The 67,982-nt window shown below is 40.5% G+C and overlaps 2 long non-coding RNA genes across 3 annotated transcripts; one reads left to right on the top strand and one right to left on the bottom strand.

The window, feature by feature from the left end:
* Positions 1-7,691: 7,691 nt before the first annotated feature.
* LOC129048778 (uncharacterized) lies at positions 7,692-40,196 on the top strand. Of its 2 annotated transcripts, XR_008511394.1 has the most exons (6): positions 7,692-7,938; positions 18,465-18,527; positions 19,158-19,230; positions 22,278-22,387; positions 22,492-22,628; positions 39,212-40,196. It is a non-coding gene; the product is annotated as an uncharacterized LOC129048778 (long non-coding RNA). The 2 variants fall into 2 exon arrangements; XR_008511396.1 differs by lacking the exon at positions 22,278-22,387.
* On the bottom strand, positions 10,096-32,322 carry LOC112135505 (uncharacterized). Its single transcript, XR_002916789.3, has 3 exons — positions 32,143-32,322; positions 11,133-11,287; positions 10,096-10,444 (listed from the first exon to the last, which is right to left on the bottom strand). It is a non-coding gene; the product is annotated as an uncharacterized LOC112135505 (long non-coding RNA).
* Positions 40,197-67,982: the final 27,786 nt, after the last annotated feature.

The following is a 67,982-nucleotide window of genomic DNA, read 5'->3' as shown; positions in this document are numbered from 1 at the left end:
CATTTTGGCTAAATTTTAGCTTTGTGGTGTGAGAGCAGATCTGCATTTCCACTGCTGCCATAATATTTGATGGCAGTTCCACTTGGCTCCTTCCTAGGCCTGAGTTCAGAGCAATATGGCAGTTTTGTGATGTGGACACAGTTTCTATGCTAAAGCCATCCATTTTAATAAAGTAAAGGTCTAGCCCATTGAGCCCAGTTGAATACAGCTGTTGCATTGATCTCTTCTGATGCTACAGCCATTGAGTTCATTTCCTTAATCACGTTTTCCATACGGGTAAAAGCATGAAGCTGCTTAGTATCTTCCAGAGTGCATGCATTCTAATTTCAGAATTTAATCAAATGGAACTGGCTTCCTGACAGAGTAAACAGAGCAAAATACTGTATCCAGACCAGCTGCCAAGCTAGCAGCCTGAATTTATTTTTCCTTGCTTTGCTAAATGCATCTTGAATTTTTGAAAACATAGTCCAGGTTTAGGAAATTTAACATTTTTGAATCAAGACCAGTCACCTCTAATATCCCTCCATAAATACATCCATTAAATTTCAAAAGTCAGGTAGCTGAGTTAATCCTTTCTCACATGACTGTGAAAGAGAAGAAAACACATTCCTTTTTTTCTATTGAACATTCAACACAGGAATTGTGAACATAGACCATTGCCATTTGGGCTAATCAAATGGCAGAGTAACTTTAAATATCTATCGTTTTTTCCTGATTACTAGCTCTGTAGTTCTTATTTGACTCTTAGAATCTAACTCATCTCTGAAATCTTTCCAGGTATTCTCGATGCCACTTTTTAATACATCATTCAATATATAAATATTACGGTTTTATTTATAATATAGGTTCTGTGTAGCAACCAGGACACATAAAGAGAAATGAAAGAGGCAGCTGAGTGAAAACACCTATTTCTCCAACCACTTGGCTTATGAAAGAGGGCTTGAGGAGGTATAGCACATTGTTACCAATTACTTTGTTATTGCTCATTCTAATTTTTCTATCTGCAAAAATAAATTTTTTGCTGCATATATATTCTTTATTAAGCACAAATATTTATGCTTATATTTATGTAGTAATTTCATTTATCCCTTTAACACAATATCAGGGATAGCCTTTGGAGGAGGTACATGATGGACTGAGAACTTTATCATTTAGCTAGGGGATTCTTAGAAATGCACATAGCCTCAAATCAAATCAAAACAAGTAGTTTATTTATATCCTAACTTCCTAGGAATTCTCCCGTTTATATCTTCAGCTGCTTTTCCAGGCTAACCCCTAATCATACATAAAAATTTAGATCAGCTATTACCTCCTCCCAGAAGCCTTCCATGCTCTCTTTTCTTCTGTTTCTTCATATTCATTCTTATTTCAAATGTCATCCATATGCTGAGGACTCCCAGATCAAATCTCTAATCCAGATCTCCCTGAGCTTCAGATTGTGTATAATAATTTATATGCATAACTGTTTACTTACTGTCTCCATTTAGATGGCATCTCAAACTCAACATGCCCAAACCAAACTTATCACTTATTCAAAAAACCCTAAAATGGCACTAATGAATTAGTTATCTGGTGCTGTGAAAAAAATTACAAAAAAATCTGGTGGTTTAAAAAATAACAAACATTTATTACCTTACAGTTTCTGTGGGTCAGAAATTTGGGAGTAGTTTACCTAGGTGGTCTGGCTAAAAGTCTCTCACAAGCTTGCAGTAAGATGTTGGCCAGGGCTGCAGCCATCTGATGGCTCAAATGGGGATGAAAGGTCCCCTTCCAAGATGGCTCGCTCATATATCTGGTAAGCTGGTGCAGTCTGTTGGTGGGAGACCTCAGTTCTTCCCCATGTGGACCTTTCCATAGGGCTCCAGAGGGCTGCTTGGCTGTCCTCACAACGTGGTGGCTGACTTTCTCTCCAGAACAGGCAATCCAAGAGAGAACAAGGAGAAAGCTGCAATATCTTTCATAACCCAGCCTCAGAAGGCAAACACTGTCACTTTCTCAGTATTCTTTTAGTCACACAGGCTAGCCACAATTTAATGTGGAAGGTGAGTCATAAGAGTGTAAAGACCAGGAGATAAGGATCATTTGGGCCATCTTGGAGGCTGGTTACCACCACTGTCAATCCAATGGCTCATACCAGATACCTGAGAGTCGTTTTGACACTCCACTCCTTCTCTTTACAACCTTTAGTCAATATCAAATCCAGTCTACTGTATCTATACTCTGACTCCATCTACTGTTACCTCTCTACTCCAAGCCACCATCATATCTTGTCTACAGTCCTGCAATAGCCTGTAAAGTGTTCTCTCTCATCCTACTCTTATACTCCTTCAACTAATTTTCCACACAGGCGTCAGTAATCTTTTAAGAATGCAAATTGACTATACCACTCTCCGACTTAAATATCTTTCAATGGTTTCCTTTTGGATACACCAGACATGTGAACTTGGACAATTTACTTAACCATTTTTAGACTCAGTTACTTCCTCTTTAAAATAATAATAAAACGAGCCAACTTGGCCAGGCACGGTGGCTCACATCTGTAATACTAGCACTTTGGGAGGCCAAGGCAGGTGGATCATGAGGTCAGGAGCTCAAGACCAGCCTGACCAACATGGTGAAACCCTGTCTCTACTAAAAATACAAAAAATTAGCCGGGTGTGGTGGTGTGTGCCTGTAATCCCAGCTACTCAGGAGGCTGAGGCAGGAGAATTGCTTGAACCTGGGAGGTGGAGGTTGCAGTGAGCCGAGGTTGTATCACTGCACTCCAGCCTGGGCAACAGAGCAAGACTATCTCAAAAAAAAAAAAAAAAAAAAAAAAGGCAACTCATGGAGTTGTAGTGAATATTAATTTAGGCAAAGTATTTAATTGTAGAAAAGTTCCTAGAAGTGAACCAGTGCTCAGTGCCTGTTGAAGAACAGGTCACTTCTAGTTGACACATATTGTTTTGCTCTGATGGCATCAGGAGGAGAAGTCTTTCTGGGAGGAGGTAATTAGCCTGATGGGGTGGAGAGGTCTAGTGAACTATGTCTTCTGTGATAAAATAGAGCAGAAGCACAGTCAGAGTCTCAGTTGCCATCTTCTTGGGCTTGCAGCAGGGAAGAAAGGAGAAGGTAGCAAGAGGGAGAGGGTGGACTTGATGGCTTGGCCTAGACATGATAATAAGAAACGTTAAGATTGGGTAATCTCTCGGCATTATGCAATCTCCTTCAAACTGCAGGCTTTTAAACTTTTCTGGGGTGAAGAACCCCTTTGAGAATCTGCTGAAAAATTGACAAATGCAATCTAATTAAACTTAAGAGCTTCTGCACAGCAAAAGAAACTATCAACAGAGTAAACAGGCAGCCTACAGAATGGGAGGAAATACTTGCAAAATATGCATCTGAAAAAGATCTAATATCCAGTATCTATAAGGAACTTAAACAAATTTACAAGAGAAAAACAAACAGCCCCATTAAAAATTGGGCAAAGAACATGAACAGACACTTTTCAAAAGAAGACATACCTGCGGCCAACAAGCATATGAAAAAAAAGCTCAATGTCGCCGATCATTACAGGAAAGCAAATCAAAACCACAATGAGATACCATCTCACACCATTCAGAATGGCTATCATTAAAACGTCAAAAAATAACAGATGTTGGTGAGGTTGCAAATAAAAGGAAACACTTATACACTGTTGGTGGGAGTGTAAATTAGTTCAACTGTTGTGGAAAGAAGTATGGTGATTCCTCAAAGGACTAGAAACAGGAATACCATTTAACCCAGCAATTCCATTACTGGGTATATACCCAAAGGAATATAAACCATTCCACCATGAAGACACATGCATGCGTCTGTTCATTGCAGCACTATTCACAGTAGCAAAGCCATGGAATCAAGCTAAATGCCCATCAATGACAAATTGGATCAAGAAAATGTGGTACATATATACCATGGAATACTATGCAGCCATAAAAAAGAATAAGATCATGTCTTTTGTGGGAACACAGATGGAGCTTGAGGTTATTATCCTTAGCAAACTAACACAGAAACAGAAAACCAAATATGGCATGTTCTCGGTAATAACTGGGAGCTAAATGATAACAACTCATGAACACAAAGAAGGGGACAATAGACACTGGGGCCTAGTTGAGGGTAGGGGGTGGGAGGAGGGAAAGGAGCAGAAAAAATAACTATTGAGTACTAGGCTTAGTACCTGTATAATAAAATACTCAGTACAATAAACCCCTGTGATGCAAGTTTACTTATGTAACAAACCTGCTCATGTACCCCCAAACCTAAAAATAAAAGTTTTTCTAAAAAGAGAATCTGCTGAAAGACATAAGCTCTCTATAAAAAAAAAATGTACATAGATGCATGCAAAATTTGGCAATTGATTTCAAGGAGTCTGGGGGTTCATGTAAGAGCTCCTGCTCCAAACAGAGGCCCTTCCCTAAGAATCAAATTCAAAGGCCATTTTGCAATAAAAAACAAAAGGAATTACCTTATGCATACGGTACATATGAAGATTTCCATTTTTGCTCTACAGATCACTTAATCAAACTTATTCTTTCAATGATTGTATTATATATTTTGAAGTTATAAAGACTAAGACACACACTGGCTTTCATGCATAATCCTGTTTATACCTCATCCCATCTGTTAATATGGATACCTTCCTTAGTCAAACAAAATTAAGTGACTTAAATTCGTGCCAAATGTTGGACTGTTTGGAAACACATAGTTTATCTTTAAGACCCCAAATAAAAATTCAAGTGTGCTTTAAGAGAGTTTAAATGTAGTTATTCAGAAGTTTTTAAAAACAATTCAAAAAAGAACAAGTAAATAGTTACATTCTATTTTCTTCTCCAGCTTGACATTTTATAGTTTAAGATTTTAGAATAACTGTGGGAGTAACTTGTTAGTGTAGCAGTTGTAGTGAATTTAAACTAGGCTGTCACTCTGTTGTTGTTTTATTTGATGAGATCCCACTAAGACTACAGCATCTCACTGTGTGAGAGCCAAGAGCTGACAGGGAGTATGCAATCTCTTCTGTAATGCTTCTTTATATTTCACAACCGAAGTGGTCCTGGACCATATCTCAAGCAGCTAAACCATAGTGTTGTCTCAATGCTACCTCACCCTCCAAAGTCTTCTTTTTTTTTTTTTTTTTTTTTTTTGAGACGGAGTCTTGCTCTGTCACTCAGGCTGGAGTGCACTGGTGCCATCTCAGCTCACTACAACTTCTGCCCCCTAAGTTCAAGTGATTCTCCTGCTTCAGCCTCCCGACTAGCTGGGATTACAGGTGCACGCAACTATGCCCGGCTAATTTTTGTATTTTTAGTAGAGACAGGGTTTCACCGTGTTGGCCAGGCTGGTCTTGAACCCCTGACCTCAGGTGATCTGCCCGCCTCAGCCTCCCAAAGTGTTGGGATTACAGGCGTGAGCCACCGCACCCAACCCCAAATTCTTTATCTACAGGATGTTGGAAAATGAGGGAAACTGTAGTTATGGAGCTCCAAGTATTTAACATGTATGATATACTTTAATTATTACAAGAAGCCTGTGAGAAAGGGGTCTTTATCTCCATTTTTCACAGCAGGAAACTGAGTCACTAAGTTACTAACCCATATTGTCACAGCTAGTGAGTAGCCAAGCTCAGCTCCAGATCCAGGTCTGCCTGCTCATTTCAAGAGCTCATTTCAAGTTCTACCTCTGCAGAAAAACTCCTTCAAGGCACCTGCCTACAGTGCAAGCAGCAGCCTGTGTGATTAGTGTGGTCTTTTAATAAAGATATTTCAGTCTTGACATAGAACAAAGGGAAGGTATAAGTTAGAAACAAGTTTTTAGATCTTCCTTTCCCCTCTAAAGAAGTAAATGACACTTATCTCAAAGAAAGATCAAGTCTTCATAAGCTGGGAGGAGAGACTGATCTTTAAGAGAATCAAGGCCCTCAGCAGTGGAGAGAATTTAAAGAAAGATCAGAAGCTGACATAAGTGTGTGAAATAGGAAGTTGAGGGAAAAGGAAAAGATTTCTGTTTTCAAAACTGGTCTAAAGCGCTCAGAGACTGTGTCTTGTTTTGTCTAAGCATGTAAGTTGGTGGCCTGAGCAAGAATCAAAGATAAAATTTGTGTACACCTCTTTTTGGAGGGCATAGCAATAGCAGAGTGCTCAGATGAGAACGTGCTTGTGTTTTACTGCATCCAGGGGTCCAGCCTCCTTTGGTCCCTCAGCTGCCTCATGTTGCTGGAGCTGTTAAGGAAGATTTCATCATTTGCACTGCTCAGTGACAGAACATCCTGATGAGGAGACAGCAAAAGTTGACTTAACAGAAAAGCACCTGAAGCAAAAACCTGTTCTTCAGGAGGTTCCATTGCAATAAATGGAGGGAGTTTTAGAAAGAGGACCCAATTAACGCTCTTGACTTGTGTCCTCTTCAGCTCTGGGGACTAAGTGTGGTAACATGGAAAGGGCATGTCTAGGCTTTACTGTGGGAGAGAAATGGGTTCTTATCCCAGCTCTGTCATTTATAAGTGGGTGTTTTGTGTGCCCCTCCTCTCAGGGTCTCCATGCCTCCATTGTGACTCATTAACTTAGGTAAGAATGAGGGGTCTCATTCAACCCCTCATTCTTACCTAAGTGTTGTGTGAGACCCCTCCTCCAAAGCTTTTTGCATCTTAAGAAAGATAATTCCTAGGAAAGATAAAGGAATGATTCTCTTATCTCCAACAGTGTAATGCCTAGTATTTTTGGCCTCCTGGCAGGCAGGGAAGACACTATTTTTAGGTAGAGATTGGGCTTAGCAGCCTTGGTCAGATGCAGGTGCCCAGGGCAGCTGTACCACGCTCGGCTCAGCTCTGTTCCTGTGTGCCCTCATGAGCTGCCTAATTCTTTTCCCAAACATCTGCTTGCTGTCAGGTTAGGAAAGCTACACCTGCTTTCCACTTTCTGAGGGATGTTAAGAGGATTCGTGAAAGACTGTAATGAAGGGAATTGGGAGATTTTCAAGACAGTTATTGTTTAATTGCTTAGGTTGTGTCTATGAGTAAGCTTAGATCTGGAGAGCTGACAACTGCCTGGGGCATCAGTCAAGGTTCCTCTTCTGGAGCAAAGGGGAAGCCCCAGGCATGGTCCAGGTTGCCTCTGCCACTCTGCAGCGTAATGGACATGAACTCCTGCTAGGCTCATATTAGGCTGGTTGCATGCCAAGGCAGGGGGAGGGGGATGTGACCCCTTAGGCTCCATGGTTCCTTACCTTGTGAGACTCCCCAGAAAGGAGGGGTTTTAATAGGAACAGAGGCTTGATATCAAACACCCAATGTGTCTAATGTGTCTACCATCCTTGCTTAATTTGCTCAGAGTAGTAAGATTAGGCTGGATAATTCAGCCAGACAGTGGGGTAATTTTAGTTTTTCACAATTGTTGCTTCCATTAATGGTTCATCCAATTACACAGCAGCTATAATATATTTGCAAAATACTTTACAGTTTATAAGAGGATGCCTCCTCCTTTTTTCTGTTTGGCTTCCAACAGTTCTGTGAGATATACCCAATTAGGATAAGGTTGAACTTCAGGGACTTGAAATATGCAATTGCTCAAGCAAAATTATGTATTTCATAAACTAGCTTAGCAAGCAGCTCTCTTCCCTACAATTATTCAGGGAACAGAGTCTTCACCATCTTCTTTCTTTGTCCAATTTTGTGTAGGTGCCTCACCTGGGTCATAGCCGGTAGAAAAAGGAAAGCTTATGATATCTCCTGGTCTGGTATTAAGAGGCCAGGCTGGAAATGGAAGGCATCATTTCCATCATATTCTTCTGGAGAGAACTTAGTCACATCTTCTTCACAGAAGACGGGGAAAGGTGGCCCAGCTGGTCAGCCCTGTGCCTGGCTGCCTTTCTGTTACTACGGAAGGAGGGAAAAAGGAAAGCCAGCAGTGCATGTCACCCTTACATAAGGTGAGTATTAGTCTTTCTTTCTACAGACTAGGAAACAGGGTTAGAGAGGGGAAGTGACTCAATCAAGGACCCACAGCGCAGCTAGCGAAGGGACAGCACTGGAGCAATGGCATTGGTTATGGCTCCTCCGTTCTTTTCTTATTGCTGCCATTCTTCCAACATGTTGGGACAGATCATTTGAAATTAGAGCTGCCCTGGAAAGGCTGGGGTGTTATTAACACCCACTCAGGAGGTCAAAAGTTGTGGGTGCTGGAGAGTGACAGCATTGTCACTCCTTCTGCCTTCCTTCCCTCCTCCCAAGGACAAAGACTCCAAGCTGGTGGCTGCACTGCCTGCTGGGGTCCTAGGCTTTGGAGAGTGACTGCATGCAGATATACAGAATCAAGCAGAGACATTGGCAAAAGCCCTTCTCTCACTCTTTTTACCAGCCTTCTCAGGTCATCTACCTCTACCACAAATGTTTTTCTATGACTATTCCAGTTCCCACCAGCTTCTATTATTTTAGAATTCCTTAGGCTCTTGACTGTTTCTCCACTATAATCAGTCTACGGAGAGTAAGAATTCAGTAGGCAAAAGAGACCCAGATTGAGGCAATTATGCTCTGTCCTCTCCTGCATTGGCGTGCATGACAATGACTATCCCAGCCACCTCCCTCCTACCAGGACTCCTACAGGAAATCATCCTGAAACCAGTGCTTTTGCATGATGTGACTCAGACATTTCCAAGCATCAGCAGCCTGTGGACTCAAGCTTGGGGTTCCTTGAGATTCAAACCAAAATCTTATTAATTCTGGGCTTTGATGACTCATAAAAGTAATTCCAGTTCCTTCTAAAACCCCAGCCCCGAAGCCCTTCTGAGAGTATGGGAGAAGGGGCTGTCTGACATATGTTCATGTTCCAGGGCAGCCTTCTCAGGCCTCTGCTGCTCTAACATGCACTCCCTCTGTGGGCCTCTGCTCCTTCCAAGGAAAAGATACTCAACCCTCATTGCTCATAGTCCTCTGTGCCCCAAGCTCCCTGACATGTCAAAGGTTGAACAGAGAAACACTTCCTCTGCTGTTTCATGCCCTTAGGGAACTCCCACAGCAGGGTTGCTTGGGCCCTGAGGGGTTGCCGGTCCAGTGAGATGGCTCAGTGAGTTCCACACACTTCCCAGAGTGTGTGTGCTGCTAGGATGACCAGGCCTGGTAAGTCACAGGACCAAGGGCTGCCTACACCTGCCCATGCATTGACCCTAGGCCCTGATGCTCATTCCATATGTTCTCTCACCTTAGGATGAATTTTCTGTGCCCTGCCCTCTCTGCAAATTGGCTCTCCTGGAGCATCCATCCATCCCTAATTTGTCATAATTCAGTGTGTATCCCGGGCACTGACATGACTTACTCTTTTTCCAGGAGGAATCTTGGCTAATAGAGCCCAGGAAATTAAATGAGGTTATAAAACCTTACCCAAAGCTGTGTCCAATCTCAGCCCTAGTCCATCCCATCATCAGTACCACCAGAAAACAAAAGTACTACTCCCAAGGGTCTCCAGGCACCTCCTAGATTACTGCTTTTCTTTATTCCAATACCTTATTAGTGTTGTTGATGCACAACCTTTCAGTCATGGCTATTGCTTTCTTCCTGGGCTCCATCTTCAGATACATTGAGAAATAAAGGAAGTATTTATGCACAAATTGTATGGCTACAAAAATTACCAGGTAGCCCAGACATCTGTCTTTATGGAAAATTATTAATTTGTTCTGCCAATTCCCAAAAAGATCATGAGAAAATTCTTTTGATCAAGCAAAGCTGATTAGATTCACTGCAGTAAAGGCCTTGACAGTCTTGGTATCTTCTCAGAGGGGAAAAATGAGAGAAGGATATTCTTATTATTTTAGGGCCAGGGCCGGGTGACTTAAGGCAGGTCTTTCAAGGTGGAGAACTAGTTGGTATCGAGCAGAGTTAATGACAGGAGAGCTTTGGACTGATGACCGCACAAAGTAAGGGTGCTCTTAAAGTGAGTATTGCCAAGCAAGCTGTCAGTCCTTTGATAAGTAAGCTGGTTTAGTTGGCTCACAGCATTAACTTCCAGAAACAAATTTTTCCAGAAACCATTAGCTAAGTTACTTTTGCCTAGTCCTAGTCTGATTTAGGACAGAAACAGGGACATAAATTTCAGTTCCAAAAATTTCAATATATTTGTATTACACATTCAACTCTAGGTTGTTTTTATTTTTAAATTTCATGTGTGTTTATTTTTTCTCCTGGGCTAGATTCAAAGCTTCTTTAAGACAGAAGTCAAAGCTTACATGTTTTAATTTGACAGTATACAGCACAGGGTTGTGCACAAGCATCCCACTCACTCAGCCTCTCTTCTTCCATGGAATCTTTTGTGATGCCCCCTCCAAGTACTTAGTAATTTCACATGACTTTGTTCACACCACGATTTTGGTGCATGTTATCCAGGGCAAGCTAGAGCTTTCTTCTCTCCTCTTTTTCTCCTTCACACTTTCTTGGGAGGGGACTCTTTGGTAAGACAGAGTAAAGAGACAAGGATTTGGTTAATATAATAATCCACTGAAGTTAATCCATGAGAAGCAATCAATATTAGCAAGAGGGAAAGGGTTTATTAATTTGTGAATATAGAGAACTAAAGCCTCTTCAGCAATTCCAAGATAGATTCCATTTGATGCTGCTCCTCCAGATGAAGCTGAATCTTGGGGTTGGGGAATTGGAGAAACTGGACGAAATCAAGGATCCTATAGGGAAGAAGAGCGAGGGAGACTAGAGAAAGAAAGGTCACCCCGATACTGATAGGCAACTGATTAGAGACTCACGGGGAAATGTAGAGGAATAGCCTGCTTCATCCTTTGTAGCTGCATACAATTAGCCTTCGTGCCTGCCTGTCTCTTTGCTAGATTAGGAGATCCATGAGAGTGGGCCAGGACTAAGGCTTACTTATTTTCGTATCCCTAGTGTCTACCAGGGTGACATTCCTTCACAATAAGGAGTTTTCAACAAATTGATTATGAGGCCGACTTTCTCCATTTACAGGAAGATAATCAGCCTTTCTGTCAACTGCAGCACAATTGGATACGTTTGTTGTTTAGATGTCCAAAACTTTGCAAAAATGGCTGTACCCCATTGCGTCTATCTTCATGGTGTAAATTTGGCAGTCGTATATATTAGCCACCCTGTAATCCTCCTCTCTTACCTCCTTCATTAAGTGTCTCTTCAAAACGTCTTTTGAAGTGCAGCATCATTATATCATTTTTACTGATACCAGTCCCAGGTCCAGTTTTCCCTCCGGCAGTTTCCTTAATTGGTGATTAGGCAACATTGGGTTTTTTCTTCCAACCTGCCAGTTTCCTTCATTTAAAGCAAAGTCTGTCAGATGAATAATTGCCCATAGCACAATTACCAAACACAAAACGGAACTGCAAATATGCATTAGCTTACCAGGGTAGTGCCTAGTATATTAAAAAGAAAGAGACAAGGATATGGGATTGACAAGAGAATGGAGCATTTCATTTTTTCATTCTGTTTTATTGCTGCAATATCCCATTTGATGGCCTCCAGCTTTCACAGCATCAGCTTCCTGCAATGACACTAATGAAGAAATGCTGCCTTTTGTTCATTCTTTAACCAACTGTGTTGCTCTTTAATGGGAATATGGCACTTTCCGCCCTATTCATGCAGAGTTATGAACAGCTGAGTCACTAGGGTACCTCTGATGTGTACAGCACTCTTTTCCTTTTAGGATTTCTCTGATTAGATGGTAAATACATTTCCTGTCAATAAATTCAATGTTCTAGATATTTCAAATCATGGGCAGAAATAGGGATATTTTTCCAGCTGGGAAAAAATAAAGCCCAAGGGGGCAGAGTGATTATCTTATTTTTCACCATGTTTCTCTGCTTTGTGGAAAATACTGTTTTCCTTTTAATTATTTCCTAATCATGTTCTTCAGTCTGTTCCTTATTAAGGCACCCACATTTATAACCATTTTGTTTAATTATTTGCACATGACTGACTTCTAAATAGTTTCTCATTTAAGCAGAAACTTATTCTGCCACTTTGCCAGAATGTCCACTCTGGCTTGATTTCCCACAAGGCTCATTTAGTTTCTTCTCTATTTTCTTCTTTGGGTTCCTTCCATTTGCTCAAAAGTGTGGAATCTGATCCTATGTCAGTTCTCAGGGACGCCAAAATAAATGAAGGCTAGGTTTAAGCTGCCAGAACCATAAGGGTAGTGAGGTGAATATACTATTTTCAATTCAGCCTGACCTCCTCTCACGAAATGTAACGGAGTACAAGGTTAGGTCCAAACTAGCTGTGACAAAACCTCACACGGACAAGACCTGCTTCAAGATCCAGGGGTGAAGGGAATATGCTCTGGGGTGCAGGAAAAGAAGTGGATTCCCCTCTCCTTCCCTTTATGAGCGTTTTATTTCTAAAGGATGATGAACAGATTTGGATGTTACCACACAATAAATGTCTACATCTCACAGAAACATCAAATTGAATGGAAATGAATAGGCATTTCAAATGAAGCTTCTTGTATGATATCAAAATAGGTAAATAGATCAAGAAATTTCTTTTCAATTGTGGGCAAAGAAAAACTGATACAACGTTTCTAAATTAAAAAAAACTTTATTTTTCAAATCTTACTGAAATTGTTGAGTATGAATGCCTAGCAAAGGCTTGCTGACATTATTATCCTAATTACTATTGCTGTTATTAGCAATTCAAATCAACAAACATTGATTGAGGCACTGTTATGAGGCAGAGAAAGAAACTAAATGAAAAAATTAAATGACATAGCCCTTGAATTAAGAAGCCAGAAAGATGGTGGGAGAAATAAACATGCAAATGACTAGCTATAAAGCAAGGTGGAATGGCCTAAGTTCTAAGTAGGCAACCCTGAGGAAGGAACAGGTAATTCTGACTTGGGGTGTTGGTGAAAGAGATACTAGGTAAGCTTGGCACTGAAGTATCTGAAGAGTTTTAGGCAATGAAAACTTGTTGGCTTTCTAGATTGAGGGAACTGTACAACCTAAGCCATAAAGGCACAAAGGTGAATCATGTGTTCAGAGACTGATGGGCAGTCTCATGTGCCTGGAGCCGAGGGTTTTAGAGGAATGTGTAGGGTAACAGGCTGGAAACATAGCTTAGGCTTGGCCTGAGTGCCATGCCAGTGCTTTGTACTTTGTGGAGGTGACATGATGTACCACAAACAGTATAACAGAGTGAGTAAGACTTCAAATCCCAACTCTGACATTTGATAGCTTTGTGAACATGGGTACCAGTTTTTTAATCCATAAAATGAAGAAAATAATAGTAGTTACCGCCTCAAATTGTGAAGACCAAATATCTGTGAAAGAACTTAGCACATCTCCAGGCACAAAGTAAACTCTCAGAAAAGGGTAGCTATTATTACTGTAAGTATTTTAATCTTGTAAACAGAATACTGTAGGAGATATTACGAATTTACTGGAAATACAAGGAAGGAAAAAAAGAAAGAGGTGCCTTGGAAATTGTTGCAATGTTAAAGAGAAAGTTGGATAGGGAATAGAGGTAATAAAATTTAGTGGCTTATAAGACGTGAAGTGTAAAAAAAAGTATAAAATGAATCTAAGTTTCTAGTTTATATAGTTGAGAAGACTGCAGACTGTGTTGCTATTATTTGAAAAAAGAACTTTGGAGAAAAACAAGTTAGGGTTATTGGTGAGGAAAGGTGGTGTTCTGTTCGGTTTTGGACATGATCAGTATATTCATTTCCTAGGGACGCTGTAACAAATCACACAAACTAGGTAGATTAAAACCATCAACATTTATTGTCTGGTAGTCCTGGAAGCTAAAGTCTAAAATCAAAATATCAGCAGGGCCGTACTCCCTCTGAGACCTGCAGGGGAGAATCTTTCCTCACCTCTTCTACCTTCTGCTGGCAGTCCTTGGTGTTCCTGGGCTTGTAGCTTTATTACTCCATTTTTTTTTTTTTTTTAGATGGAATCTCATTCTGTCGCCAGGCTGGAGTGCAGTGGCATGATCTCGGCTCACTGCAACCTCTGCCTGCCAGGTTCAAGCGATTCTCCTGCCTCAGCCTGCCCAGTAGCTGGGATTACAGGCGTGCGCCACTGTGCCCGGCTAATTTTTTGTATCTTTAGTAGAGACGGGGTTTCACCATGTTGGCCAGGCTGGTCTTGAACTCCTGACCTCATGACCCGCCTGCCTCAGCCTCCCAAAATGCTAGGATTACAGGTGTGTGAGCCACCGTGCCCAGCATATTACTCCAATCTTTGCCTCTGTCATCACATGGCCTCTTCTCCACATGTGTCTGTGTCTCTTCTCCTTTTATAAGGACACTAGTCAGATTAGATTAAGGGCCCACCCTACTCCAGTATGACCTCATCTTAAGTAAATTATATCTGCAACAACTCTATTTCCAAGTAAGGACACATTCATAGGTAGTGGGTGTTAGGGCTTCAACATATCTTTTTGGGAAACTCAGTTCAACCCATAATATTGAGTTTCAGAGGCTTAGGGCCCATCAAGGTAGAGATGTCCAGTGGGAAGCTGAGATGTGTAGGTCTGGGGCTCAGGAGAGAGGTAAGAGCTATACATGTACAGTTCAGGAGTCATACCTTGAGGTGATAGTTGAAACACGGGTGTGACCATATGAAACTGGATGGAGTAAGAATAGAGAGTGCAAAGAAAGAAAAGCATACAACCTTGTACAGTTCTTCTCATAATTATGCCAGCTGCTGCTCCACCACAGGCCAGGAATTACTGCTGAGGATAGGTCTGGTAGTGGGTAGTTGCTGGGCAAGGACTGAGCTGGAATTGGCGTGGAATAAGGGCTGACAGCAGGAATAGCTCTAAGTGGTTCACCTGGGATATGGGGTTGGACGTGAGATCAAGATTGATGGCTGAAAACAAGGTTATGTGGAATAGAAAACTTACATAGACAACAGAAAGCCAATTTCTGCTTCCTGGGGAGAGCTGGACCAGATAGTTATCTAGAGCAGTGATTCTCAAAGTGTGACACCTGGAGCAGCAGCAGCACCATCACCTGTGAACCTGTTAGAGATGCAAATTCTTGGTGCCTGTTCCAGATCTACCCAATGAGAAACTCCAGTCCAGGGTGATCTGTGTTATAACAAGCCCTCCAGGTGATTGTGGTATGCAGGTAAGTGTGAGAACCAGTCGAGAGTGTTAAGCACCAGTCCACAGACTGAGAAATTGGAAGTAGAAGGAATACTGCTGGGTGAGATATTTCACAACAAGCTGCTGCCCAGTGCTCAAGTCCCTTTGCAGATTATTTTTTAAGTCCAGAAGAGAGGAGCAGGGTTTTAAGCTAACAAAATGATTAATAATAGCTGAAGATTAGTGCAATGACATCTGACTGTACCTTTGCAATTATTTTAATGTAATGCTAATCATGGTGTAGATTAGTCTTTATTATGTTTATTACTGTACACAAGGTCAACATTTTATTGGGGACACCGTGTAATATAATTGGGACATAAGATCACTCCTGTAGATGATTGTGGATGGAATATCTCAAGAGGTACCCAAGATGACCAGGGAATTCAAAGAATATGTTAAGATTTCTATATTTCAAAAATATAAGAAAAATTTAAGGCTAAGTAATTTTTAATATTCAAATTGACCCTGGCACCCTCAGTTAGTTCATCTATCAGATGGACACGTTTCTCTGGTTTTCCTAAAGGGGAAGAGGGAATTCCATAAGGTTGAGGGTTTGACAGTGGAGCCCTCATTCATCCAGTTCCATTCATTATATATATTGCAACGTACATTGCGGTTTACATGTGCCTGGTTAAGTGGATTTTTGGACTAGATTATCTAGTTTGACTTAAAGTCACCATACACCAAATAGACAAGTGATATTCCTGAAAGTGTGGACCAAAGTTGAATTCTAAGAGTGAAAGTATAAGGGAGGGCAAGAAAGTGGAAGAGCTAATGCTTCTCCTATGCCTGCTTGGGTGGCTTAATTCAGTAAATAAGAGCAAGGATTCTGGAGCCAACCACCTAGCAGCTCTGACTTTGGGCAAGTTACCTAACTTCTGTGTGCTATCGTTTTCAAATGTTTAAAAAGGGGTTACTAATAGTACCCATCACACAGGGCTGTTGTGATAATTAAATAAGCTAATATTTTTGAAACTCTTAGGGCAGTGTCTAGTGTAGAGCAAATAATATGTTTGTTATAATAAAAAAAAAGTTTCAGTTTTGTGCCAGTGACATCACAAGACAAAAACAAGGACCTATTTAGATCTAATAGAAAGTTAGCCAAATTTTTTTCAATTACCAAGAAAACTATTTGAATTATGGATTTAAATCTTCTGACATAAACTGTGAACCTAGCCCTCAGTATATATTGTACTTTCGGTTCTTAGGAAATGATAGTATGAAGTCATCACAATTAAATTTATATTCAAAAGCATTATTCATCTATATCTCATTTTAAAAAATTTTCTTAAATGTTTTGTAACGAAGACAATATATTAGCACATTCGTACTTGTATATGATTTATACATAAATAAAAATATATAATATTGGGGGTTCATATTTAAGGCATTGTGGGTTTGTATGTATGTGAGTGTTTTGTTTTATTTAAACTGATAGCGTGCAAAATCAAAAGAATCGAAGGCAACTTCTCTAGAGCAAGGGTTGGCAGACTATGGGCCACAGGCCAAATCCAGCCCACTGCCTGTTTTTGTAAATAAAATTGATTGTGGCCGGGCATGGTGGCTGACACCTGTAATCCCAAAACTCTGTGAGGCTGAGGTGGGAGAATCGCTTGAGCTCAGGAGTTGGAGACCACCCTGAGCAACATGGCAAAACTCTGTCTCTACAAAAAATACAAAAAAATTAGCTGGGCATAGTGGCGCACACCTGTAGTCGCAACTACTGGGGAGGCTGAGGTGGGAGGATCGCTTGAGCTTGGGAGCCAGAAGTTACAGGGAGCCAAGATTGCACCACTGCACTCCAGCCTGGGAGACAGAGTGGCACCTTGTCTCAAAATAAAATTAATTGCAACACAGCTGTGTTCATTCTTTTACGTATTGTGGATAGGCGCTTCTGTGCTACAAATGAGAGAACTGAGCAGTTGCAAAAAAGACTGTATGTCCCACAGAGCTGAAAATATGTACTATGTTTTCCCTCGACAGAACAAGTTTGCTAAACCCCTGGTTTATACCACTCATTATCCATGGTAGCTTAGCTGAATTGCAAAATTATATCTAAAGTGAGTCATATAACCACAGAATATCAAGCTTTGCAAGGACAGACCTGTCTGTTTTTGGCAGACATCATACCTGCCACAGGTTAAGTCTGTGACATTGTGGCTAGGTACACAAACATTGCTCGTTGCCAACCACCAGCTTCTCCATGGGGAGCAGAGGTATTCCAGCAACACGTAAATTGCAGAGAGAATTCTACACAATCCTCGGCTTTTCCCTGGGGCATGCAACATCCTCCCTAAGGACCCCCTCTCACATTGACCCACAGACTGTCAGCCACAGTACAGAAATTTTCTGCCTGCATCACAGGTAAGGAAGAATTCAAGCAGATACGGGCTGTTAGCATAGGGAAGGTTTGTTCCTATCTCTTTTGTCCACAATATATTTGACCTGAGGCATCAAACTAAAAAAATATGGCTAACCTTTTTGGTCACTTAATAATAGGACAGTTCAGATCACAGATAAAGGGTCTGTCACCATTTACCGATAATCAAGTTATGCTGGAAAGAGAGGAAGCAAGGTTTTTGGCCATGTCTGTGTGTGTTTCAAGGAATCTACTGTTTTAGACTCGTTTTTGTTTCATTAATAGCCTTGGCCCAAGAAATCAATCAAACATAAAGCAAATATGAGAGTTAGTTGTAAAAAGTATTGAAAATTTAGTAATCAATGGATTGCTTTGCACTGTGGATTTTAGATGACTGGGAAAATGCATCAGCTGAAGGATTTGATTCAGTTACACCATATCTATCATTTACCACTCCTCAGAAGTAGGTCTTTCACCACTCAGATAAATCAAGTCACAGGAAATGCACTGGAGAAAGTAACTCCTATTGGAAGTGTTCTTTTTTTTTTTTTTTTTTGAGACGGAGTTTAGCTCTTGTCGCTCAGGCTGGAGTGCAATGGCGCCATCTCGGCTCACTGCAACCTCTGCCTCCCAGTTTCAAGTGATTCTCCTGCCTAAGCCTCCTGAGTAGCTGAGATTACAGGCGTCTGCCACCATGCCTGGCTAATTTTGTATTTTTAGTAGAGACGGGGTCTCACCATGTTGGTCAGCCTGGTCTCGAACTCCTGACCTCAGGTGATCCACACACCTTGGCCTCCCAAAGTGCTGGGATTGCAGGCATAAGCCACCGTGCCAGGCCTGGAAGTGTTCTTAATCATATTCTTCCAATGCTAGTAATACAATGGTTTGATTTTTATTGCCCAACCCTATCACTTATGATACCAATTCTACAATCAAAGGATTGTTTCTTAATGTATATGTCCTTCTTCTTTTTTAAAGTATTTAGGTGTGTAAATTGAAGTGTTGAGAGCCAAGACTTCACTTAGTCTCTGGATGCCACAGGTAAGATCATCCATGACTTAACGACAACTTGAAACAGCTAAAAAGCATAAAAAACGAAGACTCTGGGACTTCTAGGTGCTGTCAGTGACAAGGACACTGTTTGTGAATCTTATAAAACAACAACAACAGCTCTTTCTACACTGGCATATGGGGTTAGTTGTCTAAACTCAGGAGACTACACCAGAGCTAATGTAAAACAAAGCTTAAGAATCAGGCATAAACAGTACCTAGATGGAGCTTCATTTCTTAGGCTCTAAGTGTCAGCTCAGGGAATGGGCTTTGCTCCTGAGAAAAGCTGTTTGCTATTTGTTCCTAATGATGGTTAATGTATGAACAAACCATACTCCCAGAGCTATGACTGATATCATCAATGATGCTAGTACACAAACAAAGACGCTAATGAAGCGAAGCCATGTGGCTTATGCTTTGAAAAAGCCTGTGGTAGAGGCGGGAGGGGAAGTTTGGCTAAATGAAGTCATTTCTCTGAGCAGTAGATAAAAGGGTAGTGCTAGAACAAAGCAACTTCTGAAAACAATTACATATTTAAATTCCCTTTACCCTGTGTGGCAGGAAAATTTTATCACCTTCTCCTCTGACATGTTAAAATACATAAAGCTTTGACGTCCTTAGGGGCTCTGATCTCCAGAGAGAAAAATAAGAGGCCGAATATCCAAGAGGGCATTTTGGCACCAGTGATGGACAGGTAGGACATTCCGCAAACAGCTCTGTCACTCATCCGTCCTCCGCCCACGGAGCTGATTACACATGTCAGCTGTGCCTCTCTGCCTGGTTACCCTCATGTTCCATGTTGATGCCGCGGCTGCCTCAATGACTTCTTTTGCTCAAAGACCATTAACGTTCTGAGGTTTACAGAAATGGAGCTGTTCTATGGGGCGGGGGGAAAACTGAATCTCTGCATGTTTTGCTACCCTTGAGAAAATAGCTGTCCCTAATTACACAAAATGATAGAGAGAACAGTTGACTAAAATCACTGCAAATGACAGTTATTTCTCTGAATAGCCTAAAAGAATAGGTCACCCTTGCTAATACACTAACAGCATAGTTTTCTGTATATGCAATTTCCATCACATTCCCGGAATGCTTGGGCACTGACTGACATCTTCACTAAGCAGGGAAAACAGTCTTTTTTTGGTCTTCTTCTTGTCGAAATCTCTAGTGATGCATTTATATATGGAATCTGTGATTTGTTTCAGTGAGTAAGTCATGCATTTTTTGTAGGAACAAGGAGACAGCTTTGAGTCAGAAAGCAAGGGCTTTATGGCCATAACCACAGCTGTGTGTATAGAATAAAACTTCTTCATTTGCATTTCAAATACAGGACAGTCTAGAACTACCAATAATGCCAATTCCCTGATACCATCATGTGTTTTCACCCCACCTCAAGCAAGTAAGGACTGGCAGGTCATTGATCGATTTTGTTACAGTCTTAACTACACTTAGCCCAGCTAAATGTCTGGATGTGCTACTAGATCAGACCTGCAGCTGAGGTGAGGGTTTGGGAACCTCAGCCCTTGTTCTTTTTGGGTCAGTGACTCCATCTCCAGGGGAAGCTGCGGTAATCAGGTTGTGGGCTGGTTGCCTCAGGCAAGTCACCTTTGTCCCTGGGGGGCAGGGCTGAGGTGAAGGAGCATCCCCCTCTTCCATAGAGAAGATGCCGCAGAAATGGCTCTAGGAGTGGGGCTGTGGCTCTCCGAGTTGCCCAGCGGGATCTTTGGGGTGGTATTTATTACAGGCCAATTTATTTCAAGTACGATGTATTGGGCATCTATGAAAAGGTAGGAATGGCAAGGAATTAAAATAAGTATGTTCCATAGATAGTGTTTCTCAAGTGATATGCAGGAAGGGCATATCCCACATGCTCCCAACATCCCCCTCTGCTGAGCAAGTGACCCCTGTCACTATTTCTAGGAGAGTCCCACTGTGGGTAGGATAGGAAAGAGCATAACAATGCCTGCCACCAGGAGCAACAGGCCCTAGATGTCAACCCACTGCATGGTTTGCAGGCATCGGGATCACCGGGAAAGACTCAGAGAATCAAGTCACAGGCACTGGAGGGAACAAGACTTTACTCACATAGCGAAGAGACAAGATCAGGCTTAATAGTAAGCATGGGTCCCCCATGGCTAGCAGGTCTCACCTTGCAGATGACGCAGGGAGATGGTCTGTATGCACCTTTCTTGTGCTGCAAGTAAAGGACCCATTTCCTCCATAGCAGTGGGGTTGGCCAGGGGCCATATGACCCATATACTTCAAGTGGAACACTGAAGTACACGTCAAGCCCGGAATAGTGAGAAATTCTCCCAAAGAAGACAATAAGCCCAGCACAGGCCATAAAGAGTCCTTATCAGCATGAAAGGAAGTGTTCCAGGCCCAATGTACATTCTTACACAGCTTGCAAGGGTCCAACAAACTGCCCATGACTGCCTTTCCTAACATCCCACACACCAAAGAGTGGTAGGTTGGTGGGACAGGATGTGTGTGAAAAAATACTTATTGTTTTTGTAACATAAACAACAGAAAGTGAAGTTTAACATAATCTTCCTGACTGGTGAGGGTGCAAATAAAATACAGTGATACTCAAGGGGAGTGGCAAACCTAAAGCTGGAAAGGAGACTGTCTAGTGGAGGAATCTGATGCTGAAATAAGCCAATGTTAAGGCACACTGAGATAAGTGTGATAACTTGTCCCAGGAAAGATGAACAATTAAGTATCAAGGTATCGCCTTTTAAAATTTTTTTAATAGTAAATTTTCTAAATGTAATACCAGGAAAAAAGAGGAAAAAACATTCTGTGCACTTCAATATAAATATAATTCTAATGCACTTATAAGAATAACCATAATTTGTGCTAATTTAGTTTTAAAACACATCTGTAATCCCAAGGACTTTATTATTGGAACGAAATTTCTGAGGAACTACCTATAAGAAAAGAAAAAAAAATGAGAAGAGAGACAAAGAGTATTAATGGTATTTGTGTCCACACTTCTATTCCCTGAAATTTTCAGTGTATCCTTGTTTCTAGTATTTTTTCTTTTGATTCTGTGAACTACCTCAGTCTCCTTCCAATAAATCCCATTTTGAGTTTAAACTAGTTTGCATTGGGTTTCCTTTCTTTCATTCAAACAAAAAATTCCTTAAGAGCATATCTTTATAGATAAGACTTTTAATTCTGGATTGGGCATTAGAATATCTCAATTCTACTTAACCTATGCTATTTCCTAGTTGGGAATCCTTGATAGTCACCCAACCTCTCTGACCTAGTCTTCTGGCTGAGGAGAGATCCTCAGAGATCCATTCCTTATAAATCTACAACTCCGACAGGAGAAAGCCTAATCTGCAGAGTCAGTTAAGAAATTCTGACCTTCTAGGGTGGGTTATTTGGAGGCCCTGTTATTTAACCTTTTGGTTCACAGTTACATTGAGGTTTATTATACTCTTGTAATGTTTTATATTTTCCATAATTGAAAAATAAAAAAGGTACAGTTCTTGCTTTCTCAGACCATAGCAATGCAAGGATAACCAGGCGAAATTGAATTATAAAAATTGGTTTGGGTCTGGAACTACCTGTGGCTGAGAAGGTAAGTCTGTCTAGTTCTGGAGTTTAGTCTTGGGAATTCCATCTGCCTCCAGATAAAACTCACATTCTTCTACATCAACTTCAATAGTAATAAAAATAATCATTTCCTCTTCATCCACCTCATCACTGTATCTTCTTTTTCAATTCGTTCAGGAATTTGTTGGAAGAAAAGAATGCAATTTATTGGCTTGTTCAGTTTCCTAAAAATGTTACTATGCCTGCCTCATGGATTGACCTTGGTATTGCCATTGGAGCTTCACCTTGTCAGTATCACACCTCCTGAGATGGGGAAGGGCTCTGTCAGCAGTGTTGCTGTCACTTACGAGGATTCACTAACATGTGATTTTGTTTTCCCATTTTTTTATAGCTCCCTCCATCAGGAAACTTAAGACCAACTCCATTTGATCTGATCAGAGGACTTCTATAAGGACCAACACAGTGGCACATTCAAAAGCATCTTTCTCCCCCTCCAATCAACCAGTCCTGGGGCCTTCTTACCTCTGAGTAAGTTCTTTGCTATCTTGGGCTCTCCTAGAGGCAGACAATGATCTTCCTTTTGGTTGAGAGTCCTAATTGAGGAGCCTCAAGATCTAACCATTTGTCTAAAAGTCCTCTAGATAACTTCTCCCAAGTTTACATTGGTCCTTATGCAAATACACCTCCAAATGGCCCATCCCAGAATGTCAGAATTTCTTAACTGTACCCTGGAAACAGAGTCTCAGGGCAAACCAAGAATGTGTCCCGGAGTGGACTACCCGAAGAGCAGTACTTATACATTCTCTTTCACAGAAAATGAGAAGGTGGCCGAGAAGGAAAGGTGACATTCTTACAACTCTAAATGGTGCTCAGTGCTGTTATAAATAAGATAAAGCAAATGTGTGGTTCAGGTATATAGGGTAAAAGATTAACATGTATGTAGGCATCTTGGGGTCTGCGGAGGGATGATTGATTTTATCCTGCCTTTGTTCTTCATCTATAGGCAAGGTTGTCATCAACACAGGTCAGTGTAATATTTGACATACTCTAGGCTTCTAGGCTGAGATTTCAGCTTTTGTTCATAGGCCTAGTTTATATTAATTGTTCACAGTTATTAACCGTATATCCAGCCTGCAGGTATCTTGGGCTGCCATTTTAAAAAAAAATTTTCTTCAGCTTTTTCTTTCCTCCAGGAGTTGTGTACACCACCCTCCCTGCATGTGGCTGTATTCAGCAACCCAGAAGCTGTCTGAACCCTGTCCTTTAGGGTTTTATAATGACTTCACTACAGAGACACGATTGATTAAATTATTGGCCATTGGTGATTAACTCAATCTTCAGCCCCTCCATCCTGGAGATTGGGGGTGGGGCTGAAAGTTCCAACCCCTAATCACGTCATTGGTTCCTCTGGCAATCAGTCCCCATCTCTTCAGGAGCCCCCACCCATCAGTCATCTTATTAGCATATTTTGAAAAAACATCAGTTTGGAGATTCCAAGCGTTTTCAGAGAGGTGTGCCAGGAAACCAGGGCAGAGGCCATATATATATATTTTTATAATCTCACAAGATATTAACAGAATATAGTTTAAACTGTGTAAAACGTTTTAAAGAGGTTTGTTCTGAGCCAATATGAGTGACTGCAGCTCAGGAATACACAGTCTCAAGAGGTCCTGAAAAAGTGAGCCCAAGGCAATCGGTTTATAGTTTGGCTTTATATATTTCAGGGAGACAGAAATTGCAGGTAAAATCATAAATCAATGGAATGTATATATTGGTTTGGCCTGAAAAGGTGGGACATCTCAAAGTAGGGGCTTAAAGTCATAGGTGGGTTTTAGGTGTTCTTTAGTTAGCAATCGGTTTGAAAGAGTGAAGCTTTATCTAAATACTTGAAGTCAGTAGAAAAAAAAAGCTTAAGATACACAGTCTGCTATCTGTCATGTGATGCTACACTAGAGTCTGGTTGGAAAGTAAGCCACATTATACCAGGTTACTTAAAACAGACACACACACACACACACACTAACGGGATTTTATGGTGTGTGACTTAACCCTAGCCTTGCATAGACAGGTTTTTTTGTAATTTGGTATTCTATTGCCACAAAAAGCCTGTTTTGTCAGTCTTATGACCTCTGTTTTAACATTAATGTTGGTCATTTGTGCCTATGCTCCATGACGAGGCGTGACTGACTTCACTTCTCATCATAACCAAGAACTCAGATTTGTGGGTTTCACTGGGGTCCCCTTGGCTAAGAGGGGGTCTGTTCAGTTAGGGAGCTTAGGATTTTTTTAGCTTATAATATTACTCTGTTTTCTACTAAAAGTGTAATCATTTTAGCTCTTATATTAGGGTATATAACTTACCTCAAATTAATTTTTTTGTAGGTAGGGTATAAGATGCGGCCAAGCTTTATCTTTACATATATATATATATATATATATACACACATATATGTTCACATACTCAAATATATATTTGTGTGTGTGTGTTCAATTGTTCCAGCATCATTTGTTGAACAAAATTCCCTTTTTTCATTGAATTTATTGGGCATCTTTGTTTAAAATCAATTGACCAATACAGAAAATTAGCTGGGCGTGGTGGCACATGCCTGTAATCCCAGCTACTGGGAGGCTGAGGTGGGAGAATCTCTTGAACACAGGAGGTGGAGGTTGCAGTGAGCCAAGATTGCAGCACTGCACTCCAGCCTGGGGAACAGAGCAAGACTCCATCTCAAAAAAAAAAAAAAAATCAATTGACCTATACTTATACAGGTGTAAGGTATACCTTATAGGTATAGGTATTATCACTGGGGTTGCATTGGCTCCATAAATCAATAGGGGAAGAACTGACATCTTAGCAATATTGAGCCTTCTGTTCCATGAAAATGGTATATCTCTGCATTTATTTAGGTCTTTTAAATGTTTACTCAGTAATGTTTTTTCTTTTTTTTTTTTTTTTTTTTTTGTCAGGGTCTCACCCTGTCACCCAGGCTGGGGTGCAGTGGTGTGATCTCAGCTCACTGTAACCTCCACCTCCCAGACTCAAGTGGTCCTCCCAACTCAGCCTCCCAAGTAGCTGGGACCACGGGTGCACACCACCATGCCTGGCTAATTTTTTTTTTGTATGTTTGCAAGACACGGGGTTTCACCATGTTGCCCAGGCTGGTCTACAACTCCTGAGTTCAAATGATCCTCCTGCCTCAGCCTCCCAAAGTGCTGGGATTACAGGCATGAGCCACCACACCCAGCCCATGTTTTGTAGTTTTCAACATATTTTGCATGTCTTTTGTCAAATTTATTCCTGAGCATTTTATTTATTTTTGACACTATTACAAATGGATAAAAATGTTTGTTGTTAGTATATAGAAATACTGTACAATTGATTTTTGCATGTTGACCTCATATCCTGAGATCTTGCTAAACTTATGTTTTAGTTCTATTAATTTTTGTTTCAATTTCTTAGAACTTTCTACATAAAAAATAATATGGTCTTCAAATAATGTTTTACTTCTTCTTTTCCAATCCTTATGTCCTTTCTTTCTTCTTGCCTTTTTGCACTGGTTAGGACTTTTGGCATAATGTTGAGTAGAAATGATGAGAACAGACATCTTTCCCTATTCCCAATCTTAGTAGGAGAATGTTCAGAGTTCAGCTAATTTAATGTTAAGTATAGATTTTTTAATAGATGCCTTTCATCAGATTGAGGAAGTTTCCTTCTATTTCCAGTTTGCTGATTTTTTTTATCATAAGTGGATATTGAATTTTGCTAATTGCTTTTCCTTCATCTATGGAGATGTTCATATTGCATTGCTTCTTTATTCTGTTAATATAATGAATTATGCTTATTGATTTCAAATGCTAACCTATTCTTGTATTCCTAGAATACACCCCATTTTGTCATTCTTTATGTATGTTGCTGGTTTCATTTGTTAATATTTTGCTGAGCATTTTTGCATGTATCTACAAGGAATTTTAGCCTATAGTATTCCTTTCTTGTAATAAAGGTCACATAATACGGAAGTGACTGTGGCTGTGGAAAAGTATATTAAGGTTGATGTGCTCTTTGGTGACTCTAAAATTATACCAGTAGTCAATCAATTACCCACTCTACCCTAAGACACTTTATATATATGGTTTAAACATTGCTTTAAAAATATAGTAGGTGTAGTGCCTTAGATGATTTCAATAACAATACAAATGACTGCACAGATTTGATAAACTGGACAGAAAAAGGTAATTAAGATGGCAAAAGAAAGAGTTCAGCCATCAGCCTTATATATTCTCAGAAGAGGGAAGAAGAGAAAAATAAGTTGGATTTTTTCCCATTTCATTATCATTTTATTATGTTTATATTCGCACATTTCAAAAGTGAGAAAATTCAACTCATTGAAATTGGAAGAGAAAGTTTTTCAGGCCATCTCAGTAATTCTTATGCACAGAAGCATTGAAACCATTGGCAAGTTCTGTCTGGCAGGTCCTTATTAATGGCAAGTCTGTATGGGTTTTTTTTTTTTTTTTTTTTTTTTTTGACAGTTACTTGGTTTAGTTTTCATTTGAGGATCTCCATTTTAAAGGTCACTGTCCCACATCTCTATCTTAACTTAAAAAAAAAGACATTTGTATCTGGCTGAGAACTACCAGAAGGGTAAAAACAAACAAACTGATGGAAAAGAGACAAGATAAGTGTCTTACATTGTTTTCAGATGTGAAGACAGTGGGAAAAATATGGCATTAATGTGTTAAAAACACACATGTTTTGACAAAACTGACAACAAAATCTTTGAAGAGAGCTGTCTCCTAAGACAAAAAGCATCCTTGTCCTTATTTAAGGACAATTTTGAGATCAGAGATATAAATGAAGACATGTATAAGACTGTGCTTTGAGTAGCAAATTTTCTAACAGTAGCAGAATGATTAAATGAATAATTATTGAGCCACATGATAGAATATAATGCAACCATTGAAAGTCATCATGAAAATATGCAATGTCATAGGAAATGCCTATGATGCTGCAACAAGAAATGCAGATATACACACATCCTAATACAGTGGGCCAAGTGAAATAATTAATTAAAATTAATTAAAAAGAACAATCCTCAGATACTAGGTATAAGCATGGAACAAATACTAAAAGGAAAACACTAAATTTGTAATGGTGGTTATCTTAGTGTGATACAAATATATGATTTTGGTTTTATTCTTATAGTTTTCTGCATTCTTAAATTTTTTTTCCTAAAACTGGTATTATTTCTCTAACAGGAAAAAAATATATAGAAAAATAGATTTTTTTAGATTTCAGTTTGGGAAGAAGTGTCACGTGTCATACATGATACAAGAGAATAATGTTCCACTCAGCTTTAGAGATGTACTTGTGAAATAGCAAGGGATTGCTATATTTTAGCACAGACAATTTACTTGGTATCTTAGTATCTTAATGATAGTTCCAGAGAGCCGTTTGGTTTTTGAAGGACAGTTCAGGCAGCCACATCCTAACAGCTTGACCGCTCTCATTTCTGGCATGTGGAGGTGCCAACTTCCTCATTCCCTGCCCTCTTAACACCACAAGCTGTTAGTTTCCCAGTCACTCTGAACTGTTGGTAGCTTTACAGGCAGGTTGCTGTGCAGTAGATCTGTGTTTCTAATAAATACTGGGTTCTGTTTTGCATACAGGCCAGGCATATGAGGCAATCAGCTGGAGCCAGTACATAGACATGTTTCATTGTTCTGTCTGGAGATACAGTAGAGAGAAAAATGCTGGGGGTATGGCAATGGAGACCTGAATTTGAGTCTGTTTATGACTTGGACAAATTCTTACCTGCCGTGGGCCTCAGCTCACCCTGAATGGGTAAATTAAATGACGTTTGCCATACCACTGTGTCAGAGTTGTGAATTTCAAAGAGTGCATACGTGGTATCTACAACTTGATTCTAAAGTTTATAGGGGCCTTGCGTGGTGGCTCACACCTGTAATCCCAGCAGTTTGGGAGGCCAAGGTGGGTGGATCACCTGAGGTCAGGAGCTCAAGATCAGCCTGGCCAACATGGCGAAACCCTATCTCTACTAAAAATACAAAAATTAGCCAGACGAGGTCGCGGGTGCCTGTAATCCCAGCTACTCGGAGGCTGAGGCAGGAGAACTGCTTGAACCTGGGAGGAGGAGGTTGCAGTGAGCCGAGATCGCACCACTGCACCACTGTACTCCAGCTTGGACGAAGAGAGCAAGATTCCATCAAAATAAATAAATAAATAAAAACAAAAATGACAAAGTTTATACGGGAAGGCAAAACAAACAACAACAACAAAAAAAAACCTCACAGAATAGCCAATACAATATTAAGAAATGAACTTGGAGGACTGAAAGTACCAAGCTTCAAGACATACTATAAAACTACAGTTATCAAGACAGTGTGGTATTGGCAAAAGAATAGGCAAATAGATCAATAGAACACAAGAGAGAGGTCAGAAATAAACCCATACAAATACAGTTAACTGATCTTTGGCAAAGGAGCAAAGGAAATTCAATGGAGAAAGGATAGTTGTTTTTTAACAAATAGTGCTGGAACACATGTATATCAACATGTAAAACTATGAAGCCTGACATAGGCCTTGTATCTTTCACAAAAATTGACTCAAAATGGATCATAGACTTACCTGTAAAATATAAAACTGTAAGACTCCTAGGAGATATCACAGGTAAAATCTAGATGATCTCTGCTTTGGGGATGACGTTTTAGATACAACACCAAAAGATGATCAATGAAGAAAAATATTGGCAAGAGGAGCTTCATTCTGTTGGGCTGATCAGACCCAACACCAGGTCGTGGGGGTGACAAAGTCCGGCGGAGCCAAAGGATTGAAAAAAAGACAGTTTGAGAGAGAAAGGTGAGACACCATCTAGTGTACAGAGGCTGCGAAGTCCCCGAGCTCTGGGAGCCCACGCTATTTATTGGTATTCCAACAAAGAAACAGGTGGTGAGAATTTGGAGGTCAACAGGGCACGTTGCATTAAGCACATGATTTATAGCTGTGATGGTTCAGCATTTATATGGAACATGTTCTGCTACTTGAGATAATGGGAATAGGAGACTAGGAGCCTAGGAGGGCTAGAAGCAAGGAGCCAGCAAGTCTAGACACATTCCAGAAGACATTAGGCAAGCCCTGCCTCAGTTTCCCTCCCAACACTCAGCTTTTTCCGAACACATTCAACTTAAAAAGTTTTGCTCTGTGAAAGACACTGTTAAGAGAATGACAGATGAGCCTCAAACTGAGAGAAAATATTTCAACCCAAATGAGTTGAAAACACAAACCTGCTTACAAATGTTTATAGCAGCTTTATTAATAATTGCCAAAACTTGGAAATAACCAAGATGTCTTTCAATAGCTGAATGAATAAATGGAATATTATTCAATGATAAAAAGAAATGAACTATCAAGCCATGAAAAGACGTGGAGAAACTTCAATGCATATTGCTAAGTCAACAATCTTATAGTGCTACATACTGTATGATTCCAACTATATGACATTCTGGAAGAGGCAAAACTACGGAGACAGTAAAAAGATTAGTGATGGCCAGGGGTTGAAGGGAGGGTAAAATGAGTAGATGGAGCAGAGAGGATTTTTAGGCAGTGAAACTGTGCTGTAAGGGTGTACTGTAAGGGTGGGTGGACACATTTGTCAAAACCCATGAATGTACAAGACGAAGAGTAAATTCTAATTCTAATAAATTTCAGGTTTTCGTTCATATTGGTTCATCAGTTGTAACAAATGTACCACACTAATGCAAAACATTAATAATAAAGGAAAATGGGGGTTGGGTGGGAAGTGTATATGGAAACTCTGTATTTTCTGTTCAATTTCCTGTAAACCTAAAACTATTATCAAAAACAGTCTATTATTTTTTAAAAGTGTATGTGATAGCCATTTCTAAGTAAAGCACTATATAAGGATATTTTGGCTACAAGTAATAGAAAACTCAGTTAAAATATATGTGTGGTTTTTTGTTTGTTTTTCAAGACAGGGACTCCCTCTGTCCCCCAGGCTGGAGCGTGCAGTGATACAATCATAGCTTACGGCAACCTCGAACTCCTGGGCTCAGGGGATTCTCCCACCTCAGTCTCCCCAATAGCTGGAACTAGAGGCCCACATCACCATACCCGGCTATTTTTAAACAGTTTTGTAGAGATGGGTTCTTGCTATGTTGCCAGGGCTGATTTTGAATTCCTGGCCTCAAGCGATCCTCCCACTTGGTCTTTTAAAATGCTGGGCACCACTGTGGCTGGCCTATATGTTTTCTTGATTGTGCACACCTAACAGTAAAAGAAAAATTGTTTGAGAATGCACTCAACAATTTATATAAAAGTATGTATTCATTTATATATAAAGTATACACATTACCTGTATCAATGTTATGTACATTTTATAAACGTATATAAAAATACAATTTTATACATTTTATAAACATATATAAAAATACAATTTTAACAATATAAGAAATATAAATAAACTTTAGAAACAGTTCCAGGTTTTATACTTATTACTGACATTTTTAGCAGGGGTACTCTGCTTTATTATTTTTGAAACTTGAAAAATATTTCAAAATTAAACCATCTGAGAGTCTAAATTTGTTTTTGTACTAGGTTTTGGTGGCTGTCAGAATAGAAAAAATCCTTTGCAAATGTTCATAGATCTAAATGAAAGAAGTTCATAACTGGCTGTCATTTCTTAAGAATGGTATTTTACCAAATGGTAATAAAAACACATAAAATGTTTATGACAGCTTTATGAATAATTGCTGGAAGTAAATCTTGGAAGTAACCAAAATGTATTTCAATAGGTGAATGAATAAATGGAATATTATTCAACGATAAAAAGAAATGAGCTAGGGGCGGATTGCAAGGTCAGGATATCGAGACCAGCCTGGCTAACATGGTGAAACCCCATCTCTACTAAAAACACAAAAAACTAGCCAGGTGTTGTGGCGGGCGCCTGTAGTCCCAGGTACTCGGGAGGCTGAGGCAGGAGAATGGCGTGAACCCGGGAGGCGGAGCTTGCTGTCAGCCAAGATCGCACCACTGCACTCCAGCCTGGGCGACAGAGTGAGACTCCGTCTCAAAAAAAAAAAGAAATGCGCTAGAAAGAAACGGAACCACCAAGCCACGAAAAGACGCAGAGAAGCTTAAATGCGTATTGCTAAGTGAAAAAAGTCCATCTTAAAACCCTACATACTGTATGATTCCAACTACATGACATTCCGGATGAGGCGAAACTATGGAGACAGTAAAGAGGTTAGTGATGACCAGGGGTTGAAGAGAGGGTGGAATGAGTATGTCAGTCCTATCCCCAAATTGTGAAACTGGTCAGTATATTACCAACTCCCCAAATGAAAAACATTGATCTTGAAAATTATTATTGGAAGGTTAGCTTTTATTTTTAATAAATTTGCTCAAAACCCACTGAAATACTCTGTTAGAAAGATTTTTGAAAAGTCAGATAAATCTGTGGTCTTATGCATGATGACACAATGACATGCTTTTAGCAACAAAATACATAGTAATGAAAACATTTCCAAACATCCTTTAAAAAATACTCTGCCTCAATTTTGAAAATTATATTATTTAAGAAAATAGAATCTTTGAGTCCACTTAATTGGGCATATGTAAATCATAATATGTCAAAAGTCCCGTTATGCTTATGAAACTCTCACTCCTGTCTCCTGGCTCTGTCTGGACACACAGCTTTCTGACAAATAATAGACTAAGTGGAGCTACTGATTTCAATTTGTATTTTAGATATGCTTTTAAAAAATGAGGTGTTAACACATAGAAAGAAATTGATTTTCTATTGTTTTCTTTCTTCCATTTTGGAGATCACTGGCTTAAATTATAAGGGTTTTATTATGTAAATATGTAATATAATTTTATATAAATTTTTATTATATAAATATAATATAAATCATATATAATATAATAATATGAACTTATTATAAAATAAGTTTAGAGTGATTCCAAGATGGTTAATTCAGCAGCTAAAAGACATCAAGGACTCACGTTCTTTTCATTTTTGTGCTCTGTCAACATCTGGATGGTTTTAGATTTTGTTCTCAGGTCAGGTCTGTCCCCTCACAGTTGCAAGACAGCAAATTCAAGCATCCCATCTTCAATCCACAATATTCAAAGGCAGGAAAAAAGTTGCTTTCTCTTTGTCTCTTTTTGTGAGTGAAAAAACCCTTCCCATAAGCCCCCAGGAGGATTCCTCCTCATCCCTCATTGGCCAGAATACATCAAATATTGATGCCTGCCAATCACTGGCAAGGAAGATGAGGTCATAGACTAATCGTGATTCGTCTTCTGGGTTCAGAAGGAGGTCTTTCTCCTTAAACCACTCAAAGAAAATAATGATTCTGCTTGCAAGGAATGTTGTTGGGAAGGGAACCAATAGCATCAGTCACAATCCTGATGCAGATATGATATTATTACAAAGACAGTGCACGTGTTAACAGAATAGTGCTCAGGTAACATGTACTTCTTGTTTAATGTGGACATCTTGTTTACAGTGAAGAAAAATTCTGGGTCTTGCATGAAATTATGGAATCATTATTTTCTTTTTATTCATGCTCGTAAAATGCATATACAATGGGACGTGTACATTTGTTTCAAGAATATGCATTTTCAGGGAAGAATTTCCAAATGCCATCAGATCACATTTAAAAATCCAGTATTCCCTTAAAGTGCTGTGCTTCTTATGTGTCACTGAAAAACAAAAACAGAAACAAAACCTAGCCTGATATGAATTCTGCCACATTTGCCTATATGTCATTGATAATCTCTTGTTTGTTGATTGCTGTTTGCTGCCAAAGTGAAATGTTTCTTTAATTAGAAAATGCTATATTAATGCCAGATAATAGTGGTCATTGCCAAAATAAGCTATATTTCATTTTCATGAGTATGGTCCAAATATAGATGATCTCAAACCCAGGATAGTCATTCTCAAAGAATGATATCTAACCTCGTTCTGTGATGTGCTGGCAAAACCCCAGATTCAATTAAAGTGAACAGCGTGCATTCTGGAAAATATAGGAGACAGGATGTAAGCCCTCAAGGGTACAGAAATCTTTCTTACTTTTTCCATACCATATCCCCAGTGCCTAGAATAGTACCTGACACATAGAAAAAGTTAAATAAATACTTGCTACAAGAATGAATAAATTAATATAAATGGAATGAAACCATTAATAACATAGCATTATTAATTCCAATCAATTAATATTTCATTATTATTGGAATTATTCTACCATATAGGAAAGGCAAATGAATAGTAACAATGTGTTAGTATTTATCCAATCCAATGCATTCCAAAGATGGGGGTGTGCAGGGGGAAAGAGAGAGAGGGAGAGAGAGAGAGAAACACTACATTTAGTGAGCACAAACATTCTCCTCATTCTTTTTTCTACATAGTAGGGATGGCTTCAGTAGGCTTTCATGGGGTAAATGAAATCCTTGAAGACTATCTAAGCTGTAAACTCTGATTATTTGCCCACAAAGCAGCCTTTTGACTACTGATCTGGATGTCCAAATAATACAATACACAGGTTTCCTGGAAAGAAGTCACTTTCAGCCACCACAAAAGTATAGCCACCACTATAAGTTAATAAGATGGCATTCTGTGGTATATAGAAAACATCATGTGAATGCCTACATCTCTAACTTTGCTGGGAAGGCCTGAGATGGCCAGCTTGTAGTGCTAATTTAAATGGGTGCTGATACGCTCAGGGTTATGAACTTCATCCCTGAGAACTCTCAGAATTCACTTGTATCTGAATCAGACTGGTGGTACTTTCCAAGATGGTAGCTGGGACAGCAACCCCACTCTGGTGGCTCTAGTTACCTGGACCCATCCCTGAGTGAGCTGCTGAGTGACAAGTTAATTAAGTTCTCTGTGGGACCCTCAGACCAGGTGAAATTCAGAAGTTCTATGCAATCCATAGACAGGGGCTTGCCACATCTCAAACATGAAATAATGCATTTCTTCATCCCTCCCACACAAATATTGATAATTTATAGCTATATGAGGAGGAGGCTAGGAAATTGTTCTAAATTATCTTAAAATGTTTTGGGAGTTAAGATTATCCTGAAGCCTCCACAGATGATCCAAGGAGCAGAGCCTGTCTGTGCAATGGCTCTGTCCTCACTCCTGCAAATTATTTACTAAGGTGGCTATTTTCCCAGAGTTGACTTGCCCCAGTGTGCCCTGTTTTTCAAGTGCAGGCTCTGTAGAACACCTACATCTTTCAGTGCTTCTGTGGAGCTATGGCTCTAGACTGAGGTGTGTGGTAAATGTGCACTGCAATTTCCTGTAAATCTGGGACGACACCAGAGGCTTTTTTTGTTTGTTTGTTTGTTTGTTTGTTTGAGACGGAGTCTTGCTCTGTTGCCAGGCTGGGGTGTAGTGGCACAATCTTGGCTCACTGCAACCTCCTCCTCCTGGGTTCAAGCGATTCTCCTGCCTCAGCCTCTTGAGTAGCTGGGATTACAGGGGCACACCACCATGCCCAGCTAATTTTTGTACTTTTAGTAGAGACAGGGTTTCACCATATGGGCCAGGATGGCTTCGATCTCTTGACCTCATGATCTGCCCACCTTGGCCTCCCAAAGTGCTGGGATTACTGGCATGAGCCACCATGCCCGGCCCACCAGAGGCTCCTTGTGTGGGTTGCACACAAAGGGAACATGGGCAAGTGGGATTCTACTTGAGGAGGTCTACAATGGGAAAGCCATTGGCTTGGAGAGGATTAGAGTAGCAGAAAGTTGGGAAAAGGTGTTAAGAGGCCTGGAGCCTGGCTGCAAAAGGCATTGGGTTGTCTACAGCTTAACTTCATTGGTTGCTAGAGGCATGGAATATGAACGTGCTTGTCCCACCTACAGATAGGGCTTTTGCTTTTAAGGCAGTTCTCTGCTCCGTAAGGCAGTTTTGAGACATTCTTGTGCTCTCCCAGTCAATATTTGTGATGCATTGTGGGGCATTCTAAAGGTAGCTCCTGGTTCTCAGGATCACTCTTTTGGTAAAGTCCTCTCCATACACAAGGTGATGGAGCTGGTGCAGGGCCTGATAGGAATATAATTGCTATTTCATTGCATCCATTTCATATTACAAAGGCCAGTTGAGTTCTGGTGAGTGGCATCTATTTAGACCAGGAATAGCAGGAATGCTATTACAGACAAAGTGAGCCTCCATAGATGGGAGTAGATGTCAAAGAGATCAAAGAAAAGAGGGTCACAGAAGATTGTCCCAAATAGCGTTGGTGTGTTTGAAGCTCAGCATTATTGGTTGGGTTTTCAGGGGCCTGATGAACTGTGGACAAACTGATAAAATCTACTTTGTGGCTATCTAGAGGTAGAACCATAACCTGGACTACTTCCTGTGACCCTAAAAACATACTGACCTTTGCAAGTTCTCCTGTATAGCTAAAGGCATTCCTAGTTAGCAACATTGACATTTTCTATTTATATTCCTGAAAATTTCTGACATTTTCCTGATAAAGTTTAATATTTGAAGAGTGTTGTCTTTTGCTAATCTTAGATTTACTATTGAAAGGTGTTTCAAGGCTGGGCACGGTGGCTCATGCCTGTAATCCCAGCACTTTGGGAGGCCGAGGTGGGTGGATCACCTGGGGTCAGGAGTTCGAGACCAGCCTGACCAACATGGAGACACCCCCATCTCTGCTAAAAATACAAAATTAGCCGAGCGTGGTGGCGCATGCCTGTAATCCCAGCTACTCGGGAGGCTGGGGCAGGAGAATCGCTTGAACCTGGGAAGCGGAGGTTGAGATCACACCATTGCACTCCAGCCTGGGCAACAAGAGTGAAACTCCGTCTCAAAAAAAAAAACAAAGATGTTTCAAAACTGACCTTGGGAGAAGAAAAAAGATCAGCGATGAAGCCACTAGGGATAGACACAAGAGAGTAAGAAATAATCAGAAAGCATAGCTGAGAAATTCCCTATAAGCAAAAATAAAAATACACATAATATCTTAAAGCTAATAACCCAGGAGGGTAACTGGAAGAATATCTTCATGCAAACTTTAACAAGTATGAAGTAGCAGTGGGGTTTCCAGTGGAGGGCAGCTACAAGCCAGACTATAAATGGCAGGCATGGGCATATGTTATAATTGGCTACACTGATGAGGGGTGGGGATGGAGGGACATTTTGATAAACTGAATAAATGATGCTCTGTGGGTCCTAAGGGGACTGCCTAGCAAAGGCAGATGATGTCTACTACCAATTAATTAAAAGTTAGAAGTGAGTGTAATCGTGGCTGTTGAGTTTGTACCCAGGTATGCAAAGTTTAGCATGCATCAGAATCACCTGGAGGGCTTGTAAAAACATCGGTTACTGGCCAAGGTGGAAGGATGGCTTGAGCCCAGGAGTTTGAGACCAGCCTGGGCAACATGGCATATCCCTGTCTCTACAAAAAAGAAAAACAAAACAAAGCAAAAAACAATGATTACTCAGCCCACTCTCGAGAGTTTCTGATTCTCGAGAAGGAGTGGAACAGGGGCCTGAGAATTTATATTTCTAACAAGTTCCTAGATACTGCTGATCTGGGATCACTCGTTGAGAAGCACTGACTTAGAAAAAGAGCAAAAAGGTTCTTAGCACTCAGTTCTTAACTTAGACCCTCACATTCCACACAGGTGAGGGATTTTTAAACATTTTGTGCATGTGTATCAGAGAGTTACAAATCATGTTACAAAAAATTAAATAGAATACTTTTTCTAACTGTAATTAATAAATCAGAAATTTCTTTTTATGACTTAGAGAATAGAAGAAATTCAAATTATAAAGTAATAATGGGTAAGATTATATAAAAATGTAAAATGGTGAAAACAGATCAAACTGGACCTAGGAAAATTCTCAGATAGCCCTGATGGATACATAGACGTCTTACAGGAATTAGGACAATCTTTTGATTTAGCATCGAGAGAGATTATGTTGTTGTTAGGTCAAACATTAACTCCCAACGAAAGAGAGGCCACCTTAGCTGCAGCCCAGGAGTTTGGGGATCTCTGGTATCTAAGCTAGGTAAGTGATAAAATGACATCAGAAGAAAGGGAGAAATTCCCCACAGGCCAACAGGCAGTTCCCAGTGTGGATTCCCATTGGGACCTCGATTCGGAGCATGGAGACTAGAGTCACAGGCACTTAGTGACTTGTATACTAGAGGGATTAAGAAAGACCAGAAAAAAGCCAATGAATTACTCAATGATGTCCACTATAATGCAGGGAAAGGAAGAAAACCCTATGGCATTTTTAGAGAGGTTAAGGGAGGCATTAAGAAAGCATACCTTTTGTCACCTGAGTCTATTGAACGCCAACTAATTTTAAAGGATAAGTTCATCACTCAGTCAGCTGCAGACGTAAGAAAACAACTTCAAAAGTCTGCCCTGGGCCCCAAGCAAAATTTGGAAACTCTATTGAATTTGGCAACTTCAGTGTTTTATAATAGGGGTCAGGAGGAGCAGCCTGAATGAGACAGATGAGACAAGAAAAAGGCCGCTGCCTTAGTCATGGCCCTCAGGCAGATGAACTTCAGAGGCTCTGAAAGAAAGAAGGGCTGGGCAGGCAACCCACCCAACAGGGCTTGTTATCAGTGCGGCTTACAGGGGCACTTCAAAAAGGACTGACCAAACAAAAATAAGCCGCCCCCTTGTCCATGTCCCTTGTGCCAGGGGGATCACTGGAAGGCACACTGGCCCCGAGGGAGAAGGTCCTCTGAGCCAGAGGCCACTAACAAGATGGTCCAACAACAGGACTGAGGGTGCAGTCGCCAGCCCATGCCATCACCCTCACAGAGCCCCAGATAAGCTTAACCACTGAGGGCCAGGAAACTAACTTCCTCCTGGACAGTGGTGTGGCCTTCTCAGTTTTACTCTTCTGTCCCAGACAACTATCCTCCAGGTCTGTCACCATCAAAGGGGTCCTAGGACAGCCAGTCACTAGGTATTTCTCACACTCCCTAAGTTGTGACTGGGGAACCTTATTTTTCTCACATGCTTTTCTTATTATGCCTGAGAGCCCTACTCCTTTACTAGGGAAGGACATATTAGCTAAAGCAGGGGCCATTATATACTTGAATATAGGAGAAGGAATACCCGTTTGCTGCCCTCTACTGGAGGAAGGAGTTAATCCTGAAGTCTGGGCAGAGGAAGGACAATACCAATGAGCAAAACACACTTGTCCAGTTCAAGTTAAATTAAAGGATCCTACCTCCTTTCCTTATCAAAGGCAGTACTCCCTCAGACCAGAAGCCCAACAAGGGTTACAAAAGATTGTTAAAGACCTAAAAGCACAGGGATTAGTAAAGCCATGCAACAGTCCGTGCAACGCTCCTATTCTAGGCATACAAAACTCCAGTGGACAACAGAGGTTAGTGCAAGACCTCAGAATTATCAATGAGGCAGTTGTTCCTCTGTATCCAGTTGTACCTAATCCTTATATTCTACTCTCCCAGATACCAGAGAAAGCAGAATGGCTTACAGTCCTAGATCTTAAGGACACTTTCTTCTGCATCCCTCTGCATTCTGACTCTCAATTTTTATTTGTCTTTAAAGATCCGTCAAACCCAGCATTTCAGCTTACCTGGACTGTCCTGCCATTCATTATTGGGGCTGGGACACTAGGAGGACTAGGAATGGCATTGGAGGCATTACCACCTCCACCCAATCCTGCTACAAATTATCACGAGTTAAATGATGACATGAAACGAGTCGCAGATTTGCTTGGTCACCTTACAAACCAGCTTAACTCTTTAGCAGCAGTAGCCCTTCAAAATCAGACAGCCTTAGATTTATCAACAGCCAAACGAGATGGAACTTGTCTTTTTCTAGAAGAGTGCTGTTATTTCGTTAATCAATCTGGAATTGTCAATGAGAAGGTTAAAGAGCTTTGAGATCATATACAGTGCCAGGCGTAAGCGCTCCAAGACACAGGACCTTGGAGTATTGTCAATCAATGAATGCCTTGGCTTCTCCCCTTCTTGGGACCCTTGGTGGCTATTGCAATGTTGCTTATCTTTTGACCCTGCATTTCTAACCTCCTTGTAAAATTTGTCTCTTCCAGAATAGAATCCATGAAACTGAAAATGGTTCAACAAATGGAGCCCCAAATGATCACCACTAGCACCTACTATCGAGGACCCCTAGACTGACCCGCCAACCCATTCTTGCACTACAACACTGAAGACTCCCCTCCCAAGGAAACCTCAAATGCAGAGCCCCTTCTACAGAGCCCCAGTTCAGCAGGAAGTAGCTAGAATGATCGTCGCCCAACTTCCAAACAGCACTTGGGCTTTCCTGTTGAGAGAGGGGACTGAGGGACTAAGTGGCTAAGTTGGCTGGACTCCCTGGGTCAATAGGGACTTCTCTAAGGGGACGTTCCCCAAGCCAAAATAAATCATAGCTGCAAGAGCCAAAATAAATCATAGCTGCAAGCAAAGGAATTAAAACTTCAACCAATCAAAGGGGACTTTCCCCTAAGCCAAAATGAGTCAAAGCTGCAAGCTAAGGGATTGAAATTTCAACCAATTATATAGGGAGTTTAAGCTTTAACTGCAGCCTGATGTTTTTAACCAATCAGGCCCGCCAACCCACAAGCGGATAGAAAATAAGCTAATTCTATAGGACAGAAAGACGAAAAGGGAGGGTTCATAAGGGGATATAAGCATAAGACACCCAAGCCACAAACAGCATCCCTTCTGGGTCCCCTTCCACCGCGTGGAAGCTTTACTTTCACTTTCGCTTTAATAAATCTTGCCACTGCACCAAAAAACAAAAAATAAACAAATAAAAATAAAGTAAGATGGTGAAATAATGAAAATTCACAAAACCAAGGCAGAAACAGTTGTAAGAAAATAAGAAAAACTGTTTGCTATAAATATGGCTGCATATCGAAAGTTTAATATCTAAAGTATATTGCTTTTATTCAAACCAGGCTGCCAGTGGGACCAAGACACAGACAGTTCATACACCAGGAAAACCAACATAAAACCAACACGTGAAACACTGAACCTCAGAAGTTAATTAAAGAAATTCAAATGGAAACAATTCTAAGGGGCCATTTAACACATACCAGATAAACAAGTACAAGAATAAATGATAAAATCCAGTACTAGTGAGACTGTTGGGAAATGGTTGCTGGTAAAAGTGTAAATTGGTTGTTTTTTGGAATGAAGAGCTACAAGAATAATCATACCAGAAAATATAGCCTATATAAGCAATTCATAAAAAGAACAAAACACAATTATAAAAATATTTATAGCTGAATTATTTATAATAGCTAAAAGTGAAATTACCAAAATAATATTAGAGAAATAATAAAACAAATAATGTGATATAAACCTAATATTCATTCATTAGAAATGAAAACCTGAAGATTCTGCAAGCAAAGGGAAATGTGAGCTGCATGGAAGTGTTAGGGGGAAAAGTACTGGATTTGGAGTCAAAAGATCTAAAATTAAGTAACCTTTGGCTAAGGATTCAACCTCTCTGAACTTTGTTCATCTTCTAACACAGCAGTTTTCTACCAATACACAGCAGTTTTCAAATGTTTTGACCACTACCTAAAAATGTTTAATTTTTTCTTCTTTTGTCCTATTAGCACTTAACGTAAAATCTATCCTCTTAACAAATTTTCAGTATTGTCAGCATTGGCAATCATATGTCCCATGTTGGGTAGGAATGTCCAGAACTTATTTATCTTGCATGACTGAAACTTTGTACCCTTTGACCAACCCTTTTTCTCCACCCCCCGGTTCCTGGCAACCATCATTCTTTCTGCTCCTATGAGTTTGCCTATTTTAGATTCTACATGTAAATGAGATCAGTCATACCTCAATAAAGCGGTTGAAAAAAAGGAAATTTTACATTAACTCCTTATAAACACAAACACATACACACACACATACACGTAATCACCCGTAATAATGGTAGGCCTGGTGCAGTGGCTCACGCCTGTAATTCCAGCACTTTGGCAGGCTGAGGTGGATGGACCACTTGAGCCCAAGAGTTCAAGACCAGCTTGGGCAACATGGTGAAACCCCATTATTACAAAAAAAATTACAAAAATTGGCCGGGCGTGGTGGGGCATAGCTATAGTCCCAGCTACTCAAGGAGCTGAGGTAAGAGAATCACTTGAGCCCAGGAGGTTGAGGCTACAGTGAGCCATGATCATGCCATTGCACTCCAGCCTTAGTGGCAGAACAAGACTCTGTCTCAATAACAATAATAGTAATACGTGATGGTCTATTCTATTCTGTTCTACTCTCCATTTCATTCCTTTCCACTCCATATAAAAATGCTGGTCACTAAATTGATTTCAAACCCTCTAATATATCACAACCAGCAGTTCATACAACACTGGTCTAATTTATAGGCGTGCTCAAAGGTTTACTGCCAGCCCACCTCCTCTCTCCAACACTTCATGGTTTCCCCAACCCCCACAACCTGCAGCCACTCACACAATACACCCAGAGAGCTCTACTTTTAAAACTATGGCTGAAATGAAGCCATAGATGGCAGAAATTGTAATAGGCATGCAATTTTATGCCGTTCTACATATAGGGCATATGTGTTGGGAAGAATAAAGTGATATTTAATACAACTGGACTGGGTTAACTTGTTTCTTAGGTGGTGTCAACAGCTCTCTTGAATCTCTCTTAGGCTATATCTTTCTTCCCTCTCCTCTCCTATAGCTCAAAAACCCAGAAACCATATGAGTTACTTATAGTAACATGAACAAGCTATTTATAGTTCATATGAACCAGTGCATTGATTTCTACTTGTTTGGTTGTGGTAAGACAGGCCTGAAGGTAACTTCTTCTGCTTAGACAAGGAACCGGCTGTTTATCTTGCCTCTAGTTTTGGCAAAGTCTTTGGTAGTCTAGCTCAGTTCAGAAGTCCTGGTTTATAGTGCTGAACATTTGCCTCTGTGTCTTCTGTGACTTAAACTCTTTAAAACAGTGGTTCTTGAATTTTATTTAGTTTTATTTATTTATTTTAACTTTTATTTTAGGTTCAGGGGTACATGTGTATTTTTATTTTTTTGAGACAAGTTCTCCCTCTGTTGCCCAGGGTAGAGTGCAGTGGCACTGTAATACCTCACTGTAACCTCAAACTCCTGGGTTCAAGAAATCTTCCCACCTCAACCTTCCAAAGCACTGGGATTACAGTCATGAGTCATTGCACCTGGCCTCAAATCGTAATATGCTGAAGAGTCACCTAGGTATCTTTTTAAAAACTACAAATGTGTATGCCCCATTACTGAAGAGCCTGATTCAGTGATGTGGTAGGTTCAGGAAATTATATTTTAAATAAACACCCGAAGTGCTCTCTCCAAACTGGGGAAACCCTCCTGTGGGTTCTATAGCCAAGGTAGGGGGCTGACTGGGATTTGGGGATTGCTGGTCCTGGCCACTGCTGCTTTCCACTGAGCATTTCCAACAAACCTTAGTTTTCTCACCTGTAAAATATAGAGGGCACACGGGATCTGTAGGCTTCCTTCAGCTTTACCCTTGTATGATGTGTCTAGAAATAATATTACATGAAAGAACAAAGAAACAATATATACATTTTTTCCAACTTTGTAAAAAAAACAGTAAGTATGTCGAGAGACTAGACAAGGTCAAAAAGATATCTATGTAGTGGCATTATAGTGCAATTGCAGATGTTCTTTTAAAAATAAACAATGATGATATTAAATAATTTTTTAAAAATGGTGAACAACAATGACAGGGACATCAAGGAGGATGAGAACTAAAACAGAACTTTGAATGTGAATGAGATGATTATGACATCATTGGTGACAACAGAGAGAGCAACTTAGTACCACCATTGGTATGAAAATCATTCTGGAGCTAAGGAAGAAGACGGTAGATAGTAAAAGGAAGTAGAAAGAAAAAGAATGAGTGTCACTAAAAGGAAAAGACAGAGTTAGGACAAAGTATCCCAGGAAACATTGAAATTCGAAGCACATTGGAAGGAAGTGGACTTAACAAAAAGTTATGTTTTCTTATAGAGGAGGAAGAAGAGAGGATCTGCTACTAATTGTTCCTCCAAGTAGGGCACGTTGGAATTTTGTCCCAAAGAGTTAAAGAAACCAGCGACTAACAAAAATTCTTGTTTGCAGGACAGCAGGTAAGACAAGAAACAACTTGCTGAGACTGTGACGCTGAGGTCAAGAAAAACCTGGCTAGAATCGGTGGAAACTAAGATGGCTGACTGGAGTTTGCACAGAACAAGCTTGCTGGCGTCCCAGCCTGAATTTCCACGTTTCATACTAACTCCCCCCGAATTCACACATGTGACCCATGAGATAGTGGGAAGAGACAACTGGACATGCGCAGGGCCTTCCCAGACCTCTTCTTTCCTTTCACCAATTACCTATATAGTCTCAGAATCTATCCCCTGAACCTTTTCTAATAAAAATATTGCTTGGAAGCCAGTGCAGGGAAGCAGATTTGAACTTGACTCCTGTCTCTTTCAGAGTCCACTTTCAACATAAAGCTTTTCTTTTCTCCAAAACCCGGCGTCACAGTATTGGCTTCTAGTGCACTGGGCACCCTCCCTCTTACTCAATAACATCAGTCAGCTTCTGAGCGGTGCCCACTCAATGTCTCATGTGAGTACACACTTTTATTCTAGCCACATCTGGGAGGAGAAAAATCTCCCGGCTAATAATCAAAGTTCCAGTATCTGGAGTGGGAATATTCCTTACAGAACTGACATCTGCACTAGCCATTTCCCAGGAGAGGGCATCACTCCTTACACCATTCACCTGGAGGCTAGTGCTGCCTGACATCTGTGCTCAGTTTCACTTCTAAAATACTTTCAAGTATATAACTTCATTTCACCTCCACAACCCAGCAGGGTATAGGGGAATGAGATAGGCCTTGGCATATATTTCCACCTTCTCCCCACCCCACTCCTAAGTCCTCCCCCAGGTTCCTGCCAAAGGAGCCCATATACAAAGATCAGTAGCCAGCTGAGAAGGATTTCTCACTTTATTAAAAGATGGCAGGACAAGAACCCAAGATTTTTTTTTTTAATTCTTGTTATGACTTTCTTTTTATTATTATTATTATTATACTTTAAGTTCTAGAGTACTTGTACACAACATGCAGGTTTGTTACATATGTATACATGTGCCATGTTGGTGTGCTGCACCCATTAACTCGTCATTTACATCAGGTATTTCTCCTAATGCTATCCCTCCTCCCTTCCCCCACCCCAGGACAGGCACTGGTGTGTGATGTTCCCCACCCTGTGTCCAAGTGTTCTCATTGTTCCATTCCACCTATGAGTGAGAACATGTGGTGTTTGGTTTTCTGTCCTTGCGATAGTTTGCTCAGAATGATGGTTTCCAGCTTCATCCATGTCCCTCCAAAGGACATGAACTCATCCTTTTTTATGGCTGCATAGTATTCCATGGTGTATATGTGCCACATTTTCTTAATCTAGTTTATCATTGATGGATATTTGGGTTGAAGAACCCAAGATTCTAATGCAAAGGCCTGGTAAAAGCTGAACTGGGGGTGGTGAGCCCATGTCAAAGTGGAGGCTCCTCTCTCCAATCCGTCTAAATTTGGAAGGGGCACTCTCGGGGCCAGAGAGCTGAGCAGATCCTGAAAGGATCTTTGACTGAGTTTACCAATTTCAAGGACGTATGAGTCTGCTTACCTACAGCAATGGGAAAGGAAGACGATGCAGGGGGCTGTGCCAAGCATTAGTGCTGGCCTTCAACACTTCCTGTAATGTAACCCTGCTATCAAGGGTGGCTCTATCAGAGATAAGTGGCTGACCAATAGAATCTGTAAATCCTCCTTCCTTTGGGAGCAACTAGCAAGGGAGAGGAAAGGGAAACCAGAAGTCTCGGGGTAGAAGTTCCCAATTGTATGGGTCAAGACTAAAAGATGAGACAGAGAACAGAAACATTTCCTCTTTTTTCAATGCAAAATAGGCAATGAGGTTATTATTATCACATGATCCCCACTTTATAGATGAAGAAAAGAAAGAACAGAAACATTAAATGATGTAGTTATCATCACAAAGCTGGTGAGTATACATATCGGTCTGCAGGTGCCTCTTTCTTAGTTAGGGGTGCTGGTGGTGAGAAGCTGGCCAGCATCCTAAACCTCCAGTTTCTGTGCCACCATCTGCTCAACTGCTGCCTGCAGCTGCCACTCTGTGGGGTTCCTAAAATAGCCATGGACAAGGAGTTCTAGCAGAGCACTCCTCCTGTTTCTAGATAGGCTCTTGCTCTCAAGCCTGGTCTGCTATCCAGGTGAACTGTGAGGGGTAGGAGTAGGGGCACGTGTGAGCTAGACTAGGGGTTAGACTGGAGATGAGCCCACTCCCTGCGTCCTTTCCTGGAGTCTCATCCTGTGGTAACTGAGCCGCCAAGCCGTTTCTGCTCCAAGACCAGAGAAAGGAAAGGAAAGAGCCTTCTCCCCTGAGGAAATGTGCGGCTCTGGAGCGAATGCCATCTAGTTCCTGACTCAGCACCCTGATTTCCATCTGGGCTTTCACCCCTCCCTCACACACAGCCCCTGTGCTAGAAGGGAAGCTGACTTCACACCCAGTTCCAAGAATGGGGCTTGACTGACTTAAGGCTGTGGACACGGCCACCCCACCCCACGAGTGGCCAGGGATGGACAAAGAACCTAATTAGTGTTACTCAAAGACAAAGGCACATTTCCTTGAGGATCCTGGAGAAAACGACTTCACTCTTCCTTAGAAGCTACTGGAGGGACATTCTCGTCTCTTTGGATGTGAGCAAGGACATCGCAGCGCTGAAAGCTACTTGCAGGCCATCTCGTGGCCACTTGGAGAAATACATGTTGTGTAACGCAGAGAGGAGAAATGAAAAGCCTCCGGGGTCTTTGCTGCCCTTGAGTTGCTGAATCAAGTCTTGACTGAAGCCTGATATCTTTAGGCTTTTCAGGTTTGTAAATCCATAAGTTTTCCTTAACGTTCAAGCCAGTTTGAGTGACGTTTTTCGTAGCTGCAGATTTCCAATTAACATGCACTGTAACACATAAGCATATTAGTTTAGAGAGCCCGCAGTTTCCCCTAACCATGCTAGAGTTTTCTGATGATGGCCAGAGTAGAAAGTCAGATTTTCCTGTGTCAGCCACATGGAAGGGAAGAAAAAACCATGTTTAAAAAAACTAAAAGGTCTTTGATGTCATTCCCCCGACACACACATATCCAAAGAAAAAAGTAAAGCGTCAAATATATAATATCATGTTCAAAATAAATTACTGTTATTATTGTTATTACTTTGTAAGTAGATTTTATTTTTTAGACAGTTTTAGGTTCACAGAAAAATTGAGTGGAAGTTTCTGAGACTTCCCACACACCCTCTGCCCCCCATATGCATGGCGTCCCCCATTATCAACATCCCCCACCAGAGTGGTGCATTTGCTATCATTGCTGGACCTACATTGACACTCATTATCAGTCATTATCACTAAGCGTCCAAAGCTTACCTTAGGGTTTGCGCTTGGTATTGTACATTTTATGGGTTTAAACAAATATATAATGACATGTATCTACCATTAAAGAATCATACAGAGTATTTTTACTGCCCTAAAAATCATCTTTGCTCCACCTGTTCATTCCTTCTTCCCCCCAACCCCTAGCAAGCATGGATCTTTTTACGTCTTACTGTCTTCCAAAGTGTCCATAGCATTTTGCATTCCCACCAGCAATAAGGGAGAGTTCTGGTTTCTTCACAGCCTCACCAGCATTTGGTGTTTTCAATGTTCTGAATTTTGGCCACTCTGATAGGTGTGTAGTGGTATCTCATTGTTGTTTTAATTTGCATCTCTCTCTGATGACATATGATATGGGGCATCTTTTTATGTGTTTATTTGCCATTACATGTCTTCTTTGGGGAGGTATTTGTTAAGTTCTTTGGCCCATTTTTTAATTAGGTTCTTTGTCTTCTTATTGTTGAGTTTTAAGAGTTCTTTGCCTATTTTGGGTACCAGTCCTTCATCAGGTGTGTTTTTAGCAAACAGCTTCTCTCTCTCAGTCTGCAGCTTGTCTGCTCATTTTCTTGACTGTCTTTGGCAGAGCAGAAATCTTTAATTTTAATGAAGTCCAGCATATCAATTCTTTTTTTCATGGATTGTGGTTTCGGTATTATATCTAAAAAGTCATTGCCAAACCCAAGGGCATCTAGATTTTCTCCTATGTTATCTTCTGGTTTTATAGTTTTATATTTTGGTCTGTGAGGTATTTTGAATTATTTTTTGTGATGGGTGGAAAGTCTGTGTGGAGATTCACTTCTCTGCATGTGAATGTTCAGTTGTTCCAGCACCACTTATTATAAAGCCTACCTTTTCTCCATTGTATTGCCTTTGCCCCCTTTTCAAAGATTAGTTGATTGTGCTTATGTGGGTCTATTTCTGGGCTTTCTATTCTATCCTATTGATCCTCTATCAATTTTTTCACCAATACCACAGTCTTTATCACTGTGGCTTTAGGGTAGTTATAGTAATATAATAAGTCTTGATGTCAGTCCTCCAATTTTGTTCTTCTCCTTCAATATTGTGGTGGTTATTGACTGTCTATTGACTCTTCATATAAATGTTGGAATCAGATTATTGATAGCCACAAAATGTCTCACTAGGATTTTGATTTTGATTGCATTGAATCTATAGATCAAGTTGTGAAGAACTAATATCCTGACTAATACTGAGTTTTTCTATCTATGAACATGGAATATTTCTCTATTTATTTAGTTTTTCGTTGGTTTCTTTCATCAGTTTTATGGCCTTCCTTATATAGACCATGTACATGTTTTGTTAGATTTATACCCAAGTATTTTATTTTGAGGCACTGTTAATATAAATGACAATTTCTTTTTAATGTCAAATTCCACTCGTTCATTGTTGCTATGCAGAAAAATAATTGACTTTTGTATATTAACCTTGCATCCTGAAACCTTGTTATAATTGTTTATTAGTTCCAGGAGCTTTTTTCTTGATTTTTCAGATTTTCTTTTTTTTTTTGAGATGGAGTCTCGCTCTGTCATCCAGGCTGGAGTGCAGTGGCGTGATCTCAGCTCACTGCAACCTCCGCCTTCCGGGTTCAAGAGATTCTCCTGCCTCAGCCTCTTGAGTAGCTGGCATTACAGGCACGTGCCACCACACCTGGCTAATTTTTGTATTTTTAGTAGAGATAGGGTTTTGCCATATTGGCCAGGCTGGTCTCGAACTCCTGACCTCAGGTGATCCTCCCGCTTCAGCCTCCCAAAGTGCTGGGATTACAGGCGTGAGCCACCGCACCCGGCCAAGATATATTGAACTGTAGATTTATTTTCTTGCAATGTGTTTGCCTTGTTTTGGTATTAAGGTTATGTTGACTTCATAGAATGAGTTAGGAAGTATTCCTTGCGCTTCTATATTCTGAAAGAGGTTGTAGAAAATTGGTGTGCTTTTTTCCTTAAATGTTTGGTAGAATTCACCAGTGAACCCAGTTTGGCCTGATGCTTTCTGCTTTAGGAGGCTATTAGTTATTGATTCATTTTCAGTTGAATAGATATACCCTTATTCAGTGTGTATTACTTCTTATGTGAGTTTTGGCAGATTGCATCTTTCAAGAAATTGGTCTATTTTAGCTAGGTTATCAAATTTGTAAGCATAAAGTTGTTCATAGTATTCCTTTATTATCCTTTTAATGTACATGACTTTTGTAATGATGTCCCCTCTTTCATCTCTGATATTACTAATTTATGTCCTTTCTCTCTCTCTTTTTTCTAAGTTAGCCTGGCTATGGGCTTATCAACTTTATTGATCTTTGCAAAGAACCAGCTTTTGGTTTTATTGATTTTTCTCTATTAATTTTCTGTTTCAATTTCATTGATTTCTGCTCTAATTTTTACTGTTTATCTTCTTCTGCTCCCTATGGATTTAGTTTGCTCTTGTTTTTCTAGTTTCCAAAGATGAAAGCTTAGGTGATTTCTTTTTTAAATCTTTCCTATTTTCTAATATATGCACTCCATGCTATCAGTTTCCCCCTTAGCACTACTTTTATTGCGCTGCACAGTTTTTGATAACTTGTGTTTTTATTTTCATTTAGTTCAAAGTACTTTTTAATTTCTCCTGAGATTTCTGCTTTGACCCTTGTATTATTTAGACACATGTTGTATTTGTATCTCCAAGTATTGGGGGATTTTTCAGCTATCCTTCTATTATAAATTTCTAGTTTAATTCCATTGTGGTCTGAGAGCAGACACTACAATTTCTACTTTTTTTTTACATTTGTTAAGGTATATTATGTGGTCTAGAATGTGGTCTATCTTGATGCATGTTCCATGTAAGCTTGAGAAGAATGTACAGTGTATTCTGCTATTGCTGGATGAACTAGTCTATAGCTGTCAATTATTTACAGTTTATAGATGATGTTTTTGAATTTGATTATGTTCTTAATGATTTTCTGCCTGCTGAATCTGTCCATTTCTGACAGAGGGATGTTGAACTCTCCCACTATACTAGTGGACTCATCTATTTCTCCTCACAGTTCTATCAGTTTTTACTTCATGTATTTTGATGCTGTTATTAGGTGCACACACATTAAGGATTGCTATGTCTTCTTAGAGAACTGACCCCTTTATCATTAGGCAATGCTCCTCTTTATCCCTAATAACTTTACTTGCTGTGAAGTGTTCTGTGTCTGAAATTATTATAGCTTCTTCCACTTTCTTTTGATTAGTTTTAGCATAGTATATCTTTCTCTATCCATTTACTTTCAATTGATATGAGTCTTTATATTTAAAGCAGGTTTCTTATAGACAACCTGTAATTGATTCTTGTTTCTTGATGCATCCTAACATTCTCTGTCTTTCAATTGTTGTGTTTAAGACCACTCACATTCAAAGTGATTATTGATATAATGGGGTTAATATCTATCATATATCTTACTGTTTTGTTACCCTTGTTCTTTGTTTCTATTTTTGTCTTCCACTCTTGTTCTGTCTTTAGTTATTTTAATTTAGCAACTTTATATGATTCAATTTTCTCTCCTTTCTTATCATATCAGTTATACTTTTGACTTTTTTTAGTGGCTGCCCTAGAGTGTGCAATATACATTTACAATTAATCCAAGTCCATTTTCACCAAACATACTGCTTCTTGGTTAGTGCTTATTATAACAAAATAATCCTAACTCCCCCTCCCTCGTATCATTGCTGTCATTCATTTTACTTATACATAAGCATGTGTAATAAAATACATTGTTGCTATTATTATTTTGAATAAACTGTTATTTGTTAGATAAATTAAGAATATGAAAAATAATTTTAAGTTTTACTTTCATTTATTTCTTCTTCAGTATTTTTCTTTGTTTATGTAGAGCTGAGTTTCTGACCTATAATTTTTAGTCTCTCTAAATAATTTTTTTCAACATTTCTTGCAAGGCAAGTCACTGGTAACAAATTTTTCAATTTTTGTTTGAGAATGTCTTTATTTCTCCTTCACTTTTGAAAGATAAATTTGCTGTATACAGAATTGTAGGCTGGTGGGTCTTTTTCCTCTCAACACTTTAAATATTTCACTTTGTTGTCTTCTCGCTTGTATGGTTTCTGAGAAGTCAGGTGTAATTTTTATCTTTGCTCCCTTGTAGGCAAGGTATTTTTTCTCTTTCACTGCTTTCAAGATATTTTCTTTATCTTTGATTTTCTATCATTTGAATATGATACAGCTAGGTGTAGTTTTTTGACATTTATCCTGCTTGATGGATCTATGGTTTGGTATCTGACATTCACTTTGGGAAATTCTCCGTCATTATTGCTTCAAATATTTCTTCTGGTATTTCCATGACCTGTATATTACACCTTTTATTGTTGTCCCAAAGTTCCTGGATCTTATGTTTTGGTTTTTTTTCAGTCTTTTTTTCCCTTTGTTTTCAGTTTTTGCAGTTTCTACTGAAGTATCCTCAAGGTCAGAGATTCTTTCCTCAACCATGTCCAGTCTATTAGTGAGCTCATCTAAGGCATTCTTCATTTCTGTTACAGTGTTTTTTATCTCTAACCTTTCCTTTTGGTTCTTTCTTAGAATTGCCATCTTGCTGCTTACATTGTCCATCTGTTCTTGCATTCTGTCTGCTTCATCCAGCCCTATTACAGCCCTTAGCATCTTAATCATACTTATTTTAACATCCAGTCTGATTAATTCCAAGATCTCTGCCATATCTGAGTCTGATTCTGATGCTCACTGTGCCTCTTCAAACTGTGTCTTTTCTGCCTTTTAGTATGCCTTGTAATTTTTTCCTTGATAGCCAGACATAATGTGCTGGGTAAAAGCAACTGCTCTAAATAGGCCTTTAGTAATGTGCTGGTGAGGTATGAATGGAGGGGAAGCATTCTATAGTGTTATGATTAGGTCTCAGTCTCTTAGTGAACATGTACCTCTGGACTACAAACATCACAAGTGTTTCTCAGTCTCCCACACCTGCCCCTTTAAGTGGAAGAAGATGGTGAGAGTGGGTTGGAGTTGGGTATTTTCTTTTCCCTGGTCAGTTAGGCTTTGATAAAACCCTAGCAGATTAGGCTCTGGTTGGTTAGTTTCTCCTTAAGACAGACTGTGTTAAGAAGAATAAAATGCTTTGGCATATTTCAAAATGATTGTTTTCCCTTCCAACATGAGGGGATTTTATCCAGTATTCAATGCAAGAATCAAGTAGAGCTCCTGGGGGTAAAACTCACAAGGTGTAGCCCCCCGCCCCCATAGTTGGGTCCCCCTGGAGCATTTAACTCTCGGAGTTGTCCATACTGAGCCTCCAGCAATTTGTCAACTATGGTTCAGGTTTTCCCACTCAAGCACTGGTTCCTGCCGAGATTTCTGCTTGTGGGTTTCTGCACCATAAGTTATGATTCTCTGTATTTGCTCATTTTTCCCTTTGATTTTGGGGAGAAGTTTACCCTCTGACCTCACTTTTCTTATGGATCTAAGATGAGTTGATTTTTTAATTTGTTCAGTTTTTTTACTTGTTCAGATGGAGTAGTGATTTCTGAACTTCTTACATGCTGGACCAGTTATTATTACTTCTTTAACACCTCTCACAATTGTTCCATTACCTGCTGGGATGGTTCCATATGTGTCTTTGCAAATTTCATTTTAACCTAGTTTTGCTGCTCAGGGGAAGGGACAAACTTTCAACTACGCTCATAAATTAAAAACATGACCACTTGGCCCTACTGGTACCATAGCTTCTTCAGGGACAGGAACCATTTGCAAAGATACAGAGCTCTACCACATCGTAGCATCTGAAAAACTGCTCATTTTCTGAATCTTGAAAATGAATCCAATGTGAAAACTCCTATACAAGAAATCTTCAAATTCTAAAACTAGTGGGGATGACTCTTCAATTTCCTTTTAAACAGAAGTAGCCATCATAAGCTTGCCAGGTTTGAGGAGGAGGCAGTAGGAATAGATAAACATACTAGTGACCCATTGCAGAGAAGGTCTGGGGTCTCTCCTCTTGTAATCAGTGATTTTTCTTACCCTAATGAAACCCAGATGCTTCCGATAAAAAGAATGGCTGGCATTCAAGCCATTTGCAGATTCTGCCTAGAGGTAGAAAGAAAAAAAAAAAAAAAGCTGTGCCCCACATCATTAATTTTAAACATCCTATTTTGTTTTATTTTCAGAATGAAATGGTATGGAACAGTGTAATGAGCAATAGAAATATGGAACCAAGAAGCAATTATATCTTCAAAGGAGCAAAATGAGAGCAAATAAAAGGCCTTGCACAAGTTAGCATACAAACAGGCAGATCAGAACATCATTTACAGAGTCCAAATACATGCCTGTTGGTTATGTCTGTAAATTATCTTTCACAAACATCATGTTATATCTCTGGAGACTCATTTCTGGGTTATAATAAAAATCAGATTTCTCAAGAGGCCCTAAAACATCTCAAATTCAGTTTTGACACTATTGAGTACCTCTAATCTGTAGTCATTGTGCCGGGAACTAGGGAAGCAAGATAAATTGGGCATAGTGTCTACCTTCTAAGTGCTTACAGTCTAGTTAAGAAGACAGGGCTATACACAAATAACTATAATGTAATATGTGCTGGGTAACAGAAAATGGCACATTTAATTCTAATAAATTCACATTTATTTGAAAAGATAGGAGAAAGATTTACAAGGAGATAGAACCGAAGCCATGCAGTGCAAGAAAAACTGGGACCAGCTAGACTGTATGGAGGCTAAGTCTTCAATCATTCTGTGAGAAAAGTGCCCAAGAGCTCCTTCGGGGTAGATGGGAATCAGAATTCAGCTCCCTGCCTGAAACTTGGGATGGAGCCAAAGGTCTCCACAAGTGAACTGGGGCTAAGACAGCTCTAAGTTGTCAGAATCTTTCTACTTGGAGGAACAGAGAGCAATGATTCTTTTTTTTTTTTTTTTTTTTTTTTGAGATGGAGTCTCACTCTGTTGCCCAGGCTGGAGTGCAGTGGCATGATCTGGCTCACTGTAACCTCTGCCTCCCAGGTTCAAACAATTCTCCTGCCTCAGCCTCCTGAGTAGCTGGGATTACAGGTGCCTGCCAGCACACCCAGCTAATTTCCTTTTTTTTTTTTTTTTTTTTTTGTAGTTTTAGTAGAGACGGGGTTTCATCATGTTGGCCAGGCTGGTCTTAAACTCCTGACCTCAGGTGACCCACCGGCCTCAGCCTCCCAAAGTGCTGGAATTACAGGTGTGAGTCCACCATACCTGGCCAGAAAGCAATGATTCTCATATAAAAACAGGAGTTGGACCTTTGCTGTGCATAAGTATTATATCCAAAAATGGTGCTATATGATAGAGCAAAATGCCTAAATTCTTATTTGAAGATCTGTTTAAAAACTGTACATCTCAGACAACCAGACTGAGGTAACAATGAAACGATGCAACAGGAAGGGGAAAACATGAAAAAAATTCCTATTCGTGATCAGTTTTCATACAAAAATTACAAAGCACATAATGACATGCATAATAATGAGAGCTGATTGGCAAATCCAATAAATAGAATAAATCACACCTAAGGAAATGGAAATAATGGAGAACTTACCAAGGTGTTTAACACAAGTTTGTTTACAATCCTCAAAGAGATAAAGAAATAGCATTCTTTTTTGGCATGAGGGGTCTGTCTCTCCATTTATTTCTAATAATGTTTAGTTCATATATCTGGGTAGAATAGCATTCTTACAATAAACTGACAATAAGTCATTAATGAAGGCATATATTAAAACTGAACTAAAAATTATTGAAATTACAAAACTGAGTAAAAAACTTAGTATATATAATTAAATAGTAGGCAAGATAAGGTAAAAGAAAATCAGCATATTAGAAAAGAAAACTAAATCAATTTGATGGAAGCTGAGTAAATACCAATTCAATTTTCTCTTCTTAGGCACATAAGAAAATCATATTTTCCGGATGTCCTTGTAATGAGATTGGGGTCATGTGATTGGAATATGGATGAAAGTAATGCATATAGCTTTTAGATCTGGCCACAGAACATCCTGGGTGATCGTCTCCTTCTTTGGAGGTCGTGAAGACCACAGGTTGATGATGGTAGCATCACAAGGTGAAAAGAAGTTAAATCTCTGAGTCATGAGAGGAAACCTTTCCAAAGAGCCCCCAATCTGCATCAAACTGCGGCATAGGCAAGAAATAAACTTTGAATGTTGTAAAACAAGATAACTACATAGAAAAATGAAAATGAAGCTATAGAGGATCAACTGAGAAGCTCCAATATATGTATAATTGTTGCTCCAGATAGAGAGGATATTTAAAATGGGGAGAGAAAATACTACAAGGGATAAGGGACTGAGAAACTTCCAGAATTGAAAAAGACATAAATCCCTAGATTTTTTTTTAAGTCATTCAGTAATCTGGTTTACTTGAAGTAGTAAAATTTCACCAAAATTATTCTAACAAACAAATTGACCAAAATTTAGAAGTACATTGTAATTTTTTATAACTCTTCATTCATTCATTCATTCATACAAAATATATTTTTAAGAACTCACTATGCATCATGTGTCTTCTTAGAAACTTAGAGTTTATAATCTAGTGGGAAATCAGAAAGTCACTGGCAATTAGTATGGAGAGCATAGTATAGAGAAAGGAGAGATTGAGGGCATTATGACATAAAATGACATAATACAGCCAAAAAGATATTAATAATCAATTAGGGTTAGAGTGAAGGAAACACGTGAGCAAGTAACTGGAGGTAATACTAGAATAGTAGGCAAGGGACAGATTCTGAACTGACAAATTTGAAAAATAGCTTGAAACCTTAGAAGCAACATGCTAACCGGATGATTTTAAGCATAGGATTTTTTTTTTTTTTTTTTTTGGTGAGGGGGTGGAGTCTCGCTCTGTTGCCCAGACTGGAGTGCAATGGTGCAATCTCAGCTCACTGCAACCTCTGCCCCACAGGTACAAGCGATTCTCCTGCCTCAGCCTCCCGAGTGGCTAGGATTACAGGCATGTACAACTAGGCCCAGCTAATTTTTGTATTTTTAGTAGAGATGGGGTTTCACCATGTTGGTGAGGCTGGTTTTGAACTCCTGACCTCAAGTGATCCACCTGCCTTGGCCTCCCAAAGTGCTGGGATTACAGGCGTGAGTCACTGTGTCTGTCCACAGGAAAATATTTTTATTTTTGTTTTTGTTTCTAAATTTTTTATTTCCATAGTTTTTGGGGGGAACAAGTCGTATTTGGTTACATGAATAAGTTCTTTAGGGGTGATTTGTGAGAATTTGGTGCACCCATCACCCAAGCAGTATACACTGAACCCAGTTTCAGGTCTTTTATCCCTCACCCCCTTCCCACTCTTTTGCCCTGAGTCCCTTAAGTCCACTGTATCATTTTTATGTCTTTGCATCCTCATAGCTTAGCTCCCACCTATGAGTGAGAACATGTGATGTTTGGTTTTCCATTCCTGAGTTACTTGACTTAGAATAATAGCCTCCAATCCCATCCAGGTTGCTGCAAATGCCATTAATTCATTCCTGGAAAAGGTTTTTCTAAAAACAAATCTCTGTCCCACTCACCTATCAGAAATACCAGCACAGCTCTGAGGAGCCCTGGATTTTGACTTGGACAAAGCATTTTGCATACCTCTCCTAAGTACACACACAAGAGAAGAAGCATCTTAGCCAGGTAGCACCATTGCTGTGATTCATTTCTCTTATTCATGACATACTGCCTTCCTTACCAGCTCAGAACTTCTCTTGCTGTTGCTCTACAACCAGGCTTTTATTGAGACAAGTAGAAAAATGCATAAAATACAAAACTGAAAAAGAAAGATGGAGAGAAGTGGGCCAAAAAATGGGACAGAGTATAGGGCTATGGTGGGAAGAATATCTAAGAGACAGGAAAAGGGGTTAGCTGTAGGGTGGCTGGGCCATGAGGAGTCAGGAACAGTCAGGTACTTGGGGAAGAAAAGTTTTAAAGAGAGAAAAAACGTCTTCTGTTGTGAGGAATGGGACTGCAGAGAGATTTTAAAAGTGAATTTATTTTTAGAGATAAAGTCTTGGTATGTTGCTCCAGCTGGTCTTGAACTCCTGGGCTCAAGCAATCCTCCCGCCCTGGCCTCCCAAAGTGCTGGAATTACAGGCTTGAGCCACTGCATCTGGCCTAAAAATGAATGCTTAGGAAATCTTTCTCTGAGTTGTACAACATGACACATTACTGCCTCACGACACCTCAGAAAAAAACAGTGTTACCTTTCAATGCTTTTGGATTCAGATTTTTATTTCATTTGAAAGTAATATTGGCCACAAGAGAGCCTAGTTTTACTTGGGTTACATATTCATACACTGTTTCCTAATAGTGAAAGTCCCAGGCACACCATCTCCATGATTGGAAAAGAAGCCTATTGCTGCGTGAGGAAGGAGAATGAGCAGCCAGCAGCCGCTCACAAGCAGTCAGTACCTAAAGAAGGAAGAGCACTGGGTGGTGTGGGGTTAATGGAGACAAATTTCAGCCACTTCATCATTTTGACCAGATCCAGTCTTGTTGTACAAATTGCCACAAGGCCTTGGAGAAATTAGATGACACCTGCATGATATAAATCGTGGTCAAGGGAGAATTTGTTAAATGGTGAAAATGTTACCAATCGTGCTGGGCTGTACTAAGACTGTAATTCTCCTTAGCTGCATCCTTGGAATGTGGAGGGAGTGGAGGAATGGCCCTTGGGGAGGGTAAGTTACTTTAGAAGTTCTGAGGGTGGGGAAGGAGGTTTGGTTTTTCAGATGAAATAATCAGAGCAATGCCAGGCAGGTAGGCCAGGAGGGAAAAGTGTGCAGAGCTGGTTCTTTATTCATCTTGCATGGGGGGATTGAGACAAATGGCAAGCATTCCCTCTGGCAGAAAGAGAATTTGTATATAGACAGCAGCTGTACCTTCTCCAGAGATGTTGGCCTTTCTGTTCCTGGGAAGATCTGACAAGTTGCTCTGAAGTATGGAAATGGCTCTCACTGGAGACATTCCAGAGTCTCCTTCCAGCCACAGACATTCTAAGCTGGCTCCCCTAATCTCCTGTGACCATCTGAAGGACTCAGGTGAGGATTGTAAGTAGCTCAAGATGTGAATGGTGACAGTGTTTTTTGAGAACCGAGTGCAGTTTTGTTCAGAATCAAAATATCTAGGCCACAAAGAGGGCTTTGATTCTCAGTTCCCTTGGAGCGGGAAGGAGCTCTCTGGTCGGAGGAATTATGGATGTCCTTGTACCTAAGGTGATATTTCTTTTTATGCTCATTCATTCCCTGAGCACACAGCCATTTCCTCCAGTTTGAGCAGCCCGGGCACACTGTCAATGGGATAATGGTAGAAAACTCAATGGCTAGAGCTTTGGCCTTTTCCAAGTACCCAACATTGACTTCAAAGAATGTGAGGAATGATGATTGAGGTGTATTCCCTATAGAGAATTCTCTCGTGCTACACAGGACCTTCTAGATCCTGGGCGGTTGAGGCACGATGGTACTCTTCCTGACATCACCAGATGCCAGGCTGCTACCTGAAAGGCCCTCACACCCCAAGGCCAAGTCTGCGTCCTCCCTGAGTCCCAGCCTTGTCACTTCACTCTACTGCTGGGGAGCCTCTGCCAAGGCTCCGCAGTGCCTCTGCCATGGCCTGCACTTAGGTCCAATTTGGACAATTCACTTGCCAAGCCTAAGTACCAACCTTCCTTGTTTCACCCACAAACAGAAAATCCCTCCTTCCTCACAATTGCTTTGACCATTCGCCTTTTCAAACTAATGAGGAAATTCAGTCTTCTAGGGGATATGCATAAGAGGTCTTGCCATCAACTCTGCCTCCTCCTAGAAGCCACTCCTCCTTCCTCTCTCACCAGTTGGGCCAATTGTCACTCTCAGTGGTTGATTGGTCCATTATGCTGAGGTCTTGTGGTTTTTTTTTCTAGACATTTCTCCAAAAGGGTTTAAATCCACAGGCAGAATAACACAGCAATTAAGCATGTGGGCTTCTAATATGTGAAAATCTTGCTACTACTACTAGCTATGTTACTATAGGCAACTTTTACACTATCACTGCTAAGCCTTGGTTTCCCCATCCATAAAGTAGGAATTATAATAACAGCACATAATTCAGAGAATTCTTGTGAGCACTGAATGAAAAAGTTGCATGTGGAAAACTGCATGGTGAGATCTCCATGTTCATCTGCTGTTGGCATTATTTCTTGTTATATGCCAACTCCTCAAGGACCCCACACTGTAGTCACCAGACTCTGGTAGCAGAAGACATAAATTACCAACTTTCATTCAGGGTAATAAATGCTATAATAGAAATACAGTCAATTTTCATTATTCATGGATTCTGGATTTGCTGATCTGCCTGCTTACTAAAATTTGTAACCTCCAAATCGACACTTGCATCACATTTGTGGTCATTTATGAGCATGTGATGTGGTGAAACATCTGAGTTGCCCAGCACGCATATTCTCAGCTGAGGTCCAACAAGGCAATGCTCTGTCTTTCTGTTTCAGCTCTCATACTATAAACAAATGTCCCTTTCATGATCTGTTTGGTGCCATGTTTTTTTGTTTGTTTTTACATTTTTATGCTTTTGATTGGTTGTTTCACTGTTTAAAATGACCCCAAAGCATAGTGAAGTGCTGTCTTCTGTTCCTAAGCACAAGATGGCTGTGATGTGCCTTAGAGGGAAAATATGCGTGTTAGAGAAGCGTCATGCAGGGTGAGTCATAATGCTGTTGGCCAAGAGTTCAAAATCAATGAATAACAATATATAGTAAATAAGGTGTTTTTAAAACAGAAGACAAAGTTATGCATTGGTCAGTTGATGAAAATGTAACCAGAAGCTGGCAGGAAACTGACCCTGCAATTTTCCTAGGAGCAATGGATCCATATTTACTAATTCAGTATTTTGATTATTTTATAGAACGTAATGACCACAATAACAAGAAACAATTGTACATGGAAAGAACCCAGAGAAGGGTCTATCAGCTCTGCCAGAGGCAGGGACTTCTCAGCAGAGGGACTTCTGAATTGACTTGGCAAAGGACCCCAAGGCCAGGACTGGGTCCCCTCTGGGTGCCAGCCTTGTCCCTCTGCTGCTGAGGAGCCTCCACCAAGGCCCTGCAGTGCCTCTGCCACTGCCTCAGGCAGTTAGGTCCAAGTAGAAAAATTCATTTGCCAAGCCTAAGTACACACCTTACTTGTTTCATCTGTAAACAGAAAATACTTCCTCCCACACAATGGTTTTGACCGTTCACCTTCCTGGTGGATCCAGGACGGGGGTAACATGTGCAAAGCCTGAAGTCCTGGGGGGCACATTTGTCAACCGCTGAGATAGATGCCCAAAGACAGCCCATGGTTCTTTCATTTAACGAGTATTTACTGAACACATTCTAAGTGTCAGGCATGTATGAATAAGGGCTGAGAGTGAGGGGCAGAGGTAGGTGGGGCCATTGAGACAGGCCCTGGACGCCATGCTAAGGGGTCTGAACTTGATCCCATGTGCCACGGAGAGTCACCAAAGGCTTACAGGCAGGAGTATGGAATGAGCAAATGTGGCCAGGGAGCAAAAGGCTTAGGTAAAACTAAATATTTTCTTTTTTTTTCTTTATTTCTTCTAAAAAAAAAAATGAGGATACATGTGCAGAACGTGGAGGTTTGTTACATAGGTATATATATGTGTGCCATGGTGGTTTGCTGCACCTACTGACCCATCCTCTAAGTTCCCTCCCCTCACCCTCCCACCCCCGCAACAGGCCCTGGTGTGTGTTGTTCCCCTCTCTGTATCCATGTTAAACATATTCTTTCAGGACACGAACAGACACTTTTCAAAAGAAGACAGACATGCGGCCAACAAGCATATGAAAAAAAAAAAAAGCTCAATGCTATCGATCATTAAAGAAATGCAAGTCAAAACCACAATAAGATACCATCTCATACCAGTCAGAATAGCTATTACTAAAAAGTCAAAAAATAACAGACGCTGGCGAGGTTGCAAAGAAAAGGGGACGCTTATGCACTGTTGGTGGGAGTGTAAATTAGTTCAGCCATTGTAGAAGGCAGTGTGGCAATTCCTCAAAGAGCTAAAAACAGAAATACTGCTTGACCCAGAAATTCCATTACTAGGTATATACCCAAAGGAATATAAATCATTCTGCCATAAAGACACATGCATGAGAATGTTCATTGCAGCAGTATTCACAATAGCAAAGACAGGGAACCAACCTAAATACCCATCAATGACAAATTGGATAAAGAAAACGTGGTACATACATACCATGGAATACTATGCAGCCATAAAAAAGAATAAGATCATATCCCTTGCACGAACGTGGAAGGAGCTGGAGAACATTATCCTTAGCAAACTAACACAAGAACAGAAAACCAAATACCGCATGTTCTCACTTATAAGTGGGAGTTAAATGATGAGAACACATGGACACAATGAGAGGAACAACACACACTGGGGCCTACTTGAAGGTGGAGGGTGGGAGGAGGGAGAGGATCAGAAAAAATAATTTTTTTCTTTAGAGACTAAGTTTTGCTCTTGTCACCCAGGCTGAGTGCAGTGGAGCGATCTCGACTCACTGCAACCTCCGCCTCCCGGGTTCAAGCAATTCTCTTGCCTCAGCCTCCCAATTAGCTGGAATTACAGGCATGCACCACCACACGGGACTAATTTTTGTGTTTTTAGTAGAGACAGGGTTTCGCAATGTTGGTCAGGCTGGTCTCAAACTCTTGACCTCAAGTGACCCACCTGCCTCAGCCTCCCAAAGTGCTGGGATTATAGGCATAAGCCACCGTACCTGGCCAGAAAAAATAACTATTTAGTACTAGGCTTAGTACCTGGGTAACAAAACAAACTGTACAACAAATCTTTGTGACATGAGTTCACCTAAATAATAAACCTGCACATCAGAAAAAATAACTATTGGGTACCAGGCTTAGTACCTAGGTGATGAAATAATCTGTACAACAAATCCCTATGACATGGGTTTACCTAAATAACAAAACTGCACATATACCCCTGAACCTAAAATAAAAGTTTAAAAAAATGTTTTTTAAAAAACGTTTTCTTTCAGTTAACCTTTAGAATAAGCAACCCAAAGAAGCTATGGGTTCCCTCCCTGAAACTATTGAAGGGCAATAGAAGTCTCTGTTTCTCAAGGCCAGAATTTATTACATCTTTCCTTAACCACCTTCAAGGGCCTTTCATTGTGTTTGTAATTAAGTACAAACAGCTTCAGTCTTTCTGACTCAGCTTTTGTTTCTCTCTTTAGTCCACCTGTAGCCAGCCGTCTCCTCACTAGACTCTGTAGACCAGCCACATGGAACTTCCTTCGTGTCTTCAGATCAGCCATGCTCTCTCTTGTCCCCAAGTCTTTGTTGCATTTTGTCTAGAATATAGATCCGCCTCTCCCAACCCTTACCTGCAACATGCACCTTGCTGATTCTTCATCCTCTAGTTCTCAGCTTGAAACTCGCTTTCTCCAGGAAATCATACCGTCATGTGTTTCTATATGACCGTTTTCATACTGAATTGTTTTGCTTGATTTTATTGTCCATCTTTGCTGTGGTAGTCAGTTCCAGCTGCTCTAATATAATACCATAGACTGTGTGGTTTAAACAACAGACTTATTTCTTAGAGTTCTGGAGCGTGGGAAGTCTGAGATCAAGGTCCCAGCAGATCTGGTGCCTGTTGAAGGTCCTCTTTCTGGTTTGCAGGTGACCCCTTTCTCCATATGACCTCACATGGCACAGAGCTGAGCACAAGAGCAAGCTCCTGTGTCTCCTTTTGTAAGAGCGCTAATCGCATTTATGTGGGCCCCACCTTCATAACCCAGTTACCTCCCAAAGTCCCCACCCCCTAATACCATCACATTGGGGACTAGAAGGGGGGACTTTGGGAGGTAATGGGGTTATGAATTTATGAATATATATGAATTTGGAGGGACACAAACACTCAGTCCCTAGCACTTGGCAATCGACCATAAACTTGGAAAGGGCAGGAACCACGTATGTCCAATTTACTGTTTCTCTCCCTAGTACTTAGTGCCTGACACTTAGTAGGTGCCTCTGAGCCCAAACAGAGGGAAACAAACAAGTTCACCTCGGGAGAATTGGGCATTTAGCTCCCCTAGCCTAGGAATTAGTGGGGTTTTCCATTATGTTAAAGGTTAAATGTTTCATTCTCCACTATGGGGACTGTACTGTTCCCTGAGATCCAGGTTTCCTCGAGCCCCACTCTTCTAATGATTATAAAGTTGCTAAGGGTGCTGAGTTTGCCCTCCAGCCAGCAGGGTCTTTTTTGAACTGTGAAACAATCAATTCTTCTCAAATGCACAAAGTACACTTAAATGTCTACAATTACAGTTGCATTTTCTAAAAGGACACTAATTATCTTTAATTCATGGATTATACTTACTGCCTGGGAGCAAGGAACTAAAAAGCACCTTGCATTTGTGGGGAGGCGTTCTGCTTCTTTGCCTCCCAGTGGGTCTTATTGGAGTTCTTTCTAGTCACCCTTCAAGTTCCAGCTCCCATCCTGCCCCACTAGGGGAGGTCATTCACCCTGATCTCCAGGAAATTAAAGAGAGGGATGAAAACATTTGACTAGTGCAGGTTAAGTCTCAGAAAACATCAGTGTCTTATTTCAGTGTCTGGTCCTGTAGGTTAAGAAACAGGATTTTTTATTACATCTGTGGCTCGTCTGGTTACTCACTTATGCAAGTCAGACTCATAAGAGACTGAATCAGCACCAGAGAGTGGACTATTTTTACTTGGTATGAGGAGTTTGCATTTCCAGAATTTGGAATTTTGGAAGTTGTGATTCAGGGCATTTCTGTCCTCATATCCTAGAAGGTCAAAGAATATTAGATCCTCTCTCTCTCTCTTTTTCTTAGAGATGGGGTCACACCACGTTAACAGCCCGGGCTGGTTTCAAACTCTTGGACTCAAGCGATCCTCCTGCCTCAGCCTCCCAAACTTCTGGGACTACAGGCATGTGGCACCATGCCCAGTCGTCTCTTGAGGAACGTTTTATGCTAGCTGTACACTGATAAAGCAGAGAGAACATGGATTACTATTCTCTCTTTGTAAAGAGACTGAGGTTTTACCTGAATGTCATGATTTATTGGGTCTTGGAGTCCTTATTTCCAATTTAGGAGGCTGGAGTAAATCAGAGTTAAGTTTAATTTACTGTATTCCTAATAATCCAATTTAAATGGATGCATCACATAAGAATTTTCACTGAAAATGGTAGTAATTTAAGTTAGTAAAGCCTTAACCCGTTCATGGTTGGGGCTCAAATTTGGACCTAGTGCATTGGTCCAAACTTCAATCTCAACTTTTTTCCTTTGTTATTGTCTCAGCCAGGGTTCTAAGTGGAGTGTTGCTGCTCACAGCTCACAGCTCACAGCTGCTCCAGAGTCCAAGATAGGGACTTGGGAACATGTAATTCATTGAGGGAGTGCTCTTTAGGGAGAACTGGTTAGACACGGAGAAGGAGCCAATCAGGGATGTGGTCTCAGGAAAAATCCAATCTTGGCCCGATCCACAAGGGGAGAGGTGCAGAAACAGAAACTGCATTGATGAGTGTCCCCCAGTGCAGGAGGGGAACAAGGCTTTTGAATCCCCCTATCAGTCAGTCATGGCTATGGGTGAGGGAGGGGACGGTGGCCTGTAACTTACTGTGTCTATCACTCTCACCTAGCTGCCTCTACTGTGCTGTACTTGGCTTTGCTCAATTACTAACTGTTACTTGATGTTTTTCAAGTTTAAATCCTTTAGAAGAGCACTGTGAAATCCTGTATGCAAAAAACATTTATTGAGTACATTTATTGAGGAGGTGGCTCTGATTAGCTAAGAGCAGTTCTCCTGAGAAGGAGCAGCTGTGAGCTGTGAGCTGTGAGCAGCAACACTCCACTCGGAGCAGCTGGGGGCTGGGTGTGCTGACCTGGAGAAGGGGGCCCAGGTGTAGCACTGCAGCATCTACGAGGGTCACCAATCCTGTGTACCGTCCCTCTCATCACTGGGCATTCCCATACATGCTCTTCTCTTTGTCTAGAATTTGCTTTCTTCCCTTTTCCTCAGATAAATCTTACTTCATTTTAGACACCGCCTCCTCCAGGACACCTTTGCCAACCTTTCGTGACTAGACTCGACTCTCCTGTGTTTTTGCATCTACGTGGCATTCCATATTAGAGTATATCTGGGCCCATCTTAACTGTGAGCTCCAGGAAATCAGGGACCACGTCTGTCTCGGGTTCCTCTCTATATAACAGTCAGACCCATTTCTGGCACTCAATAAATGCTTTTTGCATACAGGATTTCATAATGCTCTTCTAAAGGATTCAGACTTGGGAAACATGAAGTTACAATCAGTAATTGAGCGAAGCCAGGTACAGCACAGTAGAGGCAGGTAGGAGAGAGTGATACACACTATGCCCCTATCATCATGAACTGTGAGTGAGTTTTCAGGGGAAAGTCGTGCTTGCATTGAACAGCATTGTTTTGCACTGATGAACAGTGAACCTTGTAACTGATATTTCTCCTCTTTGCCTTGGAGGCCAGCAAGCTCAGAGCCGGAGCCCTTGATAAGGTAAAGGGGGAGAACTTTCTAATTTTAAATACGGGCACTAAAGTTCCTTTCAAGGAAAACACCTTGAAGGCTTCAAGGAAGTGAAGCCCCAGGTGTGTGTTCTCGACTTGAAGAAGCAAGTGAAATGAGGAGATCAGTACAGGAATTCAGGAGGGGAGGCAAAGAGCCCAAGAGGAGTGGGCTGGGGACCAGAGAAGGGAGGACAGATGCCAGAGCAACATGGCCAGGGTCATTTGAAGAAGTTGAGTCACTGAGAAATTCCCCATGAGTTTAACAGCAAGGATGCCAAATATTTTAAGTTGGTAGGGTCCTAAGCGTGAACCCCTTCTGTTGTCTTGAGGCTTTAGCAAAGGCTGCTACTTATATATTTGAGGGCCAGGGGAATTTTAGCAAATGAAGGGATCAGGATGGGTCTGGTTAGGGATCATGTGCTGCAGAGAAGGATCAGACCATGCTAGGAGTGAGTGATTCACACACTGTAACACAGACCGAGTGGAAGCTCCACTCCAAGGGTCACCAGGAGAAATACAAGTCACCGCCCCCGACAGTTCCCTGCAAGACGAGAGGAAATTATGGGCTGTATGAAGGACAGGGTTTGAGCCTATTTCACTTGAATCTTAAAGGATGGGATTAACCCAAGTAGTCCTTTAGTTAGAACTCTATTTTAACAAGCATTGTTCTCTAATTCATAAATCATAAAACACTGGACTTCACAGATATGTAATTCAACTTTTCATTTTACAGTAGACTAAGGCACAGAAAGGTAAAGCTCCTTGCCCGCTTAGAGTCTCCATTTCTTCACCTCTAAGAGGATTTGACTGGTAATTTTGTAAATGTTAACTCACAAGCAAGATTATAAATTCTGCAAGGGCAAAGGTCACATTAAATAAACGAGGTTTCTTTTTTTTTTTTTAATATTTTTGTAGAGACGGGGTCTTGCTCTGTTGCCCAGGCTGGTCTCAAACTCCTGGATTCAAGTGATCCTCCTGCCATGGCTTCCCAAAGTGCTGAGCCACTGTGCCTGACCAACGACTGGGATTTCTATAGCATTTAACAAATATTAGACAGCAGTGAGAAGGGGCCAGAAATGGACCCTTGAGAGGTAAAGGAGCAATAAACTAACTGCTTACCCTCCCCTTTCTAGAAACCTCTTTCTCCTCCTCATGCAAATGAAGTGTTTACATACCTGCTCTTAAGAAAAATACCAGTCGCTTAGGTGGAAGGCTTCAAAGTGAGTTGTTCTTGTTATTACTGATGCTTTTTTTTTTTTTTTTTTTTTTTTTGAGACAGAGTCTTGCTCTGTCTCCCAGGCTGGAGTACAGTGGTGTGATCTTGGCTCGCTGCAACCTCCATCTCCCGGGTTCAAGCGATTTTCCTGCCTCGGCCTTCCAAGTAGCTGGGATTACAGGCATGCACCACCACGCCCAGCTAATTTTTTTGTATTTTTAGTAGAGACGAGGTTTCACCATGTTGGTCAGGCTGGTCTCGAACACCTGACCTCAAATGATCCACCCACCACGGCCTCCCAAAGTGCTGGGATTACACGGGTGAGCCACTGCACCTGGTCGCTATTACCAATCTTTCTAAAGAGGAGCCTAACTGGTGTTCACAATTCTTTAACTCCTCTTCTGTTTAAACATTCAAAAGCTTTTCTCTGAAAGGAAGAAAGATAATAACCTACCAGGAAAGAAACTACTTTCTGGCTTTCAATACTGAAGTCCAAACAAAGGCAATAATAACTCACAATTATTTGTTGAGAGTTTGAAATTCAACCTCAACCCTTCACCTGAATTCATCAGACACTATTAAAGTACAAATTAAAGCGATAAGCATAGCGGTTTGGCCAGCAACCACAGCCATAGAAAGACTTCTTCATTTTCTAAATATTAAAAATCTAGGGTTTGAAAAAGCACAAAAACCTTCTTTCTCTTCTTTGAATAAACAGCAAATAGAAGGTGATGGTGAGTTAACTGCATAATCTAATAGTTATCATTTCTCATGCTAATCTGGCCAAGATCCTCTCTACAGTTTATTAAAATTTGCATTTTGTGTATAGACATAAAAGGGAAATTTTTAAATGTGTGTATCCATAAAAATAATTATCCATATTTTTTGTTAAAGAAAAATATGCTGAATTCCTCTTTCCCTTTTCCTAGCAGCCTCATAAGTAGACTGTGAAAAAGGAGAAACTGCGGAGAAGCTTCTTGTTTGGGAAGGTTTAACTCAATTTAAATTCCTTCATGTGTAAATGCTCAAATGCAGGAATGAAGGGCTTCAACAAGAGCCACGTGCACCCTCTGCTGGCGATCAGAGGGCCAAGGAAAGCGTTTGAAAGGCCAAGGAAAGCATCTCCTTTCAGTGTGAAACTGAAAGGAGCAAGGGAGCACGAGAGGGCTAGACTCAGAAAGTTTAAATCCCTGCTTTCATTGGAAGATATGAAACAGAAAGCTTCAGTGACTTTACTCGCAATGGTGTTTTTCTTTGTGATAATATTCCTTAAACACATAATCCTAGCTCAACATTTTTTTTGAGTGAAGCTGATCTATACATGAGAAGGTACAGCTGTAAGAAGGGCTTGGTTTGTCTCATTCGGGTGGGCAAAAGGTCCTGCCTAGCTGACTTGAGTACCAAAAAAATTCTAGCACTTCTGCTCAGGCTGTGTCAGAGTGCATTTCTTTCTGGTCTTCCTTGCAGGGATATAAGTCCCACGAGGCCAGAGACTGCGTCATCTTCAGTGTAG

This window comes from Pongo abelii, chromosome 9, assembly GCF_028885655.2.
Source record: "Pongo abelii isolate AG06213 chromosome 9, NHGRI_mPonAbe1-v2.0_pri, whole genome shotgun sequence".
Taxonomy (NCBI): domain Eukaryota; kingdom Metazoa; phylum Chordata; class Mammalia; order Primates; family Hominidae; genus Pongo; species Pongo abelii.
The sequence above is the reverse complement of the archived record's forward strand: the minus strand, read 5'-3'. Positions and strand labels throughout refer to the sequence as shown.